This window comes from Pinus tabuliformis, chromosome 8, assembly GCF_031772625.1.
Source record: "Pinus tabuliformis cultivar Carrire ecotype Pingquan chromosome 8, CPIR1, whole genome shotgun sequence".
NCBI classification, from domain to species: domain Eukaryota; kingdom Viridiplantae; phylum Streptophyta; class Pinopsida; order Pinales; family Pinaceae; genus Pinus; species Pinus tabuliformis.
In genome coordinates this window covers 1,870,392,767-1,870,464,855 of record NC_142294.1, presented here as the reverse complement: position 1 = coordinate 1,870,464,855, position 72,089 = coordinate 1,870,392,767, and the positions used below count along the sequence as shown (strand labels likewise).

At 37.3% G+C, this 72,089-nt stretch overlaps 1 protein-coding gene and 1 pseudogene across 2 annotated transcripts; one reads left to right on the top strand and one right to left on the bottom strand.

Annotated features, from left to right (window-relative positions):
• The first annotated feature begins 47,714 nt into the window (after positions 1 to 47,714).
• On the top strand, positions 47,715 to 51,930 carry LOC149243814 (lipase-like PAD4). Of its 2 annotated transcripts, none has more exons than XM_089374631.1 (4): positions 47,715 to 48,193; positions 49,128 to 49,452; positions 49,607 to 50,317; positions 50,839 to 51,930. In XM_089374631.1, exons 1-4 carry the CDS (start codon positions 48,168 to 48,170, stop codon positions 51,610 to 51,612), a joined length of 1,836 nt encoding a protein of 611 aa, XP_089230757.1. In that variant the 5' UTR covers positions 47,715 to 48,167; the 3' UTR covers positions 51,613 to 51,930. The 2 variants fall into 2 exon arrangements, with proteins under 2 accessions (XP_089230757.1, XP_089230756.1); XM_089374630.1 differs by having other exon boundaries at positions 47,721 to 48,193; positions 49,601 to 50,317.
• Positions 51,931 to 54,901: 2,971 nt separating this feature from the next.
• LOC149243813 (uncharacterized) lies at positions 54,902 to 61,842 on the bottom strand (annotated as a pseudogene).
• Positions 61,843 to 72,089: the final 10,247 nt, after the last annotated feature.

Below are 72,089 nucleotides of genomic sequence, written 5' to 3'. Positions count from 1 at the left end.
ATGATTTGCTGATCCCACCAGGTGAAGAAGTCATCGTCAAAAGCAGTCCTTGGGACCTCCCCACCCCCCCCAGACGTTTCATTAGATCAGCCCACCGGCCCATGCGTGGATCACGTGGGGTGATGATGGAAACTGCTACCCTGGGGCGGAGTGCGGGAACCTTCTCGAAAAAGAAAGTACACAAGATGCTACCATATCCAAAGTTTTTAGTCTGACCTGTCCTGATAGAAGTGAGCTGGCTCTTCATGTTGGCCAGAAGAGGAGTACACCAGTCGAACACAGTAGTGAGATAGTCAACTGCCACGCTCATGTTTTGCCGTGATGCCTGATGCAGAGGGGATGATCCGTTCACTCGAGCCATGGTAAACAGGATTATCCTAAGTGATAAACTCGCCACATGTGTGATGGAAATCTGACTCCCAACCTTCTTGGGATGTCTCGGGCAGTATATCTGTACATAGTCCTCTATCGAGAGGGCACTCCGTGACCTGCCCCGGGACTGTACTACCTCTCCCCTTCGGGAAAGGCCCGTGATAATATAGATATCCTCCACTTCTACCCTGAGCGGCATCTGATCAATCATAAAAGCTTCCTCATCGACATCCCAATGAGCATCTCAAGTAGACGCGTGTTCGCTTTCATATTTGGCAATTTGAAAAATTTAAGCAAACCGCATCCCCGTAGGGCATCTAATGCTTCTGGACTGTTCATAACTTCATTGTCTACCGCTGCATGCTCTCTTTCAAGCCACGTGACAGGCATCCTGAGAAAAAATTGATTCAAAGCCGTTAGTTTTCGTTTAAAATGGTTCGCGGCGTATACGCGGGTTCCTGTGCACACAGTCGCGTATAGGGCCCGCGTGTACGCGGGTTCGATATTACCAACCCCCGTATACGCCGCGAGGAAATTTTGGACAAAAGTTCAACGGTGAAACCTCAATCAAAAATCCTAAAACTTGTCACAATCAATTGCAAGCTAAATATAAGAGTTACCTTGAGGTTTTCGACGAGTTTTAACGGTTGAATCTGGCTGTGGGAAGTTTTCTCCTTTTGCTCCAAATCTTTTGCTCTCGAACTCAAATGGTAAAAATGGTGAGTCCAAAATGCTTTTTATAAGTTTTGAAAATGCAAAAATTTTTCAAAATTTTATTTTGTTTGACCTCATGTGGCTTTTAACGTGGGAGCTTGGAATGTCGAGATTGGTCTGTTTTTCAGGACATTTTGGACGATTTTCAGTTTCGAGACGGTTCCATGACTGCTGACCCGTCATGGCAGGTATCGTGTTCTCACTGGAATATAGGTTAGGGACACCATTTTTCCGTTGCATTATGCACACTAGCTTCCATTTGACCGATACATCTGCCATAGGGTCGATCCCATCGTGTTATGGTTCATAAGCCATCTTCACTCGCCGATTCTTTAAATCATGACACGATGGTAGAGCCATCCTTTACATGGGCATCCTAGTTAGCACCTCACTGACATTTTTTGCCCATGCTGCTCCGTTTTGAGTAGGCTCAGGAGTCCTCTGTAGTCCCGCCATGACTTATGCGTTGAAGACTCATTCCTCTTAGCTTCTCCGCTTTGTTCTGGCCATATACCCTAGAGGCTCCTTTGTGTTGAGTTGTATTACTGCATTGCATGTTGACCACTTGCACCTTTTGGCCTAGAGACGGCTTCACTTGGACTCGTGTTTAAGCCAAATTTTGACCATGACATCTGCAAAATCAACCTTGCATACCCTTGACTTCTGCAGCTTGACACACCTTGACCCGTGGAAGGAACATACCTTTGAGTGTCACTGACCAGTTTTCACCTCCCTGCATTGAGCATAGGAACGTTCCTTTCTCAGGAACTAGATCATCTGTTTCACCGACACTCGTTCTTTCCACTGTACCATAGCATTCTTTTATTCTTTTTCCGGCTTAACAGAAAAATACAAAAAAATTAAATATTCCAAAAAGAGCGGGAACGGGACATTATTTCCATTTATTGTTGGCAGCTAGAGCCAGCCGTGTCGCCCTTGAACAAAGCACTCAAAACGAAGTCTCCTCCGTATGGGTGGGATTTAGTTTGACTTAGGTATGCCATAACCTTGTTATTGAGTCAGTTCTCCCCCGATTGGTTATCTCTTCCAATCATATGGAGGGTTCATTCGTGCCTCCTGCATGGCGAACTTATACAGAGTCATCATATGCTGCCACATAGTCACATTGAGTCGTGCTTTTGTTCAAGGGAAGTTAGCCTGAGTCGGCCTCTCTGCGGTGTCTCTTGACTCATTTTTCAGTCGGCCATCCCTCGTTGTCAGTGTCATGTCTATCATCACATTAGTTATATTGGTCCTTTACTCGTGCCGGTTTGAGAAGGTCCCCATTGACTTCTTGCTGGCGGGTCTTGTCCTTATCGACGACGACATCTTGCTCTGAGGACAGGCCTAGAGCTGCACCCTGGCCCTATTTTTATTATTGATAAGTTACCTTGTGCTCAGCATCGATCAGTATCATGGGTCTTTGACTGAGTGGTTTCCCTTGTGTTTGACATCAGCATACATTATCACACATTGGGATTCGTGCAGTACCTTGGTTTCCATTTGACCCTATTGGTGGATACCTCGCCTCTGTGTCAGCTTTCATTATTGGTTGGTTCAGAGGGTTTTTGTCGTGCGCTAGCCACATCTTGTGTACGCTGGAAACGTACTTCGGTTGGGTTACTAAATCTTTTTTCGTCCGATTCCTTCCACATTATTGGCGTACGGGTACACTCGCGCTAGATTGATGAAGGATGCCTTAATGCCTTCCTTCTAGTGGATCTTTCCCTATCGACTCCGACTCATTGCTCTGGGGCAAAGATTTAGAGTCCATTTGGTAGTACCTTGGGGTTTGCAGTCATTAGTGGCAGATCCTTCGCTATCGACAGTGGGAAACCATCATTGTCTCCTGATCGATAGATTCTTACAGGTGTTCGACTCCAGCTCATCTATTCACACTTGTTAGATTGTACTGGGTACCTTGACGCTCATTATCATTATCGGTGAGTAGTCTCGCGTTTGTTAACGGTATACATTAATGACCAGTAATCAAACGATTTCTCACATGGTCGACTTCAGATCATTTATTCCCATGGTGTAGAAATGTACCACGGCGGTCGGTGAAGACCTCAGGTTGTGTCAGCATTCATTGGTTCACTTGATGGTTGCTCCTGTTGCTGCTAGTTGACACCACTCCACTTTATATGTTGCAGTCAGTCATGGCGACATTCTATATGCTGGCACCTGAGTTTGTAGTGTAGTACCATCCTATTCCATCATGTTCAGTTGGTACCTTTTGGGATCAGTCATTGATATGAGTGATCCGTTGTTTCTTTCAGCATCATTGACAGTCTTATATGTGATATTCCGACATGTACTTGTTCATTATGATCAGATGATCCATTATGTATCTTTCTGTCATTTATACTTATATACTTAGTGGATCCGCTTGTACTTGATATGCGGACATGCTTTACTTTTTCTGAGCATGGGTATGCCCGCCTCAGACAGTGTTTCTTTCTGATCTCCTTTGGTGGCTTGGCAGGCTGAATTCTGGTGAAGTCCTCCTCGGTTTTTGACAGACTTCCTTTCCATGTACTCGCATAATATATTTCGGCCATCATGTACCCCTTCTGACCTCATATATTAGGGGGCATCTGTTATATCTCCAAATCTCACTCTTATGGTTTGTGATGCTGTACTCATGGCCTAGGGCAACCCCTCCTTCCAGACCTGGTCCTAAAATTTAAAAAACATTGTTTTATCCCTTATACGCGACATTGCCCTGAGTTAAACGCGTGTATACGCGGGTCTGTGTATAGCCAACCCGCGTGTATGTATTAAAACACTTAAAAAAATATAAAACTCCTCATTTTCGGGCGGAGATCGCGGGTTTTACCTGCTGATCACCTGTTAGTGCCGTGGCCCAACTGTTCCCAACCAACTCCTAACTAAAAAACTACTTTGGAGATGGTATAAAATGACCTCAAAGGGAAGGCCTAATGGAGGAGAGAATAGAGAGAAAGGTTATTATGCTGAGATTTTTCCCTTGACCAGGTCTGAAGTCCCTTGTGCCTTCTGCACTTCCCCCATTTTGTACAGGAAACCTTTGTTTCCTTGTGTGTTGATGTTCATCCACCATTTATGACATCATGGAGAGAGTCATGGAAGGAGTTTTGTTAGAGGCTTGAGGCTGGAACGGATCCGGAAGGAAGCTTTGCTTGGAGCCTGTTGAAGGTGATTCAGGTGAACATATTCCTTTTTTATGTACTTTATTTGTCTATAACAACAAGAGAAACACATTTCTTGGTTCCCGAAATAAATCTTCTTTATGTTAATGATAGTCATGTTTAGAATTCATATGTAAATGGTTGTTTGAATTTCATAACTAACTACCTTTCTTTATAACATGAAGATGGTTTCTTTATAAGTTTTTGTCCATGTACTGCTGTGTTCTTTGAATTGGTTGTTTTGCAGGACAAAAGAGAAGAAGGGAACTCCAAGAAGGTTTTGGACCCTAAAGGCCTTCTCAAACGTAGGACCAAAGGTACGTACCCTTACCATAGAATTTGCTTACAATAGCATAATGGCTGTATGAATGCATGTTTCTTTGAATAGATAACTTTCAGTCTGCTAGGGTTTCAACCCAAAAAGCCCTAGGGGAGTAATTCCCTCTATCAGTGGTGATTGATTTTGAGCTTCAATTTTACTAATGGATCAAGTGTGAAAATTTGATGAAACGTGGCCTTCATATTGTAGTGGTGTGTACCAGGAGTATATAATCTGAAAATTCATGAAACGTGGTCCCTGGAGGATGCTGAGGGTTGGAGCCTTCAGTGAGGAAGTCGAAGCTTCGTGCCAGTAGTGGTTGGTGATTTGATGAAGGGGTTGGAGCACCCTTCCAGTAGCAGCTGGAGAACGAGTGAAGGTTGTAGCCTTCTGTAGGCCGGCGTCTACGTACTAGTAAACATATTGGCTAGTACAAGAGCTATGGGGTTGTAGCTCCCTTCCAGTAGAAGCTGGAGAACAAGAGAAGGTTGTATCCTTCTGCAGGTGGGTGTCTGTGTACTGGTATGAGCCTGCACCAGTACAAGATTGTAAACAGATTATTATTTATATTAAAAAGAAGACTGAGACAACAACAACATGTGGTTTTTCTCCTGCATTGGGTTTCCACCTTAAATCTTGGTGTTCATGTGCGTTGCTTATGTGTGATGGTTTATTCTGTTATTAATGCACATAGTTATAGTTTAATGTTTAATAAAGTATTAATGCACTGATTAAAGATCAACATATGATGAATTAACCGAATCATAAGTTCACTGGATATACGATGGTTTCCTTAAGAACAATTGTGTGCACACACAAGTTCCCTTCGTTGAAGTAGCGTATATAAATTTGATTATGGAAATGACAAAGTTATTGATTTGTAAATACTGATTCACCACCCCTTCTTAGTATTATTCCCAACATGTGGAGCATCCACCTGGTTATGAGGTTCAAGGGAAAGAAGACATTATATAGACTAAAGAAAGTTCTTTATGGGCTGAAGCAAGTAATGCACACATGGTATAGCAGGATAAATGCATACTTGTTGGACAATGTATTTAGAAAAATTGATGGTGAGCCTACCCTCTACATCAAATAAAGTGATGGCGAGATTTTAATTATGGTTTTATATGTAAATTTTAGGAATTTACAGGGTAACTTCCTCAAACAGAACACCAAAGGACACCGCTCACAAATAGATCACAAATCAATACACCAATATTCTTGACATGGTTAAAACCCTCAAAGAGGAAAACAGTCCACGGCTTGAGACAACACGACCACTTAAGGAAATTTATTAATAAGAGAAATAAAATTTACATAAGCTTCTCTCATGAACGGTCACCCTACAAATGAACCTACATGCTCTTTAAATAGAGATCATGGACCAATCAGGTGTTAAGCCACAGATCAAGTGTCAATAATACCAAGGAGAGAATGAATCGTCGAATCACTTCATGTCTAGAACATATCATGACTGTTGGATTGTAAGTTACAAAAGTACATAGTAAAGAAACAAACTTTACCTAACTCTATATTAGACCAAGTTATACTTAACTATTTCCTATGTGTCGGAATATCCTAACATTCCCCCTTAAGAACAACTTGGGATAGTATTCAAGGATGTACAAATATGACACAATAGGAGAAAGAAGGAGGCATTAGAGCCTATTCCCCCTTAGTGACAACTTCATAAAATCCAACCATAAATCGAAGTTTAGTAAACTTTACCTCTGTGAGAGCCTTTGTAGATATGTCTACAACTTGATCATCGATTGAACAATATTTCACTTCAAGAACATGGTCATGAATGAGCTTTCTGATGAAGTGCATGTGTAGTTCAATGTGTTTGCTACGCTGAAGTTGGACTAGATCTTTGCATAGTTGAATGGCACTTTGATTATCACACCAAAGTGTAGTCGGATGTTGCTGCTGAAAGCCAAACTCTGACAAGATATGACAAAGCCACAGGGCTTCCTTGCTAGCTTCCACGGTGCCACGATACTCTGCTTCTACTGAACAAAGAGACATAACACTTTGTTTCTTGCAAGCCCATCTAATAGGTCTAGAACCAAGAGTGAATACATAACCTGCAGTAGATTTCCGATCATCAGGGTCACCAACCCAATCAGAATTAGTGAAACCAACCAATAGAGGAGATGCTTCTGCACTATAATGAATCCCAAAATGAACTATACCTCGAACACAATGAATTATTCTTTTAGCTACTTTCCAATGACTTTCATGTGGGCTTTTCATAAACCGAGCAATAAGACCAACAACAAAGGAAAGGTAAGGACGCGTTTGGGTCAAATACAAAAGTTTTCCTACAAGCTGACAGTATAAGGTAGCATCAACTTCAGGGAAGTACAAGTGACTGAAAGTTTGGCTCTAGATTGAAAGGGAGAAGGGGCTGGCTTACAGTCTTCCATGTGAAAGTGGCGTAGAAGATCACAGGTATACTTGGACTGGGAAAGGGAAATACCTTCCTTGGATTGCAAGACTTGAAGACCAAGAAAATAATGCAAGTGTCCTAAGTCTGTCATTTCAAACTAATTTTTAAGGTTGGACTTCACATGGTTTATAAGGTTGGGATAACTACCAGTAAGTATAATATCATTAACATAAAGAACAATAATGATAAGAGACTTACCCACTTTCTTGGTGTAGATAGTATTGTCAGAATGACACCTAGAAAATCTAGTATCTAAAAGAAATCTATCCATTTTGGCATACCAAACCCGAGGGGATTGCTGGAGTCTGTTTGTGTAAAGCCGGGAGGTTGTTCCATATAGATTTCTTCATGAAAGTCCCTTGCAAGAAGGCAGATTTAGCATCCATCTGATGGACTTCCCATTTGAAATAGGTAGCAAGGGAAAGAACAAGGCGGATAGAGTTCATTTTGGCAATAGGGGAGAAGGTTTAAGTATAGTCAATGCCTTCAACTTGTGAAAAACCCTTAGCAACAAGATGATTTTTATGCTTATCAACTTTTCCATCTGGTCCAAACTTGGTTCTGTAAACCCATTTTCATCTAACAAGTCTTCGTCCCTTTGGAAGAGGAACCCGATCCCATGTATCATTTGCCAATAATGAACGATATTCTTCATTCATAGTTGTTTCCCAATCTGGATGGCCTGAGGCTTCTGCAAAGGTGTCAGGATCACAATTCGCTGAAGCTTGAGCCAATAAAGAATAGGCTTTATCAAACTGAGAACGTGTATGTCGCTGATATGTAGGATCACCTGCAAGAGCACCTGCTGCATCCCGAGTAGCACGAACCCATTTTGGAAGCTGAGGAGCTAAAGGAGGATCTTGAGAAGGTGGGGGAGGATTGTCATCCTCGCTGTCATCATCTGAAGAAGAACTATTTTCAGAAGTAGAATGGATAGAGAGAGGTGGCACATCCTCTAAACTAGGCTCGTAGGCACATATATTTTCATCAAACTCTACATCTCTTCTAATGATAACATTTTTGGACTTAAGTGGAATAAGTCTATATCCTTTGACATCTTCAGAATATCCAACAAAAGTACATTTTTCACTCTTAGGTTCTAAAGCTTTATGTTTCTCGTCTGGAATATGAGCCCATGCTTCACTTCCAAAAACATGAAAGTGACTTACATCTAGTTTAATTGAGCTCCATGCTTCTTCTAGAGTGATATTCTTTAAAGCCTTAATAGGAGCGCAATTTACTATGTAATTTTCACAGTTAATTGCTTCTACCCAAAAATTAAGACTAAGTCCTTTAGATTGAAGCATACAGTTAGCCATTTCCTTTAAGGTGCGATTCTTCCTTTCAGCTACACCATTTTTTTGTGGAGTATGTGGAATAGTATGTTGCATTTGAATTCCATGCTCAGTGCAAAAATTGATGAATTTGTTTTTAATATATTCTCTGCCATTATTAGATCTTAGCTTAAGAATTTGATGTCCAAATTGTTTTTTAACAAAGGCCTTAAAGGCCAAGAACATGTTAAATACTTCACTCTTGAGTTTTAAGAAGTATACCCAAGTGCGTCTGGAGAAATCATCAATGAAAGTTAAGAAATACTTGTATCCAGAGAATGAAACAACTGGAAGTGGACCACATAAATCACTATGCACAAGTTGTAAAGGGGAGCAAGCGTGCCAAGAGGCACATTTTTCAAAACTATCTCGATGATGTTTTCTGAGTACACATCCAGAACAAACACCATCTCTGCAAGATACCATAGGAGGAATTGTCACCATATTTTCTTTACATATATTTTGAAGGGAGCGATAGTTTAAGTGACCAAATCGCTCATGCCAAAGTTTGCTCACTTCATCATTATGAGCAAAAAAATATCGAGGGAAGAGTTGATGACCCAAAGTTGTTAAACGTATACAACCTTGTAGAATCATTAGCAATGCTAGTAGCTAAAATCTGTTTAGGATCTCTTAGGTCCTTAATTACAACATTGTGAGGTGAAAATTCAATGGTTTTACCTTCACCTGAATGAGTTATCTGATATATAGATAGAAGGTTTCAGGATAAGGTTGGAACACATAATACATCATTAAATTGACCATTGTCTAGATGAACAGTTCCAGTCCCTACAACACTAAGAGATCTATCATCACCAACATATATATTTTTGGTGTTACAATCATTTAAAGAATAAAACATGGCTTTGATTTTTTCCATGTGATAAGAAGCTCTAGAATCAATGAGCCACTCATGAGAATGAGAATAAGAAGTTACATTTAGTGCATAACCAGACCGAGATGCTTGACAACCACATGCAAAAAGTGTTATTCCTGAAGATGAAGTTGAAGTTGAAGAGTGCTCCAAATGGATGTTATGCTTCTTCATTGCTGCTTCCAAGGCTTCCATCTTCTTAAAGCATTTGGATTCTAAGTGGCCATCTCGATTACAAAAGTGGCAATGTCTATTAGTCTTCTTCCCTTTTTTTTATTTTCCTTATCATTTTGTTGAAATGATTTTTCATTTTGAGACTGAAGTTGCTTAGGACCCTTGTCTGGTTTAGGACCATTATTTTTAGGATACTGCTTCTTAGGATTATTTTAATTTAGTTGATGTTGGGAAACTAAGGCTTTCTTAGAAGAGTTTCCATGATTAAAAATACCAAGATGTAAAAGTTTTTCTTTGTTCTCTTATTAAAGAATCACAAAAGGCATCAAAAGAGGGGGACTTGTAGTCTTGTCCTTGAGAAATAAAGGCTCCTCTAGTAGAATGGAAAGTGGAAACAAACACAAAGTAGGCTGGTCCCAACTTAGTAAGAATGGAATAGATAAGGCTACCATCTTCTTTCTTAACCTTAACACCCTCCAAAAGAAGTCTAAGGGTCTTAAACTTGGACAAAAAATATTCAATGGAAGAAATATTATTGGGGTCAAACATAAGCAACTCATTTTCGAGTTGATGGATTCTAATTTAATTTTTAATTCCAAAAACTTTAGTGAGTTGTTTCATTGCTTCATTAGGGGTATCAGGTTCTGTGATATGGAATCTAAGGTCTGGAGAAATAGACATCCCTATCAACCCACGTGCTTGATCTTGCCTATTTTTCCATTTGGCTTACTTATCTTCTTCTTTAGGTTTAGTTTCTTGGCCTGAGGCTATTCTGTAAAGACCTTTACTTCTAAGTAAATCCACAATGTAGGACCACCATTGGAAGTAGTTGGTGTTGTCAAGAATAACTTAGCATGGACTTTCCATTTTAATAGAAACTGAAACTATAGATGCTGAAACTAAGTGTTCCAATGTAAAGATCTCGAAAAATTAGGCTGATTAAAAAAAATAGTTGTGAAAACGGCTTCCTGATGATAAACCACACTTGTTGGTTCGAAACGCGTTGACCAAAATCTTCAATGTGTCTTCTTCCGAAAAAATCTTTATACATTAAGTTATGGTTTTTTTAAGAAAAGTTGTTGAAGATGCCGACGAAGTGCATGAATGTGTGGACATGAATGATAATGTTATATTTTTTTAAAAAATCCCCCACATTTCCAAACTTAATCTAATTAGCTTACTTAAAAAAAAAAAAATCATGTGATCCACTTTTATAAATAAGTGAAAGTCACTTTTACAATGGTACTTTATGAGCTACCCACTAAATTGTAGCTTAAATAAAAAATAAAGAGACTTTAAAATTATAAGTGACTCATTTTTTATAATGGGAGAGAACACTTTTACATAAAGTAACCTTAAAACATAAGTTACATATGTTTTTTGAAAAAGTAACTCAACAAAACGAAAGACTTGAACTCAAGACCTGTATTCTCATAAAGTAACTTTGGACCAAGTGAGCTAGTTTAAAAGGTTAGTCATTTTTGGAAAATATGAATGATTTTTTTTTTCTTTAGTCACTAAAGCTTTGGGGTGCGTGCTTACTTGAAAATACTCTTTTTTCCTACACAACAAAAAACCACACAACCCAAGACGGACATACAAAAAAAAAGACCAAACCTTATGGCTTGAAGTTAGCTTTCGCCAGAACCTATATATTTTCCTCAATGTTTTTGATTTTCCAAAATCACACTAAGGCGCGGTGGAAAAGAGCATACACATGAGAAAAATCATTCCTTTATGTTTCTGATTTGCCCAGATTGCATAGAGTAGCAAGGCAAAGAGCATATGCAGAAATGAAAGGTATAGATTCGGTAATAAAAAAAACAGAGAGCTAAATAAACCAAACTAAAGAGAGAGATGAATAACTAAAGCTGCAAATAAAGACTGTATACCTCAAAATCTTAAAAATTACGTAGCTAGGGCTACCAAAAACATTTTCGCGTGAAATGAAAGGGGTTACTCACTGGAAAAGATGCTCCTAACACAATAGAGAAATCCTCTCGACCCAAAAGCAGTCAGAAACAGTAGATCTAGGACACGACAATCAGATGCAGTTGTACCGGCTTCGGATTTGGATCACCAACGGATGCAGCCCTCAACTTGGCTCTGATACAATGTAGGAATTTACAGGGTAACTTCCTCAGACAGAACACCAAAGGACACTACTCACAAACAGATCACAAACCAACACACCAATATTCTTGACGTGGTTAAAACCATCAAAGAGGGAAACAATCCACGACTTGGGCCAACACATCCACTTCAGACAATTTATTAATAAAAGAAATAAAATTTACATAAGCTTCTCTCATGAACGGTCATCCTACAAATGACCCTCCATGCTCTTTAAATAGAGATCATGGACTAATCGGGTGTTAAGCCACGGATCAAGTGTCAGTAATACCGAGGAGAGAGTGAACCATCAGATCACTTCATGTCTAGAACATATCGTGACCGCCGGATTGTAAGTTACAAAAGTACATAGCAAAGAAACACACTTTACCTAAGCCTATACTAAACCAAGTTATACTTAGCTATTTCCTATGTGTCGGAATATCCTAACATAAATGATTTGATTTTCACAAGGAGTGATGATCTTCTCATTGTTGATTTCAAAGAAGTCATGAACGATGAATTTGAAATGACATATTTGGGGTTGTTAAGGTACTTTCTATGATCCAGAATTATGCAGGAATGAAAAATAATACAGATATAAACATAAACACAGAGATGTAGCATAAGTAAATATTCATTTCATTAATATCGAAGAACTGAAAGATGCTTACAAGCAAAATGGAAATAAACTAGCTTGGGTGACGGTAGTTTTTCTCTAAGGAGAGATGTGGCGGCTACTTGCATTTGAACTATGTTACAATCAAGCTCAAGAGAATTTTTATTATTGAACAACAAGGGAAAACCCTAAACAACCAAAACCCTAACCCCAAGAGATGGAACGCGAAGATTTTGTGGGCCTCGTTAGGGTTAGGTGGGCAGCTATCTTCTCGGGGTTGTAACTTGGTCATATGATCTTCGTTTGGCACATATGATACCTCGTTGGAAACATCTCTCTCAGTACTACAAGATTTTTTGTAGGCCCTTACCTTTGGATATGGGCCTATTGTAGACCTCAAAAAAACATCGTTTAGGGGGTCAAAATAGCTCCGGAAGTTGAGGACCTCAAAAACTACTAAAAATAGAAAATTATGCTATAATCAAGGACAAAAATGAAACTAATTGGAGGTTTAGGTAAAATAGGTAGGTGGCCACCAATATCCACCTAGATCAATTCTCCACCCTTGGAAAGAAATTGTCCCCATTGCATGGAGAGCCTCCATGAGGTGAGGAATTTTTTGTTGAACTTGGTCCTTGGTGAACCACTTGCCCTGGTGAAGGAGTTGGCCTGCCTTGACAAATCAATATAGCTATATCCTCTATTGTCGAGTGTTCTTGATTTATGTGTCCATGATCTTTTCCATTGTGGCTTGCTCGATGCAGCTTGGGATGAGCTATGTTGGTGTCATCTGATCAACAATGTCAGACATGTCCAACAATAGGGGAAAGTATCATTATAATCAGTCCACATTAAATAGTGGGTGCAAGCCAAGGAACAGTGGAATGCTGAGCTCGAAGGAATTGTCCCCTACAACCTTGGAGATGGTGCACAAACCATACCAGAGTAGGCAAAGCTTGCGGTGGGGCCCAACAAGGTGCTCCTTATGTAAATGTAACCAAACTTTATTGCCCACATGGAACTTGTATGGCACCCAATGTTGATCATGACACTACTTGTACTTGGCATTGGCTCTGTCCAATATGTCATGGACTTGCTAGTGGATGTGATGAATGCACTCAACTAAGTTGTTAGCCCTGTCAGCTTCGGATTGGACATGAGTTGAATCTTCCTGAGTAGCTAAAAATGGTATGGCCACATCAATGGGGCATAGTGGCTGGAATCCCACCCCCACTGGAAAGGGGTTGTGGCTAGTCGAGCTATGGAGAGTTCTATTATAGCTATGTTGGACATAGGGCTGGATTTCATCCCATGTGTGTGGATGCTTTGAGTGGTACATGTGAAAAATGTGCATGATCATCCTATTGATAACCTTTATTTGGCCCTCAGTTTTGCAGTGGAAGGTCATGGAATTAGTGAGCTTGGTATTTAGCATTGACCAGAGGCTTGACCAAAATGTATTTAGGAACCTGTTGTCCCTATATGAGATAATTGACTGTGGGATCCCAAAGTGTACCTGTTAGAGCCTAAATCTACCTCAGGCTGAGAAAGGTAGGATCTAGGATAACATCAAACCACGCTTAACATGGTAGCTAGCCCTACCAGGTTGAGAGAGAGCTCTCTCCTGGTCAATATCAGCAAAATATAGTCAATAGGGCTTGAGATGACTAATGTGAATACTTATCTTAGGCTAGGTATGTGTGCAAAAGAGTTTGATTGAATTTGCTGATATTTTGTTGGCTCAAATGGAAAGGCAAATTTGGGTCTGGGGAATGAGGCTCAGTTTTGCAGAGATATCTATGGGGCAAGGTAGGAAAATGGTTTGGTACTTCAAATTGAATGAGATGGAGATATTTTGATGGGTGAGGAGTTGAGGAGGGCAAGAAAGTCTCAGGGATCCTTTTCAAACAGCTGAAAACATAAATAACTAAACAAACCCTAGGTAGAGCACTGCAATTTCAATGGATTCTACCTTTATCCTTGTTTGATTTAGTTAAGATGAAGCAAAGAGAGATGATGGCATACATAGAACACATGTAAACTTACAATTACAAAAGGAAACACAATAACAAATCAAGATGCCACAAGAATCCCATAAAGTGCTGCAAACCCTGGTCAATTCTTTTGCCAAACTGCTGAAAATTAATGTACAATAATGCTCAAAACATTCACAATAGTCCAACCTTTGCTAATGACTGAAAAATTACAAAATATAGGCAACAAAAAACTCATCCTAGCCTATAAGGGTCGAGCTCATAAGTTTAGGAGCTGTTCCAACAAATTCCAAACTGAGAACTAAAAAGTAGGCAGTGGAACAACTTGCCTCTAAAAACTAGGGAATTGATTCATTCAGTTGCAAACCACCTTTTCATGGATGAATCTACCTCTATGAGTGAAAATTAGCATAATTACATCAAAATCCATCAAGTCACATTATATTACATCATGAGTTTGACAATTAGAAGGAGAAAAGTCAAACTGTCAAGAAACTAGGCGAAAACAGAGTATTTTGGTCAAACTGAGCAAAATTCCTCCAATGCGCTGCGCTGATTTCCCTATGCGTAGTGCCTTTTTGCAGCTGGTTTTGGAGGCCTTCTCGGTGTCCAAATTCGCTCAAAGTGTGATTGTTGGAAACGTCTGCTTGTCTACTTTCCCAAACAAGTGGAATTTCTGAATTTGGCCTCCATTTGCCCCTCCAAAATTGAGTTCTCCCAATACTGCTTCCTGTGTGTCCAAAAAGGGGCAGAAAGGTCATTTTTGAGATGTTTTTGACCTTTTTGGAAGCTCAAAACATGTCAAAATTTCTTGGCCATTTGTGGGCATGCATATTTTTTCATGGAAAATCCAAAAATGCTGAGTTTTCCTCAAAAGGAAGTCCTCATCAAAAACGCGCGCCAGGTGGCACGGTGCATCGGGCAGAAAAACTTGTTTTTTAGGCCAAAAATTTCAAAATTGCAAAAAGTGTCTCAAATTTCTTGAAATTTGGGCTGAGTGTCCTTCAGTAAGTTCTGTGTTGGGCCTAAGAAGCCTCAACCAAGATCTGAAGTCTATCTTGCTATTTTCACCTCCTCAACGCCTTCTTCAACTTGGCCTTCAAGTTCCTGATTCTTGCCTTGCACACTTTGTTTCTCGCCAAGTAATGGTAGGCCATGTCCCTCAACATAGTTTTCTCTCTGTTGGCTTTCTCCAACATTTTTTCCAAGTGCATGTTTGTCACCTCAAGCCAAAATTCATGATCAACTTGAATTTCCCTTTCAAGTGTTGTCAATTTGGTTTTCCTCCTCTTGGCAGCTTGTCGGTTTTTCTTTATGTTTTTGAGCTCCATGGATGAGTGGGACCGATGAGGGGAGGATTTGATACTAGATATAGGTTTTTAGGGAATGAAAGGGTTTAGGGAATAACATTTAGGGATTAGGGATATTTGATAAGGGTTTGGGATAATGGGATTATGGATTTAGGATTAGTAAATTTAGGGATATGGGGATTAGGGAATGGGTTGATGAGAATGTAAAGAGAGGGAGAAAATGAAGTGAGGGAATAGGGTAACGAAGGAGTGAGGGAGTGAGAAATAGCTAGGAGTGGAATTGGTAGCAAAAAACACAATTTGTAAACCCTGAGCAATTATTTTTTACCAAAATTGCAAGGAGGTAGGGTTTCAAGTTTTTCTCATTAAATCACCATAGACATCAAGATAAACTCATTCATTGGTCATGGAGGAATGTTTGACTTACTTGAACACCTGAAGATTGAGAAAATTTTGAAATTTGGGAGATTTTGTGGGTGAAATCAGGCTTGAAGCCCTATGCGCCACACCACAAACACAATGCACCGCACCCTCTCAATGCGTCGCGCCCGTTCAAAATTTACACTGCAGAGCACTGCCCAATGCGTCGCGCCGCCCCCAAACCCAATGCATCGTGCTTTTTGCAGGAGACTTTTGGAGGCCTTCCTAGTGTCCCGATTAGGTGTGGGATAGCTCGTTGGAAATCGTATTGAGTCTACTTTCTAACCCAACTGTAATTTTTCAATTTGGAGTTCATTTGCCCTATAAAAAATCAAATCTCCCAATACTGGTCAAAATGTGCAAAATGAGACTGCCTAAAGGCAGAGTGCTGATGCAGTCAATGTTTGAAGGTCTTCCTCAACTCCAAATTGAGCTCATGATAGCTCATTAGAATTTTTTTTGTGTCTAGTTATCATTTGACTCATCAAACAAGTCATTAGGCCAACCAAGCTAGGAGAAATCTTGATTTTCCCAAGGTCACTTCAGAGGTGCATCAATTCTCTTGAGGCAACTGTATTTTTTACATTTCTCTAAAACCATGACACTTATGTAAAACGTGAAGGAGGTTTTCATTCCTTGTCCTATTTTGGATAAAAACCTCTCTCAGTTGTCCCAAATTCATCTTTTCTTGCTCAGAAACATCATTGGAGTAAAACCTATCCCGATGTGTGGAACAGGGGATTTGTCGAGATGAAGTGAAATGAAGGGGATAAGGAGCTTCTAAATTCTTGAGAAAATTTTGGGAAGTAGGGAGGGATGTTAGGAATCAGGGGAAAGTTGAATTTCAAATTTTGAGTGAGGGGAAGGGGTCCAAAAGTGCAAAACACGGACCTAGCCTAGAAAATTGTCAAGTTGTAGCAAGAAACTAGGGTTTGTGCGAAAATGAGGAATTTGAGGGATATCAGTGATGGAAAGTGTTTAATAAGGTACATTAAGGATAGGTTAAGGTGTATTAACATCAGGATACAAGTTTTGTTGATGATTTGACCATCCAAGAGAAATTACCTTCAAAACCCTAGGAGAGGGAAATGAACCTTACCTAGGCGCAACTGAAGCATGAGCAAGGTGTAAAATGACCCATTGGAACCTGACATGATAATGAAAACCCTTTGAATGATGGTACACTCAGCTGAATGGTGACATGGACCGACATTTGGACAACTTTGAAAGGAGTAAAAGCAAACCCTAGACCTAATACCTAGTGACCAAATTTTACTTGAAGACTCACTGAAATGACAAAATTTGACCTTGAAACCTTAAAATCACTTTGTAAGAGAATGTTTGATCACTGGAGGAAGGCTGCAAAGACTGAAACTAACATTGGCTCCAATGGGGATGATGGCTCCTTGGAGGTGCCAAGAACGGCAGATCTTTGGGAGAGCAGACCAGTGCCTTCTCCATTGGGCAATGGAGTCAAAAACTCAAGCTGAAATGCATGACTGAAAATTGATGACTTGATGACACAAATTAACTCTCACTCAACTAAAAAATGACTCGATACTTAAAGCACAACCGACAAACTGGAAATGATGCTCAAAGTAGAGCTTATTCATCAAAACCTATTCTAACAATTTCATTCATCATCTGATCAAGCGAAATGAAACAACCAGTGCAACCAAGTAAGTATTTCAGCTGCTATTTGAATTCTCCACAAGTGCTTGCTTATGAACAACAAGAGAGAACTACTGAAAGGCAACTCCCATGAAAACTTGTGAACAGATCCATTGAATACTATGGATTCTCTATCCGCCTCCAAAAACACTGCATAAGGATCTCGAAATTCATGCACACTAGGACTTAGCTCATCTAATGGATTACTTCTCTTCTCTTCATACCATGAATGCAAACTTTGATCTGAGCTTTCTAACGAGACTCCTGCTGAAAATGACAAAGAAACCGGCTGCTGGATCAAGTTTGTATCAATACTTTTGTCAATCTCACAGATAGGAGAAGGACTTTGACTACAAACATCATCCAACACATAAGCTATTGGATCGTGAAAAACTTGAAAATATTGCTGTAACCCATTTTCTATTGGTTCCGATGAGATTGCATGACTTTCTACAGGCTGCTCATTTGAAGATATACTATGCAGTTTTCCCTTCAGAAACTGAAATGATTCAAAACAAAATGGTATGGAATCATCTTGTATCATTTGATCGTATGTGCCAACTTCCAAGTCTTCATCTGCAATTTGACAATCAATGGCATTCGGAGGCTACAAATCTGGATATGAGAAGTCTTGAACAAGGATTTCATTGTCCTCAAGATGATCGAAATCAAGACTTGTCGACAGTTGATTTCTAATTGCATGAATGTTGTCTCCGATGAATTGAAACGAAGCAAAACAAAAAGGCAAAGATCCTTCACTTCAAAATTTGTTGCACTTTCGTCGTCATTTCCAAAGCTGATATGTGATGGTTGAACATTGTATTCGAGCTGCTGAAAGTGAACTTCTTCCTCCCACAAAACTAGCTGCTGATTTGTCTGCAAGATTAGCTTCTATTTGGAGAACATAATCATCATCATACTAATAAAACTGAGGCAAATCGTCAGTATAAAACACATCATCAAGCATACATGTCATATCAACAGATCTCTCTTCTCCAAGGTGATCTATAAGACAATCATTATCAGATCTATGACAACTGGGATAAGAAAGAAGATAATTTGGATCAGCAACTTGTTCTTCTTCAATCAGCGAGCCATGGGCTTGAACATCATAATCATTCCTTGCGGTGATCCTTTACATCATCTCTTCCACTGCACTTACCATATTGTCAAGCTTTACCTCTAGAGATGTCGATTCCTCCGCATCTATGTTTTTCATCTCTTCTTCCTTCAACTTTGCCCTTTGGATCAACAAATGAGCCTCTACATCTACTGCACTGTTCTGCATCTCTTTAAGTGTTGCAAGATTCCTTTCCCTCAGCTGAAACTCCATTTCCGGATCAAAGGCACCCAGGTAGTGCAAGAGAGCGGATCTAGGAGGAGGTCTTATATTAACAGGCATCGAATAATAAACGTGGTTAAATCTGGCAGAAAACTGTTGTACTGTCTCCCCTGGAAATCTTTTCAGCTGGTTATACTCTTCTATAATCAAGAAAGGGTTATGTCTGACCACCCAACTGTCGAGGAAAACTTCGACGAACTGCTGGAAATCTGAGATGCTCCCATCAAGCAGGGTTTTGAACTAACTCTTGGCTTTTCCTTGCAAAGAAAGAGAAAAAAGCCTAATTCTGACATCCTCTTCATCAACTTCAAAAAGGTCAAGAAAGGACTCAAAATCCAATACATGTCTCTCAGCAATGATATTGTCGCATTCACCATCAAATCTTGGTAGATATAGATCATGATTTTTAGGGAAAACATGGGATATAGGAGGTAAAATCAGAGGCTTGTATCGATCTGGAATTTTACAAGGTAGTGGGGTATGTACAGAAGTTGTAGAATCAGTCTTGGTCTCTTGAGGCTCATCAGTTTGAAGACAGTGATCACAAGATTCAGAAAAGGGGTCTTGATCAAGCTCAAAGGCATGCAAATCTTTGGTATTTACAATCTTCAAAGGGAAGGAATCAAATGCAGGCCGAGGATCTCTTCTCAAACATAGTATACTTTGCACAACCTTCTTGACATTCTCGGGAAAAGAGAAGAAATAATTTATAACAAAGAACAAAATGTCTTGGATGAAATTCAAACTTGAATACCTGATCTTTCCATATTGTCCTTTCATGTTTCTGTTGGTCGGGTTCATCCTCCAGTGGACTCTTTTGGATCTAATCTCGAAAATGATTAGGAATCACCAGGTGAATGATTTCAGCCTTTCTGGTGTCTGATCGTTGTCCACCATCAATCATCAGATCTCAACTTGATACATGTTACTGGGGCAATTTGTAAGTCAGATGTTCAGCTTATAAGACTAGACCAGAGATTGATTGAAGCAACTTTTATCTACTTATGCACTCGCAAAGAAATGTGTAGTTCAAAGGCTTCCTGGCATAACTTCAGGCTCCATCTGTAGTTTATAAGCATGAACACTAACAAACAAATAAACTTTTCTTCCCTAGTACGGTCGCCACAATGTTAGTGCCTAAATCTACCTTAGGCTGAGAAAGGTAGGATCTAGGATAACATTAAACCATGCTTAACCTAGTAGCTAGCCCTACCAGGTTGGGAGAGGGCTCTCTCCTGGTCAATCTCAGTAAAATATAGTCAATAGGGCTTGAGATGACTAATGTGAATACTTATCTTAGGCTAGGTATGTGTGAAAAAGAGTTTGATTGAATTTTCTGATGTTTTGTTGGCTCAAATGGAAAGGCAAATTTGGGTCTGGGGAATGAGGCTCAGTTTTGCAGAGATCTCAAGGGGGAAGGTAGGAAAATGGTTTGGTACTTCAAATTGAATGAGATGGAGAGCTTTTGACAGGTGAGGAGTTGAAGAGGGCCATAAAATCTCAGGGATCCTCTTCAAACAGCCGAAAACATAAATAACTAAACAAACCCTAGGTAGAGCACTGCAATTTCAATGGATTCTACCTTTATCCTTGTTTGATTTAGTTAAGATGAAGCAAAGAGAGATGATGGAATACATAGAACACATGTAAACTTACAATTACAGAAGGAAACACAATACCAAATCAAGATGCCACAAGAATCCCATAAAGTGCTGCAAACCCTAGTCAATTCCTTTGCCAATCTGCTGAAAATGAATGTACAATAATGCTCAAAACATTCACAAGAGTCCAACCTTGCGAATGACTGAAAAATTACAAAATATAGGCAACCAACAACTCATCCTAGCCTCTAGGGGTCGAGCTCATAAGTTTAGGAGCTGTTCCAACATATTCTAAACTGATAACTAAAAAGTAGGCAGTGGAACAGCTTGCCTCTAAAAACTAGGGAACTGATTCATTCAATTGCAAACTACCTTTTCATGGACGAATCTACCTCTATGAGTGAAAATTTAGCATAATTACATCAAAATCCATCAAGTCACATTAAATTACATCATGATTTTGACAATTAGAAGGAGAAAAGTTAAACTGTCAAGAAACTAGGCGAAAAACAGAGTATTTTGGTCAAATTGAGCAAAATTCCTCCAATGCGCCGCGCTAATTTCCCTATGCATAGTGCCTTTTTGCAGCTAGTTTTGGAGGTTTTCCAGGTGTCCAAATTTGCTACAAGTGTGCTTGTTAGAAAGGTCTGCCTGTTTGCTTTCCCGAAAGAGTGGAATTTCTGAATTTGGCCTCCATTTGCCCCTCCAAAATTGAGTTTTCCCAACACTACTTCCTGTGTGTCCAAAAAGGGGCAGAAAGGTCATTTTTGAGGTGTTTTTGACCTTTTTGGAAGCTCAAAACCTGTCAAAATTTCTTGGCCATTTTTGGGAATGCACATTTTTTCATGCCAAATCCAAAAATGCTGAGTTTTCCTCAAACAGAGGTCCCCATCAAAAACATGCGCTAGGTGGTGCGGTGCATCGGGCAGAAAAACCTATTTTTTAGGCCAAAAATTTCAAAATTGCAAAAAGTGTCTCAAATTTCTTGAAATTTGGGCCGAGTGTCCTTCATTAAGTGCTGTGTTGGGCATAGGAAGCCTCAGCCAAGATCTAAAGTCTATCTTGCTCTTTTCACCTCCTCGATGCCTTTTTCAACTTGGCCTTCAAGTTTCTGATTCTTGCCTTGCACACTTTGTTTCTCTCCAAGTAGTGGTAGGCCATGTGCCTCAACATAGTTTTCTCTCTGTTGGCTTTCTCCAGCATATTTTCTAAGTGCATGTTTGTCACCTCAAGCCAAAATTCACGATCAACTTTAATTTCCCTTTCAAGTGTTGTGAATTTGGTTTTCCTCCTCTTGGGAGCTTGCTAATTTTTCTTTATGTTTTTGAGCTCCATGGATGAGTGGGACTGATGAGGGAAGGATTTGATGCTAGCTATAGGTTTTTTGGGAATGAAAGGGTTTAGGGAATAATATTTAGGGACTAGGGATATTTGATTAGGGTTTGGGATAGTGGGATTAGGGATTTAGGATTAGTAAATTTAGGGATATGGGGATTAGGGAATGGGTTGATGAGAATGTAAAGAGAGGGAGAAAATGAAGTGAGGGAATAGGGGAACAAAGGAGTGAGGGAGTGAGAAATATCTAGGAGTGGAATTGGCAGCAAAAAACACAATTTTTAAACCTTAAGCAATTGTTTTTTACCAAAATTGCAAGGAGATAGGGTTTCAAGTTTTTCTCATAAAATCACCATAGACATCAAGATAAACTCATTCATTGGTCATGGAGGAATGTTTGACTTACTTGAACACCTGAAGATTGAGAAAATTTTGCAATTTGGGAGAGTTTGTGGGTGAAATTAGGCTTGAAGCCCTATGTGCCCCGCCACAATACCAATGCACTGCGCCCTCTCAATGTGTCGCGCCCGTTCAAAATTTACACTGTAGAGCACTGCCCAATGCGTCGCGCCCTTTCAATGCGTCGTGCCCCAAACCCAATGCATCGCGCTTTTTGCAGGAGACTTTTGAAGGCCTTCCTGGTGTCCAGAATGGCCGCGGGATAGCCCGTTGGAAATCGTATTGAGTCTACTTTCCAACCCAACTAGAATTTTTCAATTTGGAGTTCATTTTCCCTATCAAAAATCAAATCTCCCAAGACTGGTCAAAATGTGCAAAATGAGACTGCCTAAAGGCAGAGTGTTGTTGCAGTCAACTTTTGAAGGTGGTTCTCAACTCCAAATTGATCTCATGATAGCTCATTGGAAAGATATTTGTGTCTAGTTATCATTTGAATCATCAAGCAAGTCATTAGGCCAAACAAGATAGGAGAAATCGTGATTTTCCCAAGGTCACTTCAGAGGTGCATCAATTCTCCTGAGGCAACTGTATTTTTGACATTTCTCTAAAACCATGACACTTGTGTAAAAAGTGAAGGACTTTTTCCTTCCTTTTCCTATTTTGGATAAAAACCTCTCTCAGTTGTCCCAAATTCATCTTTTCTTGCTCAGAAACATCATTGGAGTAAAACCTATCCCGATGTGTGGAACAGGGGATTTGTCGAGATGAAGTGAAATGAAGGGGATAAGGAGCTTCTAAATTCTTGAGAAAATTTTGGGAAGTAGGGAGGGATGTTAGGAATCAGGGGAAAGTTGAATTTCAAAGTTTGAGTGAGGGGAAGGGGTCCAAAAGGGCAAAACACGGGCCTAGCCTAGAAAATTGTCAAGTTGTAGCAAGAAACTAGGGTTTGTGCGAAAATGAGGAATTTGAGGGATATCAGTGATGGAAAGTGTTTAATAAGGTACATTAAGGATAGGTTAAGGTGTATGAACATCAGGATACAAGTTTTGTTGATGATTTGACCATCCAAGAGAAATTACCTTCAAAACCCTAGGAGAGGGAAATGAACCTTACCTATGCGCAACCGAAGCATGAGCAAGGTGTAAAATGACCCATTGGAACCTGACATGATAATGAAAACCCTTTGAATGATGGTACACTCGGCTGAATGGTGACATGGACCGACATTTGGACCACTTTGAAAGGAGTAAAAGAAAACCCTAGACCTAATACCTAGTGACCAAATTTGAAGACTCACTGAAATGACAAAATTTGACCTTGACACCTTAAAATCACTTTGTAAGAGCATGTTTGATCACTGGGGGAAGGCTGCAAAGATTGACACTAATAGTACCCACACTCGTTAAATGAAGAGCTTAGTAGTGACTTATGTTATTATACTCTTCATGCAGGCCACCAGAATGGCCATCTTAGAGAATATGTTGATGACCATGAAAACACAGGCGTTTCCATGCTTAATAGAAGGAAGTCCTAACATGTAATCCATTGAGATGGATTCCCAAGGCCGACTGGGAGTAGGAAAAGGAGAATATAGGCCTTACTTCTTGATTGTAGGTTTGGAAATGACATAGGCAGTATAGGATCTTATGTACTCCCCAACATCCTATCGAAGGTTCGACCAATAAACATAATTCTCCAGTATTGCAACTATTTTCTCTACTTTGAAATGTTAAGCAAACCGATTGTCTTGTGCCTCCCAAATCATCTTAGCATGCTCACTTGAAGGAACACAGAGGTGGCCCAGGTGGCATAATGATGTGCCCTGGAGGTGAAAACATGGAAATTTCTTGCCTTCCAGAAGCCTCTGGTATGTGTTGTCGAGTTCTGGATCACTCCTCTAAAGATGAGGCCACCTCAAAGTTTCATGTCCACAAGAGTCGAGCACAATGGTGAGCACCATAACTTGTGGTCGAGTGAGATAGTCAGCAACTTTCCTTGTGTTTTTGTGAACTGCAGGGGTCAGTGATCTGTGTCGATGATTGTTTCCTTCCCCATAACGTAATGTTGAATTGTCAGCATGCCTGCACAATGGAATACATATCTTTGTCAAAGGTGGAATACTTTTGGACTGTGTCTAAAGGTGTCTCATTATGATACACCACTAGATGCCCCTAGTGAGTAAGAACTGCACCAATAGCATAGTTGAAGGCATCTATCTCAATCTCAAATGATTGTTGCAGGTTTGGTAATGTGAGAACTGGTGCAGAGCAAAGGTGATGCTTCAACTTGGAAAACACCTTATGTTGGGATTCAAACCAAGAGAACTTTTCTTTGGATCCTCCCTTGGTGACTTGACTTAAAGACCAAGTGATATGAGAGAACCCCAACATGAACTTGTGGTAGAACTTGGAAATAACTAGAAAGTTGTGGAGCTCTATTAGAGTGGTTGGGGATGGCCAATCTCGAATTACTTGTATCTTGGCTAGGTCCACATGCACCCATCGCTCATCAATGATGTACCCCAAATATTGAACTTGGGTCATACCAAAAGTGAATTTCTCCAAATTAGCACACAACTTGTGTTGTCACAGGGTTTGGAGACCTACTAAATATGGTGTGGGTGCTCTTCCAAACTCTGGATGAAGATCAGGATGTCATACAAAAGCACTACCATAAATTAGTCAGTGAAGGGTCGCAAGATGTCATCCATCAACCTCATGAAGCTTGTGGGGGCATTCGTCAACCCAAAAGGCATGACCATCCATTAGAAGAGGCCCTCCTTGGATTTCAAGGTAATCTTCCACACATCAAAAGGTTCTACTGGAACTTGTTGATAACCGAACTTGAAATCACTCTTGTTGAAATCTTTGGTCCCCTTGAGTTGGTCCAAAAGGTCATCAATTCATGGGATTAGATACCTTTTTTGCACAATGATCTTATTCATCGCTCAATAGTCAATACAAAGTATCTAGGTGTCATCTTTCTTCTGTACCAAGACGATTGGGCTCCCATAGGGTGATGAACTTGGCCTGGTGTTCCCTTTCTGCAACAACTCCTGAATTTGCCCCTTAATTTCTTCATTTTCTATAATAGATCGTCGGTAGATTGGTCCGTTTTTAGCGACATGCTTGGGGTCAATCAATGGAGTGCTTGACCTGATAGCACAAGGTTACCCCAATGGGTGAGGTGAAGATGTCCCTCTATTCCTCCACAACCTTGTCCATTTGAGGCTGCCTTGTGGAGGAGCCCTGTCTGGAGGTTGTGGATGTGGCCACAATCTTCTTCTTGCCCTAAGGGCGAATCATAAGGAAGACAAATTTCCCGGTCTGGGTAACAGTCTAATTGTATTGCTTCGCATAGATCAAAGAGATGACAGTAAGCGATGCTACCTTCAGGATCTTGTATAACTTATTGCCCAAAGAAATAATAATAGTATGAGGTTTAGATTCAGACACAACATTACACTTCCACAAGTATGGTTGGCCTAATAATACATCACAAACTTCAAGAGGAGCAACATCACATAGTATCTCATATGTGAAGGGATTGATATGCGATACTACTAGCTAACGCAGATATATCATCCTTAGTGAAAACACGTGATGGTATATGGTTGTGAATGTGGTGTGATCAGTAGGACCAATTGCTTCATGACCTCTGCTGAAATGAGGTTCTTTTGGCTTCCGTTGTCGATAATGAACTGCAACGGAGAAACCTTCACACACATTTGTGAGTGGAAGAGCCACTCCCCCTCCTCTGGATCTTCAGGCTCCATCTTTTGGATTTTGGTGGTGGCAATGGTGGAATTGAGCTCTACATCAATAATATTTTCCCTTTGTCATTCCCCTTGTCAGGTTTTGACTCAGAGTTATAAAATGCATCTGATTCAGAATCCTTCAGCTCAAGCACCAGTCACTGCTTGGATTGAGACTCACTTGTGTTCGCCATTCGCAATTGAATAGGAGACCATTGCAACATGGGCTTGCCCATGCGTTCCCATGTCTGCTTTGGCAGGATGTTTGTGTCTGATCTTAGATCCAAAATCAATTGATCCATTCCGTATTCCCTGACTTGCGCAATCAATCTCATCTCCCTTCTTGTTCGCGTTGTGTGCTTCCTAAGCGTCCGGACTACACGCGGTTCTCTGGGTCCCGCACATCTAATGATGAGTTCATGCAGCCCCTTCATCATTTTGCTGACACGCAGCAGCTTCATGAATGTCTCCAAAAAGGTAGTTAGCATTGATGGGTCCATCTCTTGTTCTAGTTTGTCTTTATTACCTAAAGTGGAGGCCTCTATGAAGCTCTTCTTAGCTTCCATGAATGTCTCCTTCACGTGCTCCAAATCGAACTCTGGTTCCTTTGTTGGATCCTTGCGAACCCAAGAACTCTCTTCGGGTTGCGTTCCCTTGTCATCTCCTCTCATGATACCACTTCGGAGGCACGATGTTTACATTCGGGTCCTCCTCACGTGGCTCAAATCTCATCATTTGCAGCGTCTATGTCGGGGGAGGTTGGAGTATTCCTTTATCGTGCAACCTCGCTATCAGTGTGGGGCAGTCCTCCATCTCATGATCAAACTGGGTATAATATAAACATGATGCTCTCATCGGATTTGTACAATCGTGGGAATAATGCCCTGGCCCTCTGCAATTGTAATAGATCAGCTGTCTGCGGCCCCTTCCTGGTCCCATTCCACCTTGACCTCGTCCACGCCCCTGGAATCGAGTGCGCACCATCCCTGCATTTTGATCGAGGGCTCGTGTTTCGATCTGAACTATGTAGGTAGGAGTCCAATCCATCATCAGTTCGTAGCTTCTATATGTACGCTCATCATGGCCTATTGATCTGCAGAAATTACAGAACAACTACTGGGACGTCTGTGTATACTTTTGTAATAGATGGCACTTATCTGTGGCATGCTTCCCTCTTATCTGACAAATCGCACACCACAATGCAGGTGCCGCGCTCAGTCCTACTTGTGCCTCTAGTCTCAATGGCATGGGCCCTCCTCCTGCTAGGTAGTTCATGAAAACTGGACAATGGTCCTTGTCATGTCCTTGGCCTTTGGACTTCTAAATTAGGATCTTGTATCAGGGTCTCGTGCACTCTCATTGCGATCTCCAAAGCCTCAGCCTGAGTTGACAGCTTCTGTTGTGACAACACATTCCTTAGATACGGCGTTAGCGACGCTACAAACCATGCGCGGTGTTCCCCATTCGTCAAGGTCATGTTGGCTTCACGAATCATATACTTCAGTCTCTAATCCAGCTCCCAGGGGGTCTCACCTGGAAGCATCGCGATTTCCTTAAATCCGATAATCGACTATGTCTCTGATTTTGGCCTGCTAAATTCCATGTTTAGCGCAGCTTGGATATCCGCGATCCCTGCGTTTGGATTGTCATTGGAATGCTTAATGTACCACGTTAGTGTGCAATTCTGCAATGTGCTCACCAGCGTTGCCTTCTTTATATTGTCATCCATGACTCCTTGTGCTTCCCATACATTCTTTACCACGAACCAAAATTGGTATGAATCTTCATTCCCTACTCCTTTGAACACCGAAAATTTTATTGCGCTTGCCATATTGAACTGTGGTGGTGGCGGAGGTGGTGTGGGCGAAGATGGGGGTGAAGATGGTGAAACTGGTGGTGGTGTAGGTGGGGGTGGTATGCGCGGAATTCATTTTCTTATCAAACTGATCGCACTCCTTGGTGAAACTTTCGCGAGCTCCTCCTCGCTCTCCCGCGGAGGTGAAATGAAGGGACTAGTCTCTAATTCTTCACTACCTTCATTTCTGTAGATCCTCCCACTTCGCGTAGCCCCAAACATCTATTTATTCGCATAACTTGATTTTCACACAGTAGCATTTTAATCCAAGTGTTCAAAGATTTAATGTACTTACCTCACGATCCTTTGAGGAAACGTCATTCCGCCTCGCTGTAGTTGACTAACATATCTACCACGAACTCAGTGATAAGCCCTCCTATAATTCGATCGAGCCAATGCGCGCGACCTTATCTTCCGATGCTTCTAGTCTGCGCACCAACTCTGGAGTCCACACAATAGGTCTGTCGAGCCTACACCTTCCCTAACTGTCTGCTAGCTTCGCGATCCACTTGTACAATTTCAGAGGGGAAGGATGCAAAGAAAATTTTGTGGATTTCTGTATATAAGTAGCGCTCTAACCACTGTTCCTTCGATACTCATGGATTCCTATTTTCCTGCGTTGTGAACTCGTGAATATTTTTGTCCAACCACCCTTCAATTACTTTCTTTGTCAGATTCCAATGACACGACATCAGACATCTCTTATGCAGATCCTGGTCCCGGAAACAGAAACATTTGTTGGCTTATTGAGGCCTGACCCATTTTTGGAGGTGATTTAGCCAAACAAATCCCGGTACTACTAGCCCTTTCGGCAATAGTCCGCGGAGCGTGGACTGAGGTCTCACCCGAAGTAGTATGGGAGGGTGCTAGAACCAGGTTTCCACACCCTGGAGATGTCTGATGAGTTCAAGTGGTTCGCGGTTCGACTCTGCGTGCACGTCTCTATGCGCACTTTCCTGAACCTCGCAGCCTGAGCTGCTGCCTTCGCGCAGCCCTACTCAGGGGCTGAACGTTGTTCTTACCCAAGTCCTTACTAGTATTCCACTATTAGTTGATTAACTTAGCTTACTTGTATGCGTTAAGTTATACTTAGCAATGTAATTCATTCATACAGGTGTGCGCGGTAAATAAACAATACATTTGTAATTTATAGCAAACATGCATTAAACCAAGAATAGATGCACAAAATTATGATAAAACTTATCTTTATTAATCTCTTCTTCGGTTACAGACTCGACCCCGCCCTACGCACTTAGTTGTAGGGGTCCGCGCATTCAGCTGCGAAATACTAGGCCTTTGCGCACTCAGCTGCAGAGCCTTCTCCTACTCTATGACCCAAAGACACACTTAGTCACTTAGAATCTATCTTCTCTTCTTGCTTCCTTCTTCCTCTCCGTTTTCTTTTTACACTTAGAGCCTCGCTCTATTTATACAATCCCATGGTGGGTAGGCTGACATCACACTACAAGACTAGGGCAGACAACCTTATGACTCTATCATACATTTCGCGCTCTGCACCTGTAATTCATAGAGTCTTTACAACAATATCAGGTCAAAACTTGGGCTTTGATCCCCAAAACATGCCTTGGGGGGATTCCATGCCCATCACACATGTTCTACGAGTATTTTCCGTCATACTACCAATCTTTTCCAAAGTAAGTAAGCAATAATACACCTATCACACAGATTTTCGTAAAATATTTTCCCATTGGGGAAGAAATTAGCTAATAATTACCCACCATTATGGAAAATTTATTAACCATGCGGCTCAGTCGTCCTTTCCTGTGCTACGTCATACCAGTCAGATCGAGGTCAACTGACGGTGGCATAACACAATTAAGCTGCATAGGAAAATTTATCGTAGTAATTAGTTACCAAGTCCAGTCAAAAACGTCGTGTCAAATTTGATCTACTTACTCTGCATGGCTATGCAAGGAGTTATAGAGTCTCAAACACAGGTAATAAGAGAACTTCAAATTCAGTCTGAGAAGTAGTCGTAGAGATGCAGAAACGATAAGCCTTTGATAACAATCTTCTATCAGAGGCGCAAAAGGATGACAAAGGCAATTATCTCAGTCCCGGAGGACCGGAAGAACGAATTACAGTTTTAGAAAATTTGTATGGAAAATATGACAAGGCAATGTTAGTGGACAATGATCTCTCAAATTGTTTCCAATTTCCAGCTTTGAAGCGAGAAGTATACATGTAAGAGGTTCCAAAGGGAGATGGCACCATGATAATAAAGGTTAAAGATGATTTCAGAGGCCTCCAACGATCAACGCTAATTAATCTCAGAAGTCTACCAGTCTTTGGCACGCAATTGGCTGCGACACAATGCACTAAGCTCCTTGTCAGCAAGATGCATGGTGGATCACTATGGCTCAACAAAGAGTACCCAATTCATGTCAATGATATACAACGACTGATAGGACTCTCGGCAAATACAAAAACAAATTATTAGAAAATATGAATTTTTTTTTAACAATTTTTTTTTTAAATAAAAAATACCACTCGCCCATCACCCGTGGTTGTGTGGCCCTAGGCGGAGGGTCTGCATGCAGGCCCTCTACCCAGGGTTGCACCACCATGGGCAAGCAATATTTTTTATTTTTTATTTAAAAAAAAGGTCGTTAAAAAAAAAAATCATATTTTTTAATAATTTGTTTTTGTTTAAATAAAAAAAAATGTTTAAAATAAATTTTTTATTTTTATTTTTAAATAAAAAATTAAATTTGTTTTAAAAAAAAAATTTTTAAATATATAATATATATATATATATATATATTAATTTTGTTTTTTTTCCCAAATTCTTTTATGGTTTATGAGAATTTTTTTTATTTTTTTATTTTTTATTTTTTTTTATATATACTTTTATATTTGTGTTTTTAAGTAATCAACATTTTAATCTTAATTTTAGTAGTTTTTATTTTTTGTTAATTTTCTATTTATTTATTTTTTATTTTTTATTTTTTATTTTTTTTTTTATTTTTTATTTTTAAATCTAGTTTGTTTTTAATTTTAATTTATTTTTTTATTTTCTGTTAATGTTTTTTAAATTCTTCTATTTTTACCTACTTAATTTTATCGTTTTTTCTTTACTTTCCCATATTTTTGTTTTTGTTTCTTTTTCTTTTGCCAATTTTTTTATGGTTTACAAGAATTTTTTTTTTTTTTTTTAATATGTTTTTTTTACTATTTATTTATTTATAATTTTTTTTTTAGTTTTTTAGTTCTTATCTTTTATAGGTTAATATTTTTTATTTTTTATGTTTTTTTATTTTTTTAATCTTTTTTTTGTGTTTTTTCATTGTTTTAATTTTTAATTTTATTTTATGTTTTCATTATTTTTTTGAAATTTTAATGTTTTTCGGGGTCATGATAAAATATTTTACGCCATTATTTCGAAATGTTGAAATTTTACCCTTGAAAAAAAATTGTTGTCCCAGCGTCAACACTTTTCATTTTGAGGGTTTTTTTTGCACAAAATTTACCATTGAAAAAAAAAAGTGTTATTCGAACATCAACACTTCGTTTTGAGGGTGTTTTTTGGACAATTTTTGCACAAAAAATTGGTTTTCACCGCAATTTTTAAAACATGTTGAAAATTTACCCTCGAAAAAAAAAAGTGTTATTCCAGCATCAACACTTTTTGTTTTTAGCACTGTTTTTGATGTTTTTACGGGGTTTTTTGGCCAGAGTTCCCGTTTTAAGTTTATAGTTCCCGTTTCAAAGTTGACATTGTTTCTAATCCAATTGCTCCAATCACTGAATATAATTGATGCTAAAACAATGAAATGTTGAGCTTTCACATATTCTAGATGTACTAGACACATCTCTTGATGATTTTCCACATTGAATCAACAAAACATTTAAGCCACCTGAGACCTAAGTAGATTTTTTTTTCATATTTGGTTACAATTCTCTACGTGAATTCTTGTCTTTTAAAACTACGTCATCTAGCTCTAATAATTTGTAATCGATAAATTAAATTTATTTGAATTTATCCTACTACTCAATAGTGTTAGTTAAAGCACTGGGTAAATTCAGCTATTGAATATTCTCTCACAGTTCCTTAATTCATTGATTGCACTACTACAAAAGACCTACTAATCTTCCACTTTAATGAGTATTATTCGACTTTCATTAGTAGATTTGTGCAACTAATCCCAAATGTTGTGTCTTAGCAACCAAGAGACTAACCATATCACTATGTTTTTATAACCGCTAATTTCCTTAAGAGTGCTAGTTTACCAACTTAGTTTACAAGAAAATGTTTATTATCACAACTTCCTCCATGATTCACAAATAATATCCAAGTATTCTAAAGTAGATAGTTTGGTACAAAGTAAAAAATTTCAAAATCCAACGCTTACAACTCATCCAACATGTCCTATAAGTGGACTTGGACCATCTCCAACTTATTTTCAACCTACTTCCATGTTCAAAGTGTGAGGTCTCTATCTAAAATGACTTTTCCTAGCTAGACATAAAACTTTGTTGGCTTTCTAAATTTTAACATGTCATTGTTCAATTTCAAAATTTTCATGAATGGCCTACTCCATGGCCAACCAATCCATCTAAAATAGATTTATAAGATACTAATCCTACAACCTAATAATATGTTGTGATTTCCTAGTTCTAGAGCCTTTAGGTGGACACAAATATAAACAAATCATAATAGTAAGGGATTGTTCTAACTATGATAAAGTATGGGCATCCAACTCCAAATTGTCTCACTATGACTTGTACTATTGTGGGAAATTGTCCTTTGTGGCTCTTTTCAAGAAGTTTAGATACTATACCCACTGTTCCAACTATACCATTGCAAATATCTAATATAAAGGGTTATGAGATTCAAGTTTAACTATAGAAGTAGATTATTGTATTGGAATTACTACTTTCTTATCCTAAGCTCTTTATTTTCTCCATATATATGTCATGGAATAATATGTTTTCAAATCCAATTATACAAAAGGTTGAGAAATCCTTTGCTTTAGCTTCATGTTGAATGTTGTTGACAAACTTATGTTGGAAAATTGAAATATAGAATGGGTTGGTGCTACAAAATACATTATCAAGTTAAAGAGCTTAATGTAGAATCACAATTATCTCAAGGAATAGATTGGTTTTATGGAATATGTCATAAATGCTTGGTTTATTTTTTAATCTTATTGTCTAGCATTATAGGGGTTGAGAAGTGCCTCTTATCACATGATAGAGGAAGCATTATGAGCAACATCTCAACATAATGATGCATCAAATAAAGTAATTACATGACTCAAATCACTTGTTCACTTCTTAGATAATTCACCCTTCTTTTTTTTCAGTGATACAAAATAATTTCATAGCATCTGTTTAATTTTCATTGTTGAGCTACTATAGAATAATTTCGTAGATTTGTTTTCTATGAAAAAAATTTCACAGCGCTCTTTAAAAATTTTGTATTGTGAATTTCAAGAAGGTGAAATGACTCAACTCCTTGCAAAATCGACTTTCCACTGCCTTGGCCTACTCCCTAACATAGGGAATAATCCCACTCACCTTTCTTCATCAAGGATTGCATGCTAGCTCAAATTTCACGGTCAAAAATCCAATTCAAAGGATGTCAGCACATTCGAAACATGGTACTCCATTTCAATGCTCAATTCACTGCAAATACCTCATGTTCCCACCTTGAACACCGTGACCTCACATTCCCACTCTTGAACATTGTGGCACATTCCTCTGAGGGTTGTGAGAACATTTCAATGAGAATACACAAAATATATGAACAAGCCAAAGCGATTAAGGCTTCAATGCTCATATTCTTAGTGTAATTCGATTGAACAAGTACAATTTTTAAAAATAAACAACACACAGGAATAAATTGTGATTAGTAACAATTCATAAGTAGACATTGATTTGCTTCAAGCACCAGACTTCGATTCAATTCAAAACCACAACAACTTACAGTCCCATTGGCCATTCAATTACACCATTGACACAAAAAACACTTCCTTGTAACACAAAAGGAAAGTACAATGATTTGCAAACTACAGGACTACAATTTCACAAAGAAAGAAACGAGTACACTCTTCTCCTCGTCTCTTTTTTTTCTTCCAAGAACTCATTCTCTTAAAACAAAAAATAAGATGGGACAACCAAGACTCTCAAGAGATGAGTCATTTCATATTCTCTACAAAACAAAGGAAACTAAAAAACCATATTTACAATAGAAAATATCTCCTCCACTTATTATAAATAAATAAAAACTCCCCCTAAATTAAACATTCAAAATTTCTAAACAAAGATTTCCCACCCAACATTACCATGTGACCATCCCATCACATTGGCAAGATTTTATCTAGTCTTCATCAAATTTTGTGCTCCATCTATGCACCTGCATCAATTGAGATCAATTATTTCAACTTTTCTACTACGAAAATTGTTTTTTCTTTAGGGATTTGATACTTTATTTGCTTTAGAGTAGAGGCTCAGCCTAAAGTTGCAACCAATAGTTGAATCACCTTTTCACATAGATTATATTGTTGGTTATTTATTTTCTTCACCTTTTCACATAGATTATATTGTTTCTTATTTATTTTCTTGATAGTGGTAGCTTGCTTTGAATTTCCTATTGTATATTTGTTATCATTTATATTTTTTCTATACCTACATTTGTTTATGTATTTGACAAACATGTCATAAACTATTTTAATCATTGTGTTATTCCTCTTTCAAGATTATGTGATTGGCTAAGGAATTAATTTACTTAATTTCATTGTATTAAATTTATTATTAAATAGTTATATTTCAACTCCCAAAAAGTAAATGCATTTAACAACAATACAATGAGCCAAAAGAAGAAATAGGCATCCTTAATAAGACAAATGAAGGATGAAAACATAATCAATCCTATAAATAGAAGAGGAATCCATCACATCAAGGCATTGTCAGTCTTCTATTGAACTCTCTAGGGGTTGCGGGTAGGATAACCACCATCACGTCAAGGCATTGGCAGTGTTCTGTTGAACTTTCCATTCTGCAACTAGAAGATTGAGGATATAGTTAGAGTGGGGATATAGTTTTTTAATTATGATGATTTACATTTGTTTACTGAAGTGCTTTCTACCAAGTCGCAATAGTTATTTCTTTGCCTTAAAACCACAACTTGTTGTAGAGGTAAGAAATCATGTTATAATTCCTCTCTAGCAGTGAATTTGTTGTAGAGGTAAGAAATCATGTTATAATTCCTCTCTAGCAGTGAATTGTTTGTTTATAGGGATTTTTCTTTTACAACCTATAATTTACATTTGTAATAAATTTGTATTTGCAAATAAATTGAGAATTTTTACTCAGCTGGGTAAATTTGTTTATAATCCCACTCATATTCCCTCAGAGGTGATTTAAGTGATGGAGATTTCGTTTTTTCTTGACATTTGTTCCCTTTACAACAATGGTGACACTTTTATGAACTGCAACCACTGAAATATAGAAGGTAATAGTTGGCCTTAGTCCCTTCTTGAATGTTTAACACAATTTTTTTCTGAGCATTCTGAAAAGTTCATGAGTTGCAGACAATTTTTTTTATGTATTATCTTTATTTTCTAAAATATAAATTTATATGGGTTTCAAATCCTTAAGGTCCTTCTCCTTCGATGTAAATGAAACTTTTCTGGGTTATTTCATTCTTCTACTAACAAGGTCGCTCTGTTGTTTGTTATTTTTGCAAGTAATATATATATATATATATATATATATATATATATATATATATATATATATATATATATATATATATATATATATATATATATATATATATTACTAATGTGGTTGTACACGGGGCACTCTAAGAGGAAGTGGTTTTCATCCTCGATGTTCCTATTCTCACATATATGGCAGATCCTTTCCATCCGTGGCGTTTTAGGAACTGCCCAACGACCTGTTTCACTATGGAGCTCATGAGAATTCGTTCTAATCTTTGCTATATTAATTTTCTTCTTTGAGCTAGTTAAAAAAGAGAGATACTTTTGATCTTCTAGGGTGGGGTTGATGACCTTCTTATAATAACTTAATTTTCTTTTAGCCGCTAAATCTTTCTCACACCACATTTTTTCTTTGAACTTAGAAGTAACAATATCTTTAATGTTATTTATGTTTTTCAATGCATCATTCTCGTTGATCTCCCAATAGTTTAACCAAGCCCTTGTGTCTTTATGCCACCCCCGACTGAGCCTTAGGTGGTTTTGGCTGGAATTTAAAGCTAGCTTAGGAAGTCTATGATCGTCTATGTTATTGAGTTTGTGATTGTACATCAAAAACCTAATCATAGCTAGGCTCTCAATAGGGGAAAGACCTGCTTCTATAAGGAGAATAGGATAGGGTGTATTACTTTTAATTTTCAGGTTATAAGTTATAAAACGCTTCTGGATTTTCTCAATCTTTCTCCATGATTCTCTAGAGATGCTGCAACCCCGAACCTCATAGCCATATAAGATAACAGGATTTACCAAGGTTTCAAAGAGGAACTTCTTTTTATCCCACATTATGAGGTTTGTTGTTTTACAATTATTTTCAAGACCAAAATAAGCTTTCCACCCCCCATTAATCCTTTTCTCAATGTTATGGTTCCAATTGAGCTTGTGATGAATATCAATTCCTAGGTACTTGTAAGAATACACTTCCTCCAAGTTATTATTGTCATTCATAAAATTAGCATAAGTGTCCTTCTTGGATTTGATAATCATAACTTATGTTTTGTCAGTGTTAACAATCATACCCATGGTAGAGCAGAAATCCTTAAGAAGCCTAAGTTTCTTATCAAGATCAGATGGGCACCTTGCGAAAAGAACAATATCATCAACATAGAGAACAAGGATGACGACTATCCCAGCTAAGATCATGCCATCACATCATGCTTCCTCTAAATAGCCTTTGAGCTTATCGATGTAAATGCCAAATAGGGTAGGGGAGAGGGGGCAACCTTGTTTAACTCCGATGTTACACTTAATATCTTTCGACCACCCCTCATTTCTATTTAGCTTGGCAATTACATTCTCGTATAACCTTATAGCGGCAGCTATCAACTCGAGAGGAACCTTTAACTCTTCTAATCTATTCCAAAGGTTGTGTCTAGGAATCGTATCAAAAGCCTTTCTAAAGTCCATAAAGCAACAAAATAAATTGGATTTATCATTACGACATTCCTCCGCAATGATCCTAAGTGTAACGAGGTGGTCTGTTGTTGAGTGATGCCTTTTGAAACCTGCTTGGCCTTTAGCCCACTTGCCTTCACTTTCAAGCCATATGCTTAACTTCTTTTCCAAAATACTACCATATAACTTGGCTAAGAGAGGGCTGATCATAATTGTCTGATAATTAGAGGGGTTATTTGTATCCCCACTTTTAAAAATAGGGATAATGAGGCTCTCAGTCCAAGGTTTAGGGAACCCTTGCTTGACTGCTTGATTGAAAAGCTTTTGGATGTGGACAGGACCTCCAATTTTTAAGATTTCCGTCTGGTAACCTTCAATGTCCTTAGCTTTCCCATTAAAGGAGGCAATTAACTCCAAACTTAATGTCTTCTAAAGAGAAAACTTCTTTCGTTGTGATTAGGGTTTCCAAATTATCCATGACATTTAGAGATTCATAAAGCTTTTTAAGATAGGAATTCCAATCGTGAAGAGAAATTTTATTATTATCTTTAGTCTTCCTAGTAAGAATCTGCCTCCAAAATTTTTTAGGAGCTACCTTAGAGAGGTGTAAGAGATTCTCTTGTTTGTGACGAATGCACTGCCTCTTTTTCCTTTTAGTTAGGGCTTTGTATATTTTTATCTTGTCCATTTTAAGAGATTCATCAACAGCTTCCTTAATTGCTCTCCTCGCACTTTTACAATCTTTGTCATACCATGGATTGGTTTTGCTATTTCTTTTATTATTTGAAACTTCAATTGAGAACTTGTTAATAGAATATGAGAGGGTTGTAGTAAAATTATGATAGAGGTCTTCTATGTTGTCTATACTAGATAAAGGAAGCAAATTAGTTTTTAATTCATTTAGAAAGAGATCATTTTTATTTCTATCAAATATTAAGTTCTTTTGGTTGTAAGTGTTATTTTCTATGGGAACTCTATGCATGACAAAATTGAGAGTTATAAGTAAAGGCCTATGATCAAAGTCAGGTTCGTGGTCATTTAAGATGTCAAAATTTATTATTTCGTTGTATAATGGGAGATCGGAAATAACGTAGTCTACCACGCTGCTACCAAGTCCATGGATGCAGGTCATCTTGCTGGAATTGGGCCACTTCTTTAGACCGTTGCAAATTATGAGATCCTGAGCACTACAGAGCTTGACTAGCTCCGACCCAAACAAATTTTCCCTGAGGTCTTCAGAGCTCCTTTTGTACCTACTAGCCAGAGTAGGGTCTTCGTCTAACCAAAGAGGATTAGGGTTGGAATGATTGCTTAGAATAATAGCTTGGTTTTTTGAAGTTCGAGCATTAAAGTCACCTATTAAAAGGATATTACCGTCATTCCTTAGGCTAGAAATATCATTCTCTAAACCATTGTAAGGGTTAGTTTTATCTATATTCTTCTTCTTATAGAAGTTAGAATTGATGGGGGAGTAACATATTGCTATGTAAGACTTTTTATTATTAATGTCACTGATCTATATCCCACTATATTGGTTGTGAGGGTCGTTTTTATAAATCCTAGTATGGGGGGAGATGTTCTTCTTAATGTAACAAGCTATTCCCCCAATGCCTCTACGGGAGGATCGCTTGTTCCAGGTAGACCATAGCGTAAAGCCATCTATGTTAGGGACCTTAGATTCTTCGTGCTCCCAAGTTTCAACAAGCAAAATAATATCAACATCATTTGAAATCCAACATAGCTTAGGGCCTTTGTTCCATGGGAAGCCTCGACAGTTCCAAGAAAGGATCCAGAGCATGTTTAATTGCTATTGATTACTATCTTTTTGGTTTCTATCTCGAATAAGGGCTTTTCTATTTCTGATTATTGCCCATTTTCCTTCCTTTCTAGCTTCTTTTACCTTTTGAACCTCCTTTCTTAATTCTGCCTGATCTTCTGGAATGAGATCTTCATTTATGAATATTCCGTGTTGGACACCTAATCCTTAATGGGTTAGTGTGGAAGCCGAATGGACAAAAGGAGTCCAAGAGACCTTGGGATGTGAAACCCAATGGTCAAACTGTGTACTATAAATGTATATCATTTGTCAATAAAAAATTGTACTGCATGTTTTATCTTTCATATTTTCTCTTGCTGCCCATGTGTGTTTAACATGGTATCAGAGCAGGCGTATTCCTGCCCTGCATAATTAATTTGAGCCATTTGTTTTATGGCCTTTTTGTGCAAGTCATTTCTGCCATCAATTCTGCATCTTAGGAATATTTACTCATGAATATTTTATCAGCTAAATTTTAGCTGCAGCCTGTCATTTCTCCGGCGCCATTTTTATGCACTACTACTGCTTTGCTTTGACATATAATAACGCTGTTGACCGTTTTCTATAATCACCTGCATGTAACGCTGCGCTGCCCCTGACGTTGTTTGATATAATCAGCTGTTAATTAATATTCCTGTATTGTCCTCTGCGCTGCTCACCTCTGCCATAATTATTTTCTGCGTTATCCACTGCTTGGCTTCTGCGCATAATCACTGTCTGCCACTGCCATATTCCATATATTCTGACAAGTCGTGGTTCTGAGAATCCTTTGACTGTCCACTCCATCTCCTGTGGTTCTGAGAATCTGGTATCTGGTATCCTGGAATTTTGATTAGAGTTGCTGGAATAATACCATTGTTTATTATTTTTCTGGTTTAATTTATGTGAGCCGATACGGAGCTAGATTTTGTCGCTGTAGTTGGAAAACTCAACTTCTTTCCGGTGAGTTTGGGTTCGACTATTGAAATTCTGCGTAGATTTAGCTGGCGTTACTCTGCTTGACATTCTCTCAACCAATTCCACATTTCTGTCTGTTCTGCATACCTGCGTTCTGCCATATTCTATTTCTTCCCTTGGAAGAACTCCTGTTGGCTGCGGCTTCTCTGGGGATGAAGGCAAACATGGGCGTTTTGCAGTATTCCCGGGAGATCTAACTTCAAATTCTGGCAGCAATATCGTGGCTCTTGAATCGGGTATCCAAAGCCCTGGGCAAGCCGATTATGGAGCCTTGCCTCGACCAAAAAAAAAGAGGCTAAATTTCTGATTCCGTGACTCATTGTTCTTCTTCGCCGTTGTCTTATGGTTCCCTTGACCTCTTGTGCATGCACCCTGATGAACGCCCCAGTAACGAATTCCACTTCTCCCATGGCACGAGCAAGATAAGATATTCATCGTTCTGGTGGTAATCAAGAGGCATTACGGACTCGGTATGACCAGAAAGGAAGACGTAACTAAGCATTTTGAATTGGTAGTGATTCGCACAGAAGGATGCGATAGGCAACCTTAGTTTCTCGAATTAATTGGTCGTTCCTTATGTCGTCCTGATTGATTGTTTCCTTTACACTAAAACTTCAAACTAATCCGTATCTGTGCGCTCTCCTACTAATATTATTTTCTCGTACGTGCAATACCTCTCAACATTTGACCGTCGACAAACAGAGATGGAGCGATTATCATAATGCAAGCCTGTCGGTGTTGGCATAAGCTCTGTTTTCACTCCATGTTCGCCTCAAAACAACCTCCCAATTGGTGACACTATTGAGGGCACATACGTAGGTTCCTCTCTGAAATGTGGTAGCATGAATGGTCCTTCTGACGAGTAGCAATTTTATTCTTGTGGTTAGCATCATACGGGTGGCGTCCAGTGTTTGAAATTGTCCCCACAATACCACCTGCTCTCAGAAAACTACAGAAGAAGAAAAAGATGATGAATCGCGAGATGCGGCCTCTGTAGCGTCCCCACGGTGGACCGTCTCTATGGTATCATGCTGACTATGAATGATAAGGGGTGGGCTTTCATATGCCGGACACCATGCGTGATTGTGTGCACCCTGTAATTGTCGTCACCCGGGCCAAAGGCACCAGACGACCCCTCATTGCTGAAGCTTGATCCATGACACACCGCCCGATCCATCGTGTCCGAAGCTGGATGTCATACAGTTGCTACTTTTCTTCAACTTCACTACGGTTCACTGATCCGATAGGGAATGCTGGTTCAAATCTTGTTTAGTGTGAGTTGTAGCCGAGCAATAAACAATTCATCCAAGGTCTTGCGAGCAGTCTCGTCGTAGGCGGTTTGTATCTTTTGGAAGAGGGCAACCACGTTGGGGTCAAAGGAACACAAGCGGTTTGGTGTTGAAGCACTGTTGCTGTGGGTGAATTGCGACTACCCGAAAAACTACTCTCTTCTTTGGGGTAGAATTCGGATGTGAAGGTTTGGCAAATCGGGGATTCCAATGCGAGTTTTGGACTGGTGCGGTGACCATATATGAAACGATGCTTATATATATATGATTGGCGTACAACTGTTGACTGGTGGACACTTGGGATCTTTTTATACGAGCTGCTTTATGGGACGACACCGTTCAAGGGGGCAAGCAATCGAGAAACGTTAGAGAACGTTGTTGGGCAGCCATTAAAGTTCCCAAATTCTCTGACTCGCAAACTGGGCTCTTATTAGCAGCACCACACCTCCTTAAATTCCAAAACTTGTTGATATGAAATTCTTAACGAACAAAGTCAGTCCTCCCAATGCTGGTGCTAATAAAAGATTCAGAGGTTTGTTGGAATTTGTAGTTGCAACTGTGTTAACTTGTGCCCTCTGGCTTCCAGTTCTTCATCATATATTCTTCGCACACTTTTCCCTCGCGTGTATGATTCAGATGTTTTGATTCGCTCAAGGCCAGTTTTAGAGCTATTAGTGGACTCTGCAATTGATCCAACATTAAAGTATCTATCTATTCTCTCCACAAGGAGTAAAAACTGTTCGATTTCAGTATGTTAGTCCAGCGTTGAATTTTTTTTAAAAGTCATGAATCTATTATGGTGTGAGTTGTGCGATAAACAATTTTTATAAGTGTGCTCCTCATTAAAGCCTGTGTGCCCTCACCTATTGTCAAACTCATTATGCATTAAATTGTATACACTCTCTATGAAGACCATGGTCGTATCTTGTGCTAGGACTATTTATGCATTGTTTTTTCTCTGCTAGATAAGAGGGACACATTGTTTCCAGCATAGCATTAAGCGCTGTCAGCAAGTTTATAAAGATCATTTTTGTCTTCCAAAAATAAAAAATAATTTTTTTTTTGGAGCAAATCCCAGGAGCCTGCATAACAGCTATTTGCAGAAAATCATTTGTTATCATGCAAATTTGGTATCTCAAATATTGAAGTGGACTATTGTTTTCTTTGAAGAAAGTGGCAAGATCAGAGAATACTGATTCGTACCCCAGTCAAGGCATATGAGCATTCAAGTAAGGAGTATTTGAAGGATCCAAGAAAGTTTGCAGTTGCTGCTGCCCCAGTTGTGGAACTGTATTTAAAACTCATTATAGTTTTTGTTCCTTGATTCAATTGTTGCACATTTACAAAGGATTTTTCTGTGTCTTTGTACTGTGAGTGGGTGTTACTTTTACTCATTGGGTCATAGTTGTAATCAGTCTTTTAAAGGGGTGTAATTTTGACAATGAAGAATATGCCTTGAATTACTGAAGTATTAGAGTTCATGAAAACTCTTATACAATCCACTGTTGATGACACATTACAAATCAGCAAAGGCTCTCTATCAAAAATTCAGACATGTCTACAATATGCACAAGAAAAGATTGATTTTTTGCAACTTGAATCTCAGCTACAACAAGAAGAATTACAGCAGTGGAGTCATCATTCTGAATCTGTTTCTGTTCAGAACTTTGAGACAACCACCCATCAGCAGCAAGTCAATAATGTTACAGTTCATTCAAATAAAGCAGCAATTGTACATGCAGATGCAGAAACTCAGTCTGCTCTTCCCAAGCCCATCATCAGACCTTGGGAATAGCTTGTCCACAACAAGCACAGAACTGGTCTTGGATATGACAAGGACTTGTCCTTTCATATTCCAAACTACTCAAAGCCCATTCAGTTTCAGAGTGTTGGATTCATTAATGACAGTTCACCTGCTCCTCATGACAGTCCAGCTTCAGTTGTTCCAGACTCTGCCCCTCTTCCACAGCAACAACAACAACAACACATTGTGAAATGCCAACACTGTGACCGAGTTGGCCATTTGAAAGATCACTGTTTTGATCTTCATCCATGTAAGCACTGTCATAAGACCACCCATTCTTCACACAGATGATTCAGAAATAAACATCCTGCAAGAACAAAGATTCATCTTGGATGGATCGCTTCTTGGCAATGGGCATCAACAGCCAAGAAGATATTCCAAACACATGTCAGAACTTGTTCCAGAGTATTGAACAGTCTTGCAGTTGAGTTTTCTCCATCCTCTGACCTTGTATCTGACAGGGGGGGAAATGATTGTCATCTACAAGCTTCAAAGTCACATCAAGTGAGCCTGAGCCACAACCTGCCACAACAGTTTCAGAGTTGTAGCCAGAGACAAAGATGCTCGTGAACATGCCTTCAGTTGGCAATCTGGGACACTTCCTCTAGCAGAAGACTTCAGCTTCTTGCCAGTTTTGGAAGAATTCCAGGAACAAAATTGAGAACACTTCCTCTAGCAGAAGACACCAGCTTCTTGCCAGTTTTGGAAGAGTTCTAGGAATTGCACTAAGCATTCCAGAGTTGTTGGTTATCCTTAAACCATCATAGGTTGAGACTTCCCTTTTCAGGTTGAAGTTTTACCTTTTATGCGGGGTGAGACCTCCCTTTTATGGTTGAAGGTTTCCCTCTTTAAAAAAATAGGATCACTTCCTCTAGCAGAAAACTTCAGTTTCTTGCCAGTTTTGGAAGAGTTCCGGGAACTGCACTAAGCGTTCCAGTGTTGGTGGTCATCCTTAAACCACTGCCCTTTATACCAACATTTCATAGAGCACATTCAGCCTAGTGCTACCATGCATTTTTTTGCACATTTTGTATTACAGCTCTCTTCTTGGACTCATACATAACCCTTCGGATTAAGGGGGGGAATGTTGGACACCTAATCCTTAATGGGTTAGTGTGGAAGCCGAATGGACAAAAGGAGTCCGAGAGACCTTGGTATGTGAGACCGAATGGTCAAACTATGTACTATAAATGTATATCATTTGTCAATAAAAAATTGTACTGCATGTTTTATCTTTCATATTTTCTCTTGCTGCCCATGTGTGTTTAACATTCTCGTTCCTTTTAGACATGAGGTTTTACTAAGTATGTCGTACTTATGATCAATGGAGCTCACCTTTATGTTGATTAGTCTTCCTTTATTCTCGAATAAATTCCCCAACCTTGTTGATTCTGTGAGACACACTATTTCAATTTGTAATCTATTATGTAATTTTGTCTGGGCTAAGGATAAAGTATCCTCATCTACTTCCTCTTTTAAACCGAAGATTATAAGGTTCAAGGCCCTTTTGTTACGTTCGTGGTCTAATTCTATTAATTTTTTCATTTCATCTTTAATTGGTTTGATATCTAACTTATCTACCACATTATTTAGGGTGAGGTGGCTATTAACTTTTTCTTCCAGTTCTTTAATCATGTCTTTCATTTTAAAACTCTCTAAAGTATCAACATCTCCTTGCTGGGGTGGTTGGTTAGTATCTAGGTTTTGTTTTTCTATAACCTGCAATCTAGTCTCCATTGCCTCCATTTTATTCTCCAGCAGTTCTATTTTATTTTCTATTTGTTTTTGGATCGTGTCTTCAAGAGATGCAAATTTACGTTCCAGCATGGCTTCTAACTCTTTTTGTAGCTTGGCTTCTCTTTCTTCTCTACGTTTCTCTAAAGACTCTATATACTCATAAAGGCCTTGTAGAGTAACTGTGCTAGGTCTGCCCTTGGTAATCTTTGGTAACTGTGGTGAAATATTCATACTTGAAATTATATGAGCAAATATGTATTAGAAAAAGAAAAAGATAAGGAATGTGTGCACCTGATATTAGCAAACCTGATTGTAGATCGCCCGTGCCCACCGCAGCCCGCAGACCACAGAATATATGCGAAGAATATATAGAGTATGTTTTTAACTCTTTCACCGAAGAATATATGCGAAGAATATATAAAGTACGTGTTTAACTCTTTCACCGAGCCTCAGAACTCTTTTACCGAAGTATATATAGAATGTGTGTTTAACTCTTTCACCGAGCCTCAAAACTCTTTCACCGAAGAATAGATGTGAAGAATATATAGAGTACGTTTTTAACTCTTTCATCAAGCCTTAGAACTCTTCCACTGAAGAATATATGCGAAGAATATATAAAGTACGTTTTTAACTCTTTCATGGAGCCTTAGAACTCTTCCACCGAAGAATATATGCGAAGAATATATAAAGTACGTGTTTAACTCTTTCACCAAGCCTCAGAACTCTTTCATCGAAGTATATATAGAGTACGTGTTTAACTCTTTCACCGATCCTCAGAACTCTTTCACTGAAGAATATATAGAGTATGTTTTTAACTCCTTCACCAAGCCTCAGAATTCTTTCACCAAAGAATATATGCGAAGAATATATAAAGTACGTGTTTAACTCTTTCACCGAGCCTCAGAACTCTTTCACCGAAGTATATATAGAGTACGTGTTTAACTCTTTCACCGAGCCTCAGAACTCTTTCACCGAAGAATATATGCAAAGAATATATAGAGTACATTTTTAACTCTGTCACCGAGCCTCAAAACTCTTTCACAAGTTAAGTGTGTGTATGATTGGTTTGCCACTAGCGTAGATCCGGCTTACTTCGGATCTATCAAGAGTTGAGAGGGATCAAACTTCTCGAGGTGCAAACCTTTGGCTCTTTTATATAGAAAAGTAAGACTCAAGTAGAGATTGCATCCATTAACATGACTCTTTTTTATTGCAAGGACTGGAGTGGTTCCAAGGTCTGCAGGTTAGAAAGTTTTTCCCCTTTAGTGTGGCATTGCGCACCCCATAAGGTGACATTGATGATGTACCTTGACATGTAGCACAAGGACATAATTTACTTCCACATTCCCATCTCCTCCTTTTGGTATTCCTTTACACCTCTCGATGCAATTGCTAGTGTGTATATATATATATATATATATATATATATATATATATATATATATAAGGTACCCACTCTCTACTAGAAAAGTACCAAATTAATGACTATTTCCACAAAGAGATAATTTACTTCCACATTCCCATTTCCTCCTTTTGGCATTCTTTTGCACCTCTCAATACAATTGCTAATATATATATATATATATATAACAACCAATATATAAATAATCCACTGTCTACTACAAAAATACCAAATTAATAACTATTTCTATACAAACACGCAAAATAAATATCTATATAGAAAGAATCTAGTCTTTACTATTAAATATATACAGTCTTATCAAATTTAATGAGGAAGAAAACAACTCTTTTTATCAAATTTAATGGGAAAAAAACCAGACTTTTCTAACGCGAGAAGAAGTTTCCACTCACTTTTATATTTATAATAAATGAATATTTTTATTTAAAATAAAAAAATGAAATAAATTTGATAACCATTTATATTTTAAATAAAGCGTCATTTAGCAAAGAAACTTATTAAACTTATTACTTTAATTTATTGAAGGATATCTATCCTACTCGCAGGGAATATATTTTCTTAATCATTAGATCTATTTCAAAATATTATCTGAATACATAACTTAAAAAGTTAAGTATAAAATCATCTAACTCCAACCCTGTCAAAATTAGATACTTCCCTCTTTATCGTAAGCATATTTAGATACACATTTTTAACCTATATATGAAAACAGTGTTTAACGTTCGAAGTCCGAAGTCACTTGATACGATTAATGTGTTTCGGGAACACGATCCAACAGTATTTGATTCTGAAAAATTTTCCAAATCTCCGTGAAAAGTGTGGTGAGAAAAGAACCACTTATATTAAAATAATTTAAGTGTTTACCATCTCCATTAGGTATATATTTCATATTTCAGTAACATAAGCAGAAAAAGCAACATCGAGAGAGAAGAAGTCTAAATCAGATTGTCTTTCTCCTTTGAAAATGTCCAGAAGTCTAAATCAGATTGTCGAAAAGAAAAAGAAAAAGAAATAAAGCCAATACTTTCTCCATTGGAAATTTCCTCACGTAAATGTCTCCAGTTCAACTCCAATTCTTTTTTAGAGAGTGTAATTTCTATTCTGATAAGGATCACCATACCACCCACCATGGCATAGCTCTGTACCAGTGAATTGATACATCGTGACTAAGTTTTCTATTCTGATAAGGATCATCATACCAGTGAATTGATACATCGTGACTAAGTTACGTACAATTCCATATCGTATTCTTCATTTTTAGATGTGATTGAAGACCACGATTCCCGTAATTCACAAGAAAAGAGAAGGAACGCAATTGCAATTGCAAAGACTTTGAGAGTTGAGTGGGGGCAGAGGGGCGTTGTTTGTTTGCATAAAGTCTAACACCCTGTCAAGCCTGTGAGTTGTTCACCACGACCCAGGCATAACTCTGTACCAGCAGATTTGTTACATTCCTTCTCTTTTCTCATGTGTATTACGAGAATGGTGCGTGGTGGTCTTGCACGAGATGGGAAAATTATGGAAGAATCTTTATGGGTGGCCTTCAATCACATCTAAATATGACGAGATTAAGTCCGTAGAATTGGACGAGCGAGTGGGTGGGGCGCAGAGATGAGAAGAAGGCGTGGGGAAATTGCTGAATAACTTTATGGGAACTTAGTCGCGATATATCAATTTATTCGTACAGAGTTATCCCATGGTGGGCGGTGGTCTTTTACCACAGAAAATATTTCCCATGTTAGTCTCACAGTGTTATCCCATGGTGGGTGGTGGTCTTTACCACAAAGAAAAATTTGCCATGTCAGTCTCACAGACTCTGAGCACGGACTCAATTCTCAAAGTCCTTGTTGTTAATCGCTCCCTCTTTCGTTTTCCCCCATCTATTTTCTCAATCCAACTCCAACCCTGTATAAATATGCTACCAAAAATTCCTTGAAACCATCGGCTATACTTCCCTCTTTTCACATTGGCTGACGGCTCTGCCCATCTGAACGATGACTGTATTGACAGTGACAAGTACGATTTTCTACATTCCACACCTGGTCAAGGTCTGAGTCTTCTCCACGTTTTTCCTGGGTAGGTTGCTTCTGGACTTCTTCCCCTCTGAAACAACCTGCATACATTTCAGTGCTTAAATCCATAGCCAATGTGAAGCAAAACAAAGCAAGCAGCAGTAACAGACCATGGCAGAAGAATCATCAACGCCACTGTAAGGATAAGCTTGGCATCTTTCTCTTTTCCTGAAATTTTTATGATATAGTTGTTTTCTTTACATTTTGATAAAGACATTTTTGTGTTCATGTTTGAAGGGAGTCAGGCAAAGCATTAAGCATTAGCCTTTAGCAGGGATTTTTGAGGAGATGAAGATTGGATGTTTTAAGGAAGTTTACGGTGTCTGTGGGGGGAATTTGGACTTCTGTGGTGGGTAAAATTTTAGTATTTTTTGAGACTGGTCTTTGTCCTTGGGGATGGCTCTTCCTTGCATTCCAGACTCTGGGTCTGTGATGATAGCTTCTCACCATTCATTTCCCTGCTAATGCTCAGTAGTGTTTTCTGCCTATGACAGCCGTGGGTTCTGGTCTTCCTTAGGTGGAGGCAGAGGAGGCCAGGGGTGGTTTTAGTAATGGGAGTTTGATTTAGTCCAGTAAAGGCAGATCCAATAATTTGGTCTTTGACCTGTTATTCCTGAGGTGCAGGCAGAGGAGGCCAGGGGTGGTTTTAGTAATGGGAGTTTGATTTAGTCCAGTAAAGGCAGATCCAATGATTTGGTCTTTGATGTGCAGTTTTTAGCAAGCTAAGTGATTTTAGGGTGCTAGACACCTCAATTATTCCATTTAGAAGCTCTGTGTCTGTATGTGTAATCTTCTGCAGTGTTTTTGCATTGTTGCTCTTCTTATCTTCATCTCAGGTAATGAATGCATTATTGTATATTTGGTCATCTCCTTCATTGTCTCCTGATCTACAAAAATGTGTAAAACTGGCATATAACGCACACAATTCTGATTTGAGAGGCTTTCAGACCCGACTTGTCCGTTGTCCATATCCCCTGACTCACAGAACTTTTCAATTTTTTTGCACTCAATTCTAGAGGAATCCATACTCGCTTGCCCAGACGGTACCAATTTACGGATGTGTTCTTGCAGGTTCACTGTGGGTCACGAGAATGCAGCTTTTCTTGCTTCATGCGAAATACTGTCGAAGGCTTGGGAAGAGTTACAACTTGCAAAAGATTCAGAGAGTTTTAGTGTGAAGGAGCAGGAAGACTTTGTATATGTTGCCTTCCCTTCCTTTCATAAAATAGAAAGTTTCACCGTCAAAGGGAACAAATATGGGGAGGGCAATATACAAACTAACAACAAGGTATTCTCGGATTCCCTCAAGGGTAATGATGACAAACCAGCACTGGTCCATCAAGGAGCTCTTAAGCTGTTCCTGGATATTATGGAGAAAACAGATTTCCAAGCACAGGTAAATTGATTTTTCTAGATACAACTGTCTGGACAAAGTGCCCTTAATTTCACAAAAAGAGGGTTTACTTGTTCACTCATTATAGATGAAATTATAGAAATTCAAAGAGAAAAGTAACATTGTGCTGATGTATTCCATGATCTATCAGTTGCAGATTTATATGGACTCCGAACAAAGGAAACTCAAGCCCATTATATTTGTGGGGCATTCCTTAGGAGGGGCAGTTGCAACCTTGGCTACATTATGGGTACTGGAAAAGAGGCTAAGGCAAAGTTCTCCATTTTGTATCACTTTTGGTTGCCCTTTAGTGGGAAATGAAGGACTTGGTGAAGCAGTTGGTCGTGAGAATTGGGGAGGCAACTTTTTGCATGTGATTTCCCAGCATGATATTGTTCCTCGGATGCTCCTTGCACCGGTTGAATCCATTGCTGAGCCTTTGACTGCTATCTTGCCGTATTGGCATGGCAAAGTCGCTGTTGTTTCTATTGAAGATGCTTGTAGGACTCTTCTTATAAGTGTCTTGCAGTATACTTCTACAGTTGATTCAAGGGGATCAGATGGGGTTATAAAGAGAAGCCCATACAAACCTTTTGGTACTTGTATGTTTTGCTCAAAACATGGAGCAGCTTGTATTGAGAATTCTGAGACCGTTTTGATGATGCTTCATTTAACAATGCCGAGGCATGAAAATCTTTCTGATATTATTGTACGGGGCTGTTTTTCAGAGCATATAGGATATGGTTCTGTTTTGGAACATGTCATAGACAACTCCATAAGTGGTAAAAGATCTGCCAATTCTGATTCCAAATCCTCTTACGAGATGGGAATCTCAGTGGCTTCAGAAGCTATTGGTTTTGAACCTCAGGTAATAACAAAAATTCCTTTTTGATTAACATTTGAAAGAAAAGAAAAAAATGTAATGTGTTTTTTTATATCAGTAAATATGTCTAAAATGTATGAGAAGTATAAAAGTACAACTAGAATATCTAGAATGGCCTTACTGGTTATGAACATGTGTTTGGTCATAAGAAGTCATACTTTAAATCAAAAAAGGTTTAAATCCTAGTCAAGTGAGTGCAAAGATGTATACGATGATATTATTGGGCCTCATTTGATATACTTATGCCACAAATTCACACAAAGGGATCCCCCACCATGGCTGTAGAGTATCTCCCTTCTCGAGATGGAACAACACTCTTAGGCTGGCCTTTTCAGCTTTCTTCATGCTAGTTTATTACTGTATAAGATCTGATATAAGATTTTACTAGTTTATTACTGTATAAGATCTGATATAAGATTTTACTGTAGCGTTGGATTGATCTTTCCTGCTGCTCTTTTGAATTTTATTTTCAGGCACAGTAATACTTGTTTGAAATGATTGTGCAGAATCATGATGCACAGCTTGCCCTACGAAAAGCTGGAGAAACTGAAAAGAGGTATAACAGAAATGTTCATAGGCTAGCTATTGAGTTAAGCCTGAACCAAAGTCTTATGGCAGAGATTGAATGGTATAAAGAGCGTTGTGAGAAGGACGGTGGCATCAGAAATAATATCCGCATCGGATATTATGATACCTTCAAGGACCATGATGTTGATGCGTTTAGGATAAAGCTCGGGGCATTTTGGGATGGCGTTATTGAAGCATGGGAGGGTAACGAATTGCCAAGTGATTTCCAATCCCAAAATAAGTGGATAAATGCTGGCAATACGTATAGAAAACTGGTAGAGCCTTTGGATATTGCATCTTATTATCGCACAAACAGCAATGGCAACTATCTTTCAGACGGAAGACACAAGCGCCATAAAGTTCTTCAGAAATGGATGGAAGCGAAAGAAAAAGCTCGCGGTTCAAAAGGTCAACGACCCCGCACAAAGATTGCATCCCTCCCCCCGGATTCGTGCCTTTGGGCACATGTAGAAGAGGCTCGGAAAGACCTGAAAAATCTAAAACAAGGCCAACACGAAAGCCTACAAAAGCTTGAAAAGTTTGAAGAGTATGTAACAATGATGGAAAAGAATCGCGGCATTTCTCGATATGTTTTCCTTGAAGGAAGCAGCTTCAATATGTGGTGGAAGGAATGGGAAGAGTTTATGACGAATCAATCCCCTGGTTGGAGATCTCCTTTATGTCAGATAATAGAAGCGTGGGGGCTTGTTTGAATGGAAAAGCGGTTTAGAACGTGATCTTCTCCTGAATGGAGCTCTCCTTCAGGTCAAATAATGGGAAAGTTTCAAAGTTGTAGGTTATCTGAATGAAAGAAAACATGATCTTCTGATTAGGTTGCTTGTATTGTTTTCGAGATTCAAGGAAGAGGGTCTTCTGCTAATTAGATTGCTTGTTTTGCTTTAGATATGCAATTTCTGTTTCTACCTCCAACTAAAAGACATTTTCCAATGAGGTTGCTTCTTCTCTCGAGAAGAGGAGCTTCTCCCAATAGCATTATTTTTGAATAACTATAATATTTTGATTTTTATGTATATTTTGCTTCTCACTTCTCAAGAAGAATTGAACTTTTTCCTATGTAACAATCCTGATGTTTCATAAATGTATGTGCGTGCTCATGTTTGAGTAAAAACACTCTGGCCATTGGATATACTTATACTTACAATATAAAGTGTGTTTATATATATATATATATATATATATATTGATGTTGAAAAGATTATTTTTGAATAACTGTAATATTTTGATTTGTATGTGTATTTTGCTTCTCACTTCCCAAGAAGAATTGAACTTTTTCCTCCGTAACAATCTTGATGTTTCATAAATTTGCGTCTACATGTTTGAGTAAAAGCACTCTGGCCATTGGATACACTTATAGTTACAATATAAAGTGTGTTTATATATATATATATATTGATGTTGAAAAGATGAGATAGTTGAACATAGAAGATTGTTCGTCAATAAATTATTGTTAATTTTTTATCAAATTAATAGTTCTTTATAATAGAAGACAATGTGAGCATAGGTATTTTTGTTCGGTATATCTGAAGTTGAGATTTTCGGAGAAATCATAGAATATTATATCAACAAATTATTTTTTAGTTTTAGTTAATAAGTATATTTATTTTGGAACAGATTTACATAATGTTAAATTAATTGTAAATAATGATTAAATAGATGGTAGGGATTTAATTTCCACAAAATATTCTTAGTAGTATACACAAATCAAAGTTGAGATTTATCTTCAATGTAGTTATGTTTTTTTTTAATCAATGTACTTAAATTGGTTAATTAAAAAATGTCATATATTAACAAGTCTCATATGAAATGAATTGTGGTTTTTTGGGCATGTGGTAATAATAAGCCATGGTATTTTAAAAATTAAGAACATCCACGATAAAGCACGTTAAATATGCATGGTTAAGAATCTTGTTCCAAGATTGTTTTGTTTTATGTTTTTTTGTTAGTGACAAGGGAAATGGCAATTGGTTGGTATTGGGATCGGTTGGTTTCATACTCTCCTTACACAAGGTCCACTTCTACTCGACCACTATAACCCTTAGGTCCCTACATATGCCTCTTTTGCAAACACATGTAATTCAAGAGGATTTGAACTTCAAACCTCCTAGTGCATAACACTTCATTTTCATGGCCATAACTATTCTTTGAGTGCTTTCCATGTTTTTTTAAATGTACATATAACTTATATTTCTTTTTAATAATAATAATAATAACAAAAGCCATATGATGGCAATATCACTGTCTTTGCTTTTTGGACATTGCCACCAAGTGACTTTTGTTTTATATATATATATATATATATATATATATATATATATATATATTTTAAAAATTGTATATATATTATAATTATATTTTAATAATAACTTGTATAGGTACAATAGATTTTTTATGATTTTATATTCATCCAGATCTAATTCTGTGTGGAGGGTGTTTTATTCACTATTTTATTAAACAATATTAATTATATTATTAAAAGGTTCTTCAATATGTAAAGTTTAAATTAATCTATAAAATAAGTTGAGTTGATATGGTAAACACTCAATTAATGGAAAAAATAAAATTACATAACAATTTACAGTCGCCCTTCTAAAAGTGTTCACTAAACATAAACAATTGGATTCATAAATAAAAATATCTAACGATATCTAACCGGAGTGAAATGTAACAGACAAAAGAAGCCATTGGACACCATGATATCATAATAAGTAACAAATAACAAGGAATATTAAGACACCCCAACACAATCTTATGTCAAAGTGCATCAAATCATGATTTAATATGGCATTCCATGTTAACTTAGGCATTCTAGTGCAACACATCTTAGAATTGTCCTGATGGAATGAAAAGTAGCAACCTGAAAAATTCAGTATCTACAAACAGAAGAAAAGGTATCAGTGAAAATAAGATGAAGTCTTGAAGGTACCAATATAAAGAAAAAAGGACAAGAGCAAGATGGTAGGATGCAGAGATAGTTATATATTAGTTATCCAAAACAATGAAAAGAAAGAGCACTAATCTAGGTCCATATTGGTGGTCACCCGCCTATTCTACTTGGACCCTCACCATTGTTTCTTTCAGTTTTTCAGTTTCCTTAATTGTAGCACAATTTACTATTTTTGGCAGTTTTTCAAGAACTGAACTTCCGGAGCCGTTTTGACCATGGACATTTTTAGGAGCTAATATTCTCAGGTGGGCTAATTTTCAATGATTTTTCTAAAAAAAGATTCGTCAATTTCCATTTTTTATAAAAATGATTCGCCCAAAATTTGCAATATAAAATTATTTTACCATAAAAATCGCCAACATTATATATAGAGCATATTAAAATCATTATAAATCTCAGTATTTTTACAAATACATTAATTAACATTTTATAGTTTTCATATTAAAGACTAGTGAGATTCGCCAATGTTTTTAAACTTCAAAATAATTTTTCATCCTTAAAATTTTCCCTGGTCTTGAAACATGCATATCAATAAAAGCAACAAAAATGCATTGTCAATCATGAATTTTATCCCGAACTAAAGTTGAAATTCATCAATACACAACCTATAAAAGTAGTCAAGCTCAAATCACTCAATCTATTCTAGTATTTTAATTTCCACCCTAAACACAACTTCAAAAGACATTTGTTGCTTTTTTCTTAACATAATCATCTCCATCAAAGATTTTTGGTATCGACAATCAACCACACTAACTTTGTACATTGAGCTATCAAAATGATTGCCTCCAATAGTCAACAGTTCCAATGCTTTCTTTTCTTTACAAGTATTGATGAAATGTTTAAAAGGTTAAGGTTCTAGCTACGTGAGCATTAAGGCAATGTTGGAGACCAAACAAATTCACAAGTAGCCCACCTACATTAAGACAATAAATGTTAGCCTTAGTTACTAGCTATTAGGTTACATAAAGCTCCCACAACAAGAAAATAAGATACAAGATTTTATTTCTACAAGATCTTTCCTTTTCCAAGGTGAGGATTCAATTACAAACTATCTTGAGTTGCTTTTCTGCCTGCAAAGATCCACTTATTACCTGCAACTCATCCAATTGCTTTGTAGAGAAAAGCAACCAACTAGAGTGCAGATTTGATTAGATTCAATGAATTTCACTTTGTCATTTGTGTTATTACTTGCCAATGTCACCTGAAAAACAATAAAATCAACTAAAAGCTAATGCAAATCACAAACTTCCTCACATATGTGTAACACCCTAAAATCAATGATTTCTATTCACAGCATTTCCAACCATATGAAAAAATTTGTTGATAGAGCGACATTGCAACAAACAAGCATGATTATCAACCTACCTAAAAAGCTAATGACTTGTTCAGAAGGAAATCAAGTATGGTAAACTTGAGCATAATTTGGTGCAAGGCGGTAATCAAACTAAACACATTACAAGAAAGATATGCACACCTCAAAGGGGCAAAAGCGAAGATAATGAAAGAGCCAGAGTTTTCTTTTTTTGCTACAAATAAATCTGACGGGTAGGGTAAACCAACAATGTGGGTCATAACTCATAAAAACAAAATTTAATTGATATATAATACTAGATACAAACAACATACAACATAAGGCTAATGGAATATGAATCAAATTAGAAACCTTCCACATCCTGCTCTCAGCTATTGTGAAAAATCAAAGAAACTGTGAAACAATGGCAAAACCTTAATGACCCAAGAATATTCTACATTGTTTCAATGAGTAGTTTCCAATTATTCTAGCATCATCTCATGCATAGAACATTTCGTATAACAAAGCTACTAATTCTGCCCTAGAAACCTTACAAAACACAAAAAAAATAGGAGCACCTTTTCAGTTGAAACAAAGTACATAATGAACATGATGAAAATAGAAATCACTTAGCATGAACATAGGATGCCTAAGTCTAAAATTAATCTATGTAAGAATCCCACACCTTGTTTCTAAATACAATCTGGATTATCAACTCAACTGTGCTCTAAAAAGTGGTGCTATAAAATAAAGCACTGAATGCAATATGAAATGGTAGCATAAGAAACAAGAAGAAATACATCATGCTGGCTTATATGGAAGCACCACTGTAACCGCAAACAATAAGATTTGCATAGGTACTTGTGCCATGAAATGTCTTTGAACAATTTCAATTAACTATTCCTTTGAAGGGTTGGGAATTGCATCTACCTATTTCACAAGCGTGAATTTCAGTCTTCAGATATCTATGAATCCCAAACCATTATGCAAAGTGGATTTACAAAACATAAGTTGTTTTTAGCATAGACAAAATTTTCAGAATTATGGCTAAGATACCAAAGACCACTCAATTCCCATTATCATCAAATAGTTGTGGCAACTCACAAGATTAAAGTGCTTCCAATATCTCACAAAATCCATTGTTTCCAATTTTCTCAAGTCTACCTTCTACATGATTTGAAAATCAATTACATCTTCAAACAACTTTCAGATTTATTTAGACTAAACATATAAATATAGGGGCAAAATTCAAGACCAAACTTCAGATACAATGACAAAATTGCCTATTTTTAAAAGGAAAAAGTTCAAAATAAATAAAGGAAATTAACACTGTTAAGACTCCGATGTGCTTACCAACATTCCATGTAAAGGTTCCCTTGAACCTGTGGACTGCAATTTTTGCTAATTGATTTAGACATAGATGTCATTGTCTTGTGGGGCCTTTGTTTGGACTTATGTAACTTTGGAAAATCGTCAGAAGCTATTGTGACAAAAATATAAATCATTCATGATCCGAACTTAAACAGAAACGCAACAACTTACAGACATAATCATAAACAAAGAGATGCAGCAGAAAAACACTTCATTTCATTAATAGAAAAATATTGAACTATGCTTACAAACATGATGGAAATAAGATAGCTCGGGCAATGGTAGCTTATCTCTGAGAAGAGTGTGGCAACTACATGCCTCTGAAATGTGTTACAATGAGGCTCAAGGGCATATTTATTATTGGAAAACACGAGAAAACCCTAAACAAACAAAACCATAACCCCAGGAGATGTAACTCCAAGAGTTTCTGGGCCCTGTTGGGGTTAGTTGGGCGGCCAACTTCCCAGGATCGTAACTTGGTCATATTATCTCTATTTGGCGCATACGATACCTTATTAGAAAGGTCTTTTTGAGTACTATAGGTTTTGTTGCAAGCCCTTACCTATGGTTATGGGCTTGCCACGGACCCAAAAAAACGTCGTTTAGGGGGTCAAAACTGCTCCAGAAATTCAGAACCCAAAAAACTGCTAAAAATAGTAAATGCTGAAATGACAAGGAAATAGATGAAACCAACTGGGGGGTCTAGGTGGAATAAGCGAGTGGACACCAATATCCACCTAGATTGTTCCTCTCCCCTAGGAATAAATGGTCCCCATTGCGTGCAGAGCCTCCATGAGGTGAGGAAATTTTTGTTGAACTTGGTCCCCAGTGAACCACTTGCCCTGGTGAAGGAGTTGGTCTACTTTGACAACTCGATATAGTTTTATCCTCTATTAGCGAGTGTTCTTAATTTGTGTGTCCATGATATGATCAGTTGTGGCCTGTTCCATGTAGTCCGGGTTGAGCTCTGTTGGTGTGAGATGTTCTGCAATGTCAGATGTGTCCAATAATGGTGGAAAGTATGGCCAAAGACAATATACATTGAACATTGGGTGCAAACCAAGGAACAATGGGACACTGAGCTTGAAGGCATTATCACCAACGGACTTGGTGATGGTGTATGGCCCATATCAGAGAGGGTGAAGCTTGTGGTGGGGTCAAGCAAGGCGCTCCTTCTACAAATGTAGCCAAACTTTGTCGCCCACCTGGAACTTGTACGACACTTGATGTTGATGATGGCGCTACTTGTACTTAACATTGGCTCTGTCTAATATATCATGGATCTGCTAGGGGATGTGTTGAATGCGCTCAATGAAGTTGTTAGCCCTTTCAACTTCAAACTGAACGGAGCCGAATCTACCTAAGTGACTACAAATGGTATGGCCACATCAATGGGGCATAATGGATGACATCTCAGCCCTACCTGAAAGGGGCTATGGCTTGTTGAACTGTGGAGAGCTCTGTTGGACATAGGGGAGACTTTCATCCCATGTGTGTGGATGCTTCGAGTTGTACATGCACAGAATGTGTAGATCATCCTGTTGACAACCTCAGTTTTGGTATGGAAAGTCGTGGACTTAGTAAGTTTTGTATCCAGCATCGTTTAGAGACTTGAACCAAATGCACTTAAGAATCTGCTATCCCGACCTGAGACAATGTACTGTGGGATCCCAAAGTGTAGCCATACTTGCTCAAAGAAGAGCTTAGCAGTGACCTCTGTTGTGATACTCTTCTTGCAAGCCACCATGATGGCCATCTTAGAGAATTTGTCGACGACCACAAAAATGAAATAGTTGCCATGCTTAGTAGAAGGAAGGTCCGACATGTAATCCAAGGAGACAGATTCCCAAGGTCGACGAGGAGTAGGTAGAGGAGTGTACATGCCTTGCTTCTTTATGGTTGGTTTGGAAATGACGTAGGTGATGCAGGATCTAATGTACTTCCCAACATCCTAACGAAGTTTCAGCCAATAAAAATACTTTTGCAATACCGCCACTTTTTTCTCTACTCCGAAATGTCCAACAACCTGACTGTAGTGCACCTCCCAAATTATCTTGGCATGCTCACTTGAAGGAACACAGATGTGTCCCATGTGGCATAACAGTGCATCCTGAAGGTGAAAATTTGGAACTTGCTTCCCTTCCAGGAGTTTCTGGCATATGCTACTGAATTCTGGATCGCTCTTGTAAAGATGCGGCCACCTCGATGTCTCGTGCCCACAGGAGTTGAGCACAGTGGTTAGCACCATGACCGGTGGTCAGTTAAGGCAATCAACAACATTATTGGTGTTGCCCTTCTTATAATTAATGTTCAAATGGAAATGTTGCAAATAGGTGGATCATTTCTGATGGCGATCATTTTGCAACTTCCCTTATGTCTGTATGAACTGTAGAGGTCGATGGTCTGTGTGGATGACCATTTCCTTCCCCAGAATGTAATGCTTCCATTGACGACATACCTACACAATGGAACACATTTCTTTGTCATAAGTGGGGTACTTTCGGATGCCCAAGCTGAGTAAGAACCGCACCAATAACATAGTCAGAGGCATCTGTCTCAATCTCAAATGGTTGTTGCAGGTATGGTAATGTGAGCACTAGTGCATAACAGAGGTGATTCTTCAACTCAGAGAATGCTTATTGTTGGGTTTCCGACCAAAAAAACTTTGCTTTCGCTCCGACCTTGGTGACTTGACTTAAACACCAAGTGATAAGAGAGAACCCCAACACGAACCTACGGTAGAAATTGGCAAGACCCAAAAAGCTACAGACCTCTGTTAGAGTGGTTGGGGTTGGCCAATCCCGAATGACTTGTATCTTAGATGGGTCCACATGTACACCTTTCTCATCAATGATATACTCCAGATATTGAACCTAGGTCAGGCCAAAGGTGCATTTCTCCAAGTTAGCACATAGCTTGTGTTGGCACAGGGTTTGAAGGACCTATTGAATATGGTGGAGGTTCTCTACCCAACTCTAGTTGAAGATCAATATGTCATCTAAATACACCACCATGAATGCATTGGTGAAAGGTCACAAGATGTCGTTCATCAGTATCATGAAGGTTGCAGGGGCGTTCGTTAATCCGAATGGCATGACCAACCATTCGAAAAGGCCCTCCTTAGATTTGAAAGCAGTCTTCCACACATGAAAGGGTTAGATAGGCACTTAGTGATAACCTGAATTTAAGTCAATCTTGCTGAAATATTTGGGCCCCTTGAGCTGGTCCAGAAAGTCATCAATCCGTGGGATTGGGTACCTTCTCTGGAAGTCCAGGACCCGAAAAATTGCTAAAAATAGTAAATGTTGAAATGAACAAGGAAACATATGAAACTGACTGGAGGGACTAGGTGGAATAGGCGGGTAACCACCAATATCGACCTGGATCAACTCATTATACTTTCCACGAAATTATCTCAATAATTTTATGAGATTTAACAATTGAACAGTAAAGGAATTTTGATTCACGTAATTCTAAGCTACTAGAAATAAAATTTCCATAGTTGTTTCTATCGACATCCTCATGTCTAATTGGTGCATCCGCATGGCTAGTTGGTGCTTCTATAACACTTAGAGCATTTCTCTGTAGCTTCAATTGTATACCATCTGTGAGTTCCTGAGAGGAATAATAGGAAGAATTTTATTAAAATGTAGCCCTTCACTGTTTGACATATTGTCCATGATTTTTTGGGGTTAAATGTAATAAAGTATTTTTATGCAATCATAAAACTAGGAAAATCAAGGAAACAAATTTTATCACAATGCGATGAAAATTGATGCAATGCTCCTCGAACATAAGATTTCAAACACCTTCCCATAACTAGTTCCAACAGACATATCAGAGACTAAGTAGTTTGTGACATTAAAAGAGAAAAAAAAAACTCTGGAATCAAAAAACTGAGCAGAATTTGTATTCATAAGTAACTTGGTAGACTCAAACTGTGCATACTTTTTACCTTTAGAATATTTTGATAGATATTACTTGAGCAAAGAATTATCCAACATTCAGCGGGAATTGAGATTGTCATTTATAACAAAAAATTAAAACACTAAGCACCCACTATTCTTACCCAAGGCAAGCAACGAGACACAATTTTGCAGCATAATTTGTTGTGTGCACATGCAGGTTACGACCTTTTCACTGGACACTAAACTATATATGCAAAGTTTAACACTTATTGATAGATAACACTAAGCAAAAATGTCCATGTGAGTTGAATGCTAATGTGAAAAGCTCATAAATTAAATTTAAATTAAATTCAAACTAGTCACTTAAAAGTGTCCATTTACTTGCAAAGACACATGAAAACATTTAAATATTCCATAAAAGCTACTTCAACACGCGAATTTCAAAAGAATTCAAACCCTTACCTATCAACTCTCAAAAGACTCGCTAAAGCAAATTTCCATTAAAAAGACATATAATAGGCCACTTTTACAAGTTCAAGAAAATGTTTCAACACTTCATAAACATTATTGAATGAAGATCACAAATTTTTTCGTTGAATACAATATAAATCTCAAATTTTCACCATTCACTCCACGAAGATCCCAAATGCGTAAAAAAATTAATTAATTTCAGAGTTGCAAATTCAAACCCATCTTTTCAAAAGATTGGAAAAGGAAGGTGAATATTTACTTACAATAAATAAATAAATATTACTAAGATCAAGAAAAATAAATTTAAATCCGCATAAACATACAAATTGGGTTTGAGGTTACAAATTCAAACCCACCCTTATAAAATATGAAAAAGAAAGACATGGATATTCCCTTATAAAGTAATGTATTAATAGTAGGTTTTTCTGGGGAACAGGAAAATGTCTAAACGTTGCATAAACATACTAGAAATATCCAAAGTTTTGGTTTCCTTTCTTAAATATCAAGAAAAATATATAAAAAAAACCACCAAAAAAAACGCTTAAACTCCGGCGTCAAGAAATATATGGACCTCAGCACATGAGATTAAATAATTTTCACATTGAAAGAGAAAACACTAATTTCACATTTCTTAGTTAGCTATTAGGAAAATAAAGAGCTTCCTAGTAAGCTATGCTAGGAGAAGCATCATAATTTCATCTTCCTTTAGAGAATTAAGCAAGAAATGAGAGAATTACCGTCCCCAAAGCCCAACGGCCTTCTTGACAACGCCACAAAGTCTAAAGAGAACATATTTCGTCCTGTTATTTCCGGTAACAAGAACCTTAATATACTTTGGAAGTACAGAAATCTCCTCACCTTCACTATCTTAGCAACAAGGAGACAATCAAGATATGAAACCCTGCTGCTGCTAAGGGTAGACAATTACCTCCTGCATCAACAAATTTATCACATAAATATCTCACATAGAGACTTAATGTGATAATGATGTAAGCACATAACCATCATTGGAGACAAAGAGTAATGGAAATCCATGAAAGGTACAAAGCAGGGATTCAGAAAAAGCAAAAGACTTACACGGTGAAGAAATACATACTTACTGCAAGGCATTGAACAAGGAACCAATGCGAGAAAGCATCAATGATCCACTTGGAGAAATTGCTCACAAACTGAGGCACATGGGCCACAATCTAGAACATAACCAAAGAGAGGTTGATGCAAAATACCACCATTTCCCATGGGGTGTAAATACACTCTTAGAACCATGTTTGAATCCATTCATTTGCAAGGGGCATGCACATTGAAACCGCATCCAATATATTCTCACTAAACATATCCAACCCCTCAAAAGCTGATCGAGGAAGAGAAACTAGCCCTCAGATTCCTTCTTCCCACTAGATGGCGGGGTGGGGTTGCATATTTGTTAAACTTCTACTTCCTCGATTTTCTATAAACGAGGAGAGAATGTTGGGTGTGGAGCCTGACTATCTTCTTGATTGTTCAGAGGTTATTTGTTTTAGCCGTGTTAGATTCATGTTCCTAACGGGGAAACAATGCCACTCTCTTAAATGTCATCAGGGGAGTCCAAGGGGGGGCGACGATGACTTTTATGAGCCCCCTAGTGGGGGTTCGAGGGCAGTGCCCTTGAAGCTAAAAATAGATGAAAAAATTCTTTGTAAAATATTGTAATTTCGTAGTCAATATGGGTTGTTCATTAGATGGATGATCTGACAGTAGAAGTTATGTTAATTTAGGGGTTTTTTCCCTAGAAGTCAACCCTCAGTTTATATGAGGGAATTGTATTGCGACTATGTATTATTATTTTGAGCGGGAGAGAGAGAGAGGACGTTGTGTGAGAGCAAAGATGAAACTACAACGGATCTGTTGTAAGTCGTATCTCTTCATTTTGTTGGATAATATAAAAAGAAGGACTGGTTGTTTCTCCATGGATGTAGCCCAAATTGGGCGAACCACGTATATCTGTCTCTCTCTTGTTTTATGTGCTTTTGTATTTGTGTTTCCACAATATTTTGTGCATTTCATTGCTCCACTAATTAATCTCTAACCAAAAAACTCTAGGGAATCATGCTAGTTGTTTGCAAAGCAATGATCACACAACTTTTAAGGATTCTTGGATCAAATGCATCCCCATACTACCCCTTGATCTCTAATCTGTTTCAGTTTTCATCTCACTCAGTTCATGAGTCAGCCGATCTTCTACCACGACGCGTACACACACTGGCTTTGGCTCGTGTGAAGAGAAAGACGTAACAACCAAAAGAAAGAGGCCGCATCCATTCAGATGATACGAAGGACTTAACTTAGAAAAAGGACGATACGAAGGACATAAGAAAACAACTTAAAAAAAAGACAAACCGTACGAAGGATGCAGAGCTCGTCGTTGCATCAAATTTTGTAGCTTTGATGTGGTGGCTGCACTCAGAACATTGTCTTGGAAAAATAAAAACCTAATGTCTACTGTAGAAACTCCATGGATTTTTTGCAAATTTTTTATATGTACAAAACTATTACAAAACCATGGTTCATAGATGTCACTGCTATGCAATTACATAATAATCAAGTTTTATTTTTTTTAATGATTTTTAAAAATTTAGTAACATATAGATGATTATAATAGATTGATATCTTTCAATATTTACTACTCATTTAATTTAAATATAATCATTAAAAAATCTAATAAAAACTTATATTTTAAAAATTGAAAAAAAAAATTATTGGAAATAGTGGTCATGTCATTTGCTCATAATCATTAAAAATCAATAAAATATTTGGTTAAAAAACTTACTTTTTATTTTAAATACAATTATTAGAAAATCCCATGTGACATGTTATAACCTTTTTTCATATCTATTTCTAACAATAAAAGTGGTAGGTTTGGGATCCATACATAATGCAAAGCCTCTTCAACCACTTCGGACTAGAAGGTATTAAACTAAGTTATACTAATGTGTATTTGTTATTATATATGATCTAGGCATGGTATAATTTGTCTTTGACCAAAAATTTATGGCACTTATCCATTTGTTATTTTTTATTATTATTTAAATTTATTTATTTGTAATGTGATTGGTTGAGGTCTTATTATGGGTTGTTTAGTAACTTCCATTTCTATTAGTTACTAATATTTTGTTTTAAGTTTTATTTCCATTTTATTTAACTTTGTGACTTTTTCATGTTCTTTTTTCTATTATTTCTATTTTCATGAATTATAATTTTTTTCACAATATTTTCAATTTAAAATGATTTTTTTTTCTATTAGTTTATATATATATATATATATATATATATATATATATATATATATATATAGATAGATAGATATTCTCCCCTTTTCTATTATTACCATTTCCCTCAATTATAACTTTTTCTCCATACTTTATGACAAAATTTAAAGAAGAAACAATATTTTGTAAATTTTTTTTTGTCTTTTTCTTTGCCTTTTTTTTTTCTCTATTTTCAATATCAATTCCTTAATCAAAGTTTTTTTTTTTTGTTAATTTTTAATTTGACTTTATTTTTTTCCCTTCATCTTTTCAAAACAACAATTATACAATAAAACTTCCATTTCAATGACTTTAATTAAATTAGTAAAAAACAATTCTAAAAATAAGAAATTAACAAAATTTAAACAAAATTTGAGTGTAATTTTCTCCATTGTCTTATATATACACATCTCATTCTTCATTCTATTTCAAATCTTAAAGACCTACTGTCATTATTGCGGACATTCAAATATTATAGATTTGGAAAATGACAACTTGTGAAGTTGAAGTCGACAATCTTTGTAATGTTTATTTATTTATTTTGATTATTGTTAAATTGCAGATTTCAATTAATCATTATTTTTTTATTATTTGTAGGTCCCTTCCTTAACTCTAACAATGGTTAAAGCTTTTCACACTGATGACTATCCCTCGCATGTAGTAATATCCCATGCAGTGGCAAAGGCACTTGTGTCCAACCACTATTCTGTTGCCCAAATCCCATTAATAGGTGGAATTTTTGTAAAAGTATTGTAGAAATTTAGTCGTTATTACTCATAAAAGTTGTTATTATACGTGCTTACGCATTCAGTTTTGCTTTGACTGCCTATTAGTTTGCCTTTGACCAAAAATTTATGTCGTTTGTCCATAGTTTAACATTAGGAATTCAACTTTTACTATTTTTTTGTTTATTTGTAAGGTGATTTGTTGAGGTCTTATTATGGATTGTATAGTAACTTCCATTTCTATTAGTGACTAATTTTATGTTTTATGTTTTATTTCATTTTTATTTAACTTTATGATTTTTATTTTTTTTTCTTTTTCTATTATTTCCATTTTCATGAATTTTATTTTATTTTTTCTATATTTTCAATTTAATTATATTAAAACATATTTTAATAATTTTAATTATAAAAAATTATATATATTAATAAAAAAACAAAACACACACATATATATTAAAGTGCATATATGTTAATGCAAATAACATTAGTTAATCGTATTTCTTGATCTTTGGTGACGCCTTTAAACAATACAATATTTTATTGGTTGTTTTATTTTTGTGATGAAATTTTATGTACTTGCTACTACACACACACATATATTTTTATGTCTTTATTTTTTTCTTTTGTAAATGAGTGCAAGATTTTATATTAATACTAACAAAATTTTACATAGATAAATTTTTATGTCTTTGTCTTTATTATTTTTTAATTTAATTAAGCTATATTTAAGCTAAGCGGCAGGTACTAGCTACTATGTAGTTCTTGTTTTTTTTGAGACCTCTACTATTATTTTGTTTCTTACCTTACAAAGCAAGATGTGTCTCTTTTTTATGCATGGGTATAATGTTCCCAAAATTAAGATTGTAACTTTGGCTTAAGGGGGTCACCGAATTTTCTAAAGTGGAGCAGATTTTTTCAAGTAAAATTGTATAAATTAGAAATATCTTACATTACAAATCAAGATGGGTCTCTTTTTGATGCACGGGTATAATGTTCCCAAAATTAACATTGTAACTTTAGCTTAAGGGGGTCACCGAATTTTCTAAAGGGGAGCATATTTTTTTAAGTAATATTGTATAAATTAGAAATAATGAATTTTTGAAGTGTCTTAGTTTTATAAGGAATCTAGTTTGTTAGAGGAATTTTGATGAATAACACTTTTGGTGATGTTGCAAATTGTAAAGGGGATAAATTTCCATGTATTTTTAGACATGAGAAAATGTGTAATTAAATTAGTGATCGGTTGGAAGGAAGCCCCATCTTGTCTGTTGTAATGGTTGATATTTTAATAAAAAGTGACTGAGATAATCTGGTCAGTGGAGGCCTGACAGAAAAGGCAAAGGATGCAGAAAGAGCGAGTAGTAAGAATACAAGAGGCCAAGGCAAAGTACACCCATATACTGTAATTACCCTATGAAATTTTGTGTGTTAGAGATTGGGGTTTTTTTATACATGCCAACTTATACATTTCACTTAGTGAGAACATATTCAAGCCTGGATCGAGACTTAGGATATCAATTGGAATGAGATCCTAAAGCAAGTGTACTCTTGTAAAGTGTGGCTGAGAGATAACCTTAATGAAATTCTGAGGAAAATCAGATGTGGTGGAAGACCGATTCCAATAGCACTTTGATGTTTTGGTAGTCACTATGTGATTTCATCAGATGTGGTGGAAGACCAATTCCGATAGCATTTTGATGTTTTGGTAGTCACTATGTGATTTCTGTAGCATTTATGATATGAACATAGGACTCTTAAAGATATGGATTTTGGGATTAGTAACAAAAAGCTAATCCTTTCTTTTGATGAAGTAAAGGATTTGAGATTAAATGAGTACAAGTATAAACATAGATAAAAACAAAGTATATTTGAGTGTTGAATTTGTGGGAAGATAATTTTGTTTCAAACTATAATTTTTTGTAAGTATGAACACAAAGAGAAGGATCCAAGGATCCAAACAAAAATGTTTTCTATTCATAATTATGGGAACATTAATTTCATGTAACCACAAGTTGACGAAGGAGTTTTGGAAAGCAGAGTTTGCTGGCAGTGTTAAGAGCTCTACCGACAACAATAGTGCATCACCTTTCTTGTATCATTTATAATATAGCTTTGCTATACTAGATCTTAAATTTTTGTGAGGAATTATTGAGCGGAGAGGCTTATTTTACAGTCCAACCAACAACAATAGTGCATCACCTTCCTTGTATCATCCATGATATAACTTTGCTATACTAGATATTAAATTTTTGTGAGGAATTATTAAGTCGAGAGGCTCATTCTACAACCCAATATGAGGGCATGTGTAAGTTTGTCCGTCGGCCCGTCCGTAGAGTTGACGCATGTCCATAAAAGTTTAAATAATATCCGCTATAATAATAAAAATTGAATATGTTGTGAAGTAATTAGAAGTAAAAAAAAAAATGTGAGTAAAATGTTTAAACCTTGTAATGTGTAAGTTTGTCCGCCGCTCATCAGTAGAATTGACACATGTACATAAAAGTTTAAATAATATCCGCTATAATAAAAAAAATTGAATATGTTTTGAAGTAATTAGAAGTAAAGAAAATGTGATTAAAATGTTTAAACCTTGTATTTTTCAAAAATATTTCAACATAAGATTTAAATAAACTATTTGAACATCTATGTTGAAATAAATTTTTATGGCTAAAATGTTATTTGGTCCTATATATACTCTATATAGCATTTATAAATAAAATTTAAACAACGAAAAATTATACATTGTATTTTGCACTCTAAAGAGATTTGCACTTGAAGAAATTTGATCCCTCTCTACTTATGTTAAATTCGCAATTAAGATAAATCTATGCTGGTGATACAACAAATACCACTATTATATTAACACTAAGTCAAAAATATCTAAAAACTAGGAGACTCAATAACAATAATAAATTTAATAACAAAACCCTTATATTAGTCAATATGATGCACAACATCACCTCTTAAGGGGATGGGTGGCACAGAAGAGGTGATGGGTGGCATAGATGTGAAAATGTGCATTTGTAGTAGCAATTTTAATTTCTATTTGTAATATCACAAAATTATTATATTGTATTCTAATTATATCAAATACACTAAACTAATTCTTACATTATGGTTCACTTGTATATATGAAAATGTAATATAATGTAAAATGTTAGATAATGCGATGGTTTGAGAATTGGCATATAGACCAAAGTTGTATGATTTGATTAGGTAATAGTTAGCTATTTATAGCAAGTGGCCTAAGGTTGTAAAATAATTGGGTGAGACATATATATCTACTTCTTTGTATTATTTTATATAAATTTATACTCCCTCTTTCTTGGTATGGCTTCTATTTTTAGAGAAATATTAATCATAATGCTTCCCCTACATACTTTGAAGACATAAATCACATATTTCCTCCTTATAAAGATATATCATGTAATATGCCTTATCATTATTTCTCAAACCCTTGGCATAATTGTCAAAGACATTTTTGAGCAAAGAGACTCATTGAGCCTAGAGGCTCATTCTACAACCTAGTGTGAAGGTGATGTGTAAGTATGTCCTTTCGTCTTAAAATAAAAATAAAATATTCTCTAAATAGAAAAACAATGTCGACTCTAAGGAAAAAAAATATGTTATGCATATTTAATTAATTGTCCATATGAGCTAATATAATTTAATGTAAAGTAATTAGATGTAAAAAAAGAACATGTGAGTAAGATTTTTAAAGTGATATCAATTTCATATATATCTATATATATAAAAAAAATGTTAAAAGAAAATATTTTAATATTGTATAGAATAAAAGATCCAATGTGGGTTATGAATAAAATATTTTAAAATGAATTAATATTGATGTATACTTAAAATATATATCAATAACAAAAAAACCAGTTTAGTGTGAGTTGATAAAAATTTTCAATGCACATGTTATGTAATTTCTATAGCATTCAAAAATACAATTTAAATAATAAAAAATCACACATTTTTTTGCACTCTAAAATAAGTTTGTACTTGAGAAATTTGATCCCTCTCGGCTCATGTTAGATCCGTGGTTAAGATGGATCTATGCTGGTATAAATCACAATACATGTAGATGGCATTATCCAAAATATTGTGTATGCATATTTCATAGTGAACATGTCTCCAATGCTATAGTTATTCATCTTATAAATACAATGAACCACTCTTCATCTATATATATATATATATATATATATATAACCCAAAAAATTTCATTAAAATGAAAATTGTTTGCATAACTGTGAATAAGAATAAACAAAGCAAGCAAGCCCACCAAAGAACCTCGTAGGAAACACTAGATATAACCCAACTATGGGCAGCCAAACATTACTGTGCGAGTCATCAAACCGCAAAAGGGTCGTAGATTCCAGGGCCGAAACCATGAGAAAAGCACAACACTCAAAGCCCCAGAACAAACAACAACCGTGTAGCAAGAATTGGAGTTCGCCATGGTTGCATCAACAAAGGGAAAAATCATTGAGTAATAAAAGTAATAAGGTCGAAAGGCCCAATAACAATCCACGACAAACCATCACACTAGTGAACAACAATCGTACCAACAAGCAGCAACTGGATGAAAAACAAGGTGTCAACAAACCCTGAAAAACTGAGGAAGTCTAACCCAAACCACACACCGCCAAAGGAAACCCACGAACTAGCGCCAACTATGTCACCAACAAAGAAAGGAACCCTAGCAATGTCAGAAGATACTCCAAGTGGCAAGAATAACACCAAAAGATACTATGTTCGGCAAGAAATGTTTGGAGATGCTCTAACAGGCCTCATCACATGCACATAGATGACTAGGCACATAAGCCTGTAGACAAAACCTGGAACCTTGGTATAGGCTGCCGAGGAAAGACCAAAGAAAACAATCCAAAATAGGGGGACAAAACAACAAATATAGAGGGAATCAAAGCCCAGTAGGAAGGTCGCGACAACCTCTTAGACAAGTGGCATGAACGTTAGATTGGAAGGGCAAGAGAAGCAACAGAAAATAGTAGCACTGCATAACCCTCAGCAACAGGGAAGCTTGGACCAGGACACTGTCAAAAACCCCAACTAGAATAAAATCGCAACAGAGCAAGTAGGTAGGAGACCACAACAAACCTTGAACACCACAGGAAGCCCCGAAATAAAGACATCGCCTATGCATCAAAAGAAGAAAGCCTCGACCGCATTGATAAAAGGAAACCAAAGGGCCATGGTGGCTAGGGTTTTCCCCCCAACCCTCTACTCTAGAGGTTGTAAAGTAGATACAATGGACCACTCTAAAGCATAAATCTTGAACACGGGTTGCAAATAAAGGGTAATCTCTCTATCTTTTCACCTAGAGTTCCTAGAAGGGGGGATTTTATAGTTGTATATGCTATTCCAATACACACATGATAGGTATATTTAACTATTGTTTTGTACACTCTGACCCACAAAATACATCCCACACAAAAGGGATGGAGGAGAAGAAACTTCGAGAGCTCTCAAGCCTTTGCTTACATTACTGAATGTGATGGTCATTGTTAGGATCCAACCTAGGGTCTTCTAACTAAAACTAAATTGATTTACTTTAAACGCAATAAGAAGGGAAATAACCTATTTATAACTCAACATTTATCTGATGATAATATAAAAGTAAAATTTCTTTACAACATATTAAACGAGTAAGAAGTTTCATTTCAACAATTTATATAAGTAATCAACAAATGGAATAATACATGTTCTAGTAGCTTGGTTGGGTGCTTCTGACTCTGTTGGGATGCTCCTCTTGGCTACTTGACTGAATTTAACTCCTAGCCAACTAGGGATGAATTCCTAGCCTAGGGAACCTCCATAGGTTTCCTAGCCTTCTGAGCCCTAGTCCAACCAACTGTAGTATGTTCAAGTTAAAACCAACACTCTCCAATATATCTAAGTTTGAGTTCTTTTATTTTTCTCTCCATTCTCTCTCTTCTCTTTTTCCACATTCCTCCCCAAAATAAAATACTCCAATACCAAAACAAAGACCAAGGATCCACCCCTCTCCTCCCATCCTCCTTCCCTTTTATGTATCTTCCTCCCATCCACCTCAACCACCTATCATTAATGTCATGACTACCCCCTCATCCTTTTATTTTAATATCCTTGACTTTCTTTACCATATCTTATCTAAAATAGATTTGAGAAGACACTTTGGGAATAAAATATGGATATTTAATTTAGAATAAATTTGAGAAGACCATATCTTCTCCAAAAGTAGATTTGAGAAGACAATTTGGGAATAGAATATGAATATTTAATTTAGAAATAAATTAGAGAAGACCATATCTTATCCAAAAGTATATTTGAGAAGACACCATGAAATATGGATAATTACTTTAGAAATAAATTAGAGGAGACCATATCCTATCCAAAAGTAAATTTGAGAAGACACATTGGGAATTGAATAATAACAATAATAAAAGTCATATCAGTAAAATAAAATTACAGTTTCACAAGTGTAGGTATATACCAATACTAGTTTATAATTATAAGTCAATATTTTCAGGTTAATTAAACACTAATCAAAATTAGCATGATAGGATCAAGTAGGGAATTACATACACCTCTCTTTTAAAAAACTTCGTCTCAAAGTTGGAATGAAAATACACGAGGAGTTTGAAAGAAGTTTGACAATAATGCATAACAAAATAGAGAGAGATATAGTAGTCAAATTGAGTAATTTAAGCAATGATACCACTTCCCATCAAGAGTCTCCAACTAACCTATATCCTCCTATCCCTCCTAACCTACTTCCACTCCCACCCTATCCATATTCTGCTACAATAAACTATGGCATTGACTCTACCGATCTAACCACTGATAAAAGCAATATGGTGGAAGCGTTGACTATATCGACCTAACTTCCCCAACAGAAAACTGGAAATCATCATCACACATCTAGGGGAGTGTGTCCATCACTGCCCTCCCACGATCTAGGGAGGGTCCTTTCTGGTCACTTACAACCTTGGCCACATATAGTTTACAACCTTGTTGGAGACAACATTTTACCTTCATCGTGGAGATGAATCCTTGATACCACAAATCGCAATTGATCTACCTTCATTGTCTAAACAAATCACCTTCTTTTTGAAACAATCTACCAATGCTTGATGAGCTTCTAGCCAATCCATTCTGATGATTACATC

Bases quoted from the DNA above. Each gene is read 5' to 3' on its own strand.
- LOC149243814 (XM_089374630.1), top strand. From the start codon at position 48,168: ATGGCAGAAGAATCATCAACGCCACT. The intron at 49,453-49,600 runs GTAAATTGATTT...ATGATCTATCAG, and splicing joins AAACAGATTTCCAAGCACAG to TTGCAGATTTATATGGACTC. The intron at 50,318-50,838 runs GTAATAACAAAA...ATGATTGTGCAG, and splicing joins CTATTGGTTTTGAACCTCAG to AATCATGATGCACAGCTTGC.